Genomic DNA, 72,089 nt, shown 5'->3' with positions numbered 1-72,089 from the left:
TTATTTGCCTGTTTGTCTTTTTAATTAAGCTAAATCTAGATCTTCCTCACCCTGCGGTTCCTTCTGTAAATTCCATCATCCTCACAAATCTCAGACTAGTTTGTTGTTCACTCGAATGTCGGCATTAGCAGGTGCATCTGGAGATCAATGGAGTTGTCATTGACTCCATAAAGCCATCACCATAACCATAACACAGCCGCTATCATACTCCGCTTAACTGACTGAGAACACATCATCGCCCATTCGGGCTAATGTGCTAATACGTCTTAGTGCTAATGTCAATGCGACGGTGGGACTCTATGGATGAGGCCCCCAGCGCAAACCAGATTATCCGGCCGTCTGACTGTCTCTCAAATGGCCAGAGTAGGGGAAATAGAGTGTCTCATTATCATCATCTGCAGACGGCTCTCCACTAATCTAGAAAAAAACGACGCCATCAGAGTCTGTGAATATTTGCTTAGCAGGCAGGAGCACAGGGGGCTGCTTGCTACCAGCGCGGATTGGCAAGTCGCACACACTCATCACAAGTAGTGTCAGCGCTCAACGCGAGGGCATCCGTCAGCGGTATATAGATACAGATGGTGGGTCAAGTTTCAAACTGAGTGAGGAGAGAAGGAGCAATGAGCCGATTGGGGGATAGAGGGTTTCTGGGATTGTTTATTGCTGAGCTGTAATTGGATAAACCTGGCGTATAACCTCTTTAGGCCTGTCACATTGCTTCATCCTCATGAGGCCAATCTCGGATGCCCTGATTGAGTTTATGCTCAATTGAAACTTATCAGCTTTTTTCTCCCCTTCTCTTGTTTTGCTTGAACAAAGAGGCGCATGAGTGTGATGCATTGACTTCTTTTCTAGTAGCGTTTTCATTTGGGTTGAAATCATTACTGAGGTTGTTAATAGGCTGTTTTTTGAGCTGTACTGTGAGTTGTTGCACTGCCTGTCAAAGGAGTCACATTTTGGCTTTTTCATTCTTCAATCTGACATAAAATCGCCCCAGGAATGTCTCTGCACCAGTAACACGCCCTGCCAACAAGTACATGTTCAACTGCTGCAAGCACATGTGTTAAATCTACAGTAACTGCCGTGAGCAAACATATGCTAGGTTCTGTCATGATGAAGAGTGGTATTTATTAAAAAAACAGGGGGGAGGAATCATCATCTTTCTCTTATATGCTACACGATTACTCCATTTAAATCATGTCAATTATGGTAATTAAGCAAGTGATGAAAACCACAGTGAAGTCACACACTAATTCAACATATAATAAGCTAATACACCAGTTGTCATTTCTAGAGGCGCTTGATCCAATCACACACTCCTTGATGCAATTTGTCCTTTTAAACAGAAATCTTACTCACAAATAAATAAGATGAAATCGTTTGGAGAGCTAAATGTGATAAAAATGTCTTTTAGTTCAGCTGTTTGTCTTGATTTAATATATTTGTTGCAACAGGTGGGCCTGCGCAGGTGTTGGATCAGGCAACCTGCAATAAATTCCCTTGAATGTTGTTTTGGAGCCAATTGGTTGTCCGAACTTTTATCATCACAATCAATCTCAAAATGATTAAAACAGACTCTGCTGTCTGTTCTCAACCCAGAACAGAGTCATGACTATCAAACCCTAAACTGCAAAGCACGACCTGGATGGAACTGGCCCCAAACCCAAAAGAAATCAGACTGAAACTTACCCAGAGTCCAGAAAAGGTTCACACTTGCTGTCCTGCTGTGACACACTGTCTAAAACTTCTCAAAAAATTCTTTGAATGTCCTGTCAGATCCATATAAAACTTTTCCCACACCAAATACCTTTTAAGTCCTCTTTTGACTGTTTTATGAATGACCTGGGTATTGTTTAGAGTTTCTATTCTGATCATTGATTCTGGCTCTCATATGTCCCTGGTTCAAATTCTTGGGATTTTATTTAAGAAAGAAAACAAACAAAAACTTGGAAAGCAAACCTTTATTTTAAGGAGATTTGAATAGTCATAAACAGTCACATACAATGAGATATTCTGTAATTCTGTCAGAGAAGCCAACAGAAAACAGAAAGATATTTACAATAGAAAGTAAAATTTCACCACTCCATAATGGATATTGCTTGGCGCTAAAACTCATTGAGTCAATGGAGCGCTGGATTGAAATCGTAATCATGTCATTGCCTTTTTTCTTCTCAAAAATCAATTGGTTGGTTACCGTTTAAAGGTGCTGGGCTATCAACACAAAATTAAACAAAACTGACATCTCTAATCCTTATACAACAGCTCCCATGATAGCTTACAAATTAGCACCCCTACTAGTTAGGTTTAGGAAAGGAATTATGGTTTGGCATCGTCACATATTTTCTTTAAATCCTCCTGAGACCCTGTGTCCTCGTACGAGGACATCACATTTTGGGTTTACTTGACCTTATACTTCATCCTACTTAACTCAGACCTATTGTCCTCGTTCGTGGACACTTTTTTGTGCCATCTAGTGGTAGTAAGACCACAATACATTAATACATGTAAAAACAAGATGGCAGCCATCTCTGTCAAGTCAGTCTACAGCCGACCCCGACACAAAAGTGGACAAGGTCCCAAACCTGATCACATTTTATGTTTGAAACTTGTTTATTTATGATTAATATTGTTTGTTGTCTGATATGGCAACAAATTTGACCAATTTTAACATTAGATGCTGTTAATTAGGAAGTACAAGACATTGGGACTTTATTGTCGTTGTAATGTTTAGTTCTTTATACTTAACAGGTCGTATTGATCCTAAATAGCTAGAAGTAATTAAAAATGTATACCAAACAAAAGTTCGGGTCTCAGACGGATGTAACGTGATGACTTGACGTCACAACATGATATGCACATACATAACTTCTAACAACTCACTGACTTTTGGTTTCAGACATGACATTAACTCCAGACTCGTGGGTCGAAGTCCTGTGCTTGATTGAGCCATCCACCACCTCGACCCACCTCCTACTTTGGACCTACTTTGTTGTTCTGTATACCATGCGACCTGACTTCCTCCTTCACTCCCGTCATGTGATGGTGGATTCTGCAGCGCATAGGTCATGTGATCACAGCCTTCTGGCTCACAATTATGTGGGTTATATACGAGTTATAGTGCATTGATCTTTGTAGGTCTAAGTACAAACAGTGAATTAGAGCGACCTGAACTCCAAACTGAATCCTTGTACGTAACTCTGGTTGCCCTCATTGTCTCGACCTGAGTCCCTTTATAGTGAATCTTAGCCGACTTGAAAGTGTAAATCTGAGTCCTCATAAGGTTTGGTCCAGAGATTTTTGGCTGTTCTCCTGAAGATTCAATGCACACACACCTTACCTAGAACAAGTTTCTCCATCCTGTCCCGCTCTGGCACCCACTGGCTCACACACACTCCCTCCAGTGTAGTCAGTCTCTTTCAGGTCCGTCCATTCACCTCTCCTCTCAGACTGATTCGTGCCCCTCTACCTTCCTCCCTTCATGAGTTACTTTCCAGAACCAAGGTGCTCTTTACATTTGAAAGACCAATTTCTTCTATTGGATTAATTCATCAAAGTTGCCTCGGAGCTCACCGACCACTGCGGCAGGAGCAGAGGAAGGAGTCATGAATGTAGGGAGAGCATGAAAAGGCCAGTATCACTAACTTTCTGCCTTTTCTGTGGATGTTTCACTCAGAGCCATGATTTTGATTTACTGTAATCCAAAGAGCCGGCCCATGTCATGATATTTAACCCATTGGATCTGGTTATTTTTGTCTTTTTCCGTCTTGCTTTTCTTATGACTCCATTTAATTTTCATGGAGGATAAACCATGTCTTGGACATTTCATGAGCTTTCCATTAGAGCCATCCTAAGGCCAGGTTTGCACACAGTGTGTCTCACACTATAATGAATAATTTTCAATAAACCTTTTGATTTCAGGGACTCTATGGCATTATTGTGGTGCCAGTTACAGGACAAACTACATATATTTTTAACTCTACTACTAAAAACTTGCTAAGAATAACATGTCTATAGGTATATTTCTTATTCAGGCCAACACACGTATGCAGTGTAGTTAACATTGCAGCCTGTTGCGGGTCCTGTTCTAACCACAAACTGTCTAATTTGTTACATGTGGTTGGAAATTTTTAGTTACTTTAAACAAAAGCAAATGAAGCACCAATGACCAGCTCTCACAAAGCCTCCAGAGCACAGTTTGTTCCCTTCAGTCTGACCACAGATTGCTTTTCATTGGTCTGAACTGTCATCAACACCACTTACACAGACTCAAACACCATTCCTTTATTCAACAGAGTTTTTGTTATCTTATGAGATCAGAACACAAAGTTCTAGCTGAATCTAAACATCAGCTCAGAGTGCGGTTTACCCTCAGTTTACGATGTTATGCCAGGCTTTCCATGAGTAATTACTGACTAACAGATGTCAACATCTGTCTCGTACCATTGTGTTCGGCAATCATTGCCTGTAATTCCTTTCAAATATGCTTTCAGTATTAATGATCTACGCAAGGAAGGAGACAGTGAAAAGTTTATTACAATGAAATTGAATCTTAAATATTGGATTAAATCAAAATTTTTGAGTATGGAACACTTATATGTGGCTCTCTGCTTGGATCCATGATGGAGGAAGGACTCTCTCGACATCTCATGATTTAACTCTGATTCAGAGGGCTATGATGCAATTAAATTAATGACTTTTTTTTTTTTTAATGTCTCTCCTTCCTAGAACATTATGATGTCACAGTGAAGCTGACCTTTGACCTTTTGAGTATGAAATGTCATCACTTCATCATTTTATCCTGTTAGACGTTTGTGTGTATTGTTACCTTGACCTTTGACTTCGACCACCAAATTGTATTCAGCTTATTCTTGAGTTCAAATGGACATTTTTGCCAAATTTGAGGAAATTCTCTCAATGCCCTCTTGAGATATCATGCTCATGGGAATGAGTTGCACCAAAGGTCAAAGTCACCTTGACCTTTGACCACCAAATTCTAATCAGTTCATCCTTGAATCCAAGTATTTCATTGTGCCATAACTGAAGAAATTCCCTTTAGATATTCTTTGGATACTGCATTCAGGAGAATGTGATGGAGAAGGTCACAGTAACCTTGACCTTGTACTTTTGACTGCCAAATTCTAATCTGTTCATTCTTGACTGAAAGTGGACGTTTGTGCTTAATTGGAAGAAATTCCCACAAGGTTTTCTTGAGATATTGCGTTCACGAGAACAGGACGGATGCAGGGTCACGCTGACCTTGACCTTTGACCATCAAAATCGAATCAGTTCATCCTTGAGTCGCCATATTTGAAAATATTCCCTCAAGGCTACTTGAGATATCGCTGTTGCGAGAATGTAGTGTCTTGTTCATGAGTGAGGATAGAATGGAGCATGAGATGGATCTGCGGTTTGGTGCGGCTTCTGCAGTGATGCGGGTGCTGTGCCGGACTGTCATGGTGAAGAGGGAGCTGAGCCTGAAGGCAAAGCTTTTGATTTACTGATCCGTCTGCGCACCAACCCTCACCTATGGTCATGAGCTCTGGGTAGTGACCGAAAGAATGAGATCGTGAATGAGTTTCCTCTGTGGGGTGGCTGGACTCAGCCCTAGAGACAGGGTAAGGAGCTCGGAGTAGAGCTGCTGATCCTTTGCGCTGAAAGGGGGTCAGTTGATGTGGTCCTGGGCGCCTCCTGTTAGAGGTGTTTCAGGCACGTCCCACTGGTAGGAGGCCCCGGGGCAGACCCAGAACACGCTGGAGGGGTTACATATGTCATCTGACCTGGGAACACCTCTGGGTCCCCCAGGAGGGGCTGGAAAGCATTGCTGGGGAGAGGGACGTCTGGGGTGCTTTGCTCAGACTGCTGCCTCTGCAACCAGGCCCTGGATAAGTGGATAAAAATGGCTGGATGGTTGCAAGAATGGGATGGACAGACGGATTAATGACTCAAAAACATCATGCCCCCAGCCATGACATAATTTAAGCCATTTAAAGTATGAATTAATGCAGAGAATGCACAAAGTGGAGCATAAAAATTCAGAAGAGTGTCGGAAATTAAATGTTTGACACTCAAATTTTTCTGGCGCAGGCCCCCCTTGTTTCAAAAATGTTGAAACGGAAGTCGGGCCCTAGCTTTTATTACTTGTTTTACATTCATCTCCTCCCCTCTGTCTTTGTACATGGTATGTGATAACTAATTGTTGGCATTTAGAACGAACTCAATAACTTGCTCAGTAGGGATAAGATCATAACTAAGTCTTAACAGTGAAACATAAACTCTCGCTGATGCAACCAAGTTAAGCATCACAGAGGATCCAAGATGTAACATCTGCTGTCACTTCTCAATTGAGAACTACCCACGCACTCTAATTCAGTCAGTATTCTATTTTCCAATTTCCCCTGCTCTCATTGCTTGGATGACCATGTTAACTTGTTCGCCTCCGTCTCCAGAGCAGATTAGCTTGTAATTGTTTTTTTTTTTTACAAGAGGCCAGTGGGTTGAGCCGAATCAAAAGACCCTGATTTCCTCTTCCTCCTGACCTGAGATACCTCCGAGTCTGAGCTTCCCTTCTCCCAGCACCAGCCCTCCGTTCTCTCTCTCCGCTGTCTCTGTAGAGCCACTGGTCGAGTGTGTTAGCTGGGGTTGCATCCCCCGTTCATTACTGAGGGTTTGATGCGGCCCCTAGATGACAGCTCAGCCCCTATATTACCTCGACCACTCGCCAGATTTAAAATCAAATTAGCTGAACGGCTGAATGAAAGCCCTTTAAAGCTCCCCGTGCACACACACGACCACACAAACAGGGCCGGCAAAGAAAACTGCTTGATTATGCATTCAAACCTTACATTTAAATGTCTAGCACAAGCCGCTGTGTCTCCAGCAGCATAAAGGGACAGTATATGTTGTACAAGATAAACATATTATGAAGAATGTGGATATTACTCTCGTGTTATTTTCATAAACAAGCTCTAATAGTTCTCCCCGCCTCAGAATGCCCATCAATTCAACGACACCGACTAAAATGTGCTTGTCGTTCCTCTCAATTAACTTAAAGTCATAATTGGAAAAGGCTAAGTAGCTGTCGTCTGTCTTCAGCGTGGGCCGGGAGGCAGAAGTTCAGACAGTGGCTTTTAAGATGTGTGTGTGCTCTCCGTTTGCTATAGTGTGATTTGCAACAGCACACGACTGTCAAAAGCAATGAATCACATTACTTAAGTCAGTCATTAAAGACGTGCTATTCCCATAGCACAAAGTACTCACATCAGCGTCTCTCCGTGACACCAAAGCAAGCTTTTAAAGAGCTCACCTGTGACATTACTCTGTTGTTTTTTATATTCTGGCAAACTCTTAGGTGCTTAGTGCTTATTGCTGTGTGTTTTTCTGAGATCACTTGTCAATCAAACGCTGCGGGCAGCGCGGTGTCGTCTTTGTCCTTAGATTCTCTGTATAAGAAAGAAAGTGTGAGGAACCATAAACGTGAAGCCTGACAGCTTTCTGTGCACTAAGGGACGGCTGCAGGATCAATTTACGAGACATAAAGGTTTTCACAAACAGCAACAACAGTATAGAAGCTTTTATGAATTAGAGCTGTGTGCTAGCCTTAAATCACATTTTAAAGGGACTGTTCACCCCACAAGCAAAAACACATAGTTTCTCTCTTACATGTAGAGCTTTTTATTAATATAGATAGCTTTGGTGTGAGCTGCAGAGTGTTGGAGATATCAGCTGTAGAGATGTCTGGCTTCTCTCCATTATCATAGAACTAGATGGCACTCTAGGACCAAAATATTTTTTTGAAAAACTCAACAGCAGAAATTATAACCTGGTTACTCAAAATGATTAACAGACCTTGTTCTGAGCAGTTTCATGTAGGAACTATTGTCTTTCTACCGAACTACACCCGCCGATAGCATCACCGCACAGAAGGAAGCGTGTATCTACACATGGACGAGAGGCTCGTGCTCGTGACAGTGCAGAAGTCCTTAAACCCAACGAGTCAGCACTCCCCGCCCCCTCGTCTCGAAGTCAATGGGTTTTTGGTGCAATTAAAATTTATTCCTCATTTCAAATTTTCGTTGTGTGTTTGTGAATTTTTATCTCTGAGTTCATTTTATTTAGTGTTATTTTTAATGTTTCCTGTGGAAATGAACTTGCACATTTCCTCTTCTGTACCTACTGGGTTTCCATAGCTCCTTCTGTCTGCCCCTCAAAGTGCTGTTTTGCATTTCACACCTGTCTTCTTTCAGTCTCGTTTGTCCTTCCTTGTTTCCAGAGTCTTCCCGTCACAGCTGTTCTGTATCAGTCTCGTTTGCGCCATCCTAGTGTTCCCAACCACACCCTTGTTGTCAACCAATCCCCATTTCCCTCCTTTTGCCTGTGTTTGTTGGTGTCGTTCGTGCTTCATTTCCGCTCTGGGGTCTTGTGTTCTGTTTGGATTGTCTATTCTCTACATTTTATCCCAGTTGGTTTTGAGTTTGATGTTTTTCATCAACTTTATTAAAGCTCGCTTTTGTTCAACCTCAAACCTCCTGGTTGCTCTGCATTAAGGTCCTTCCTAAACTGATTCCTGACAACTGGAGAGAAGGCAGACATCTCTACGCTGATAAGTACCACTACAGGTAGGAGGAAAAGTATGATTTTTTTTATTTCAGCGCACACTGTCACTTTATGTTTTGAAAAGAACAATATTTGCTTATTCATATTTTCTCATTTTTTTCAATGAAACAGAACGAGTAGATTTTAAGAATTTTCAACAAAGGAATTCAACTTTTTATGTGGACTAGGGGTGGGCAATATGGCCCTTAAATCATATCACAATATGTAAGGGATTTTTTGTGATGATTATATTCTTGACGATATGACAAATTAGTAAAAAAGACAACTGAATTAACAGTAACTCAGAGTGAGATTCAGATTTTGTTACAATATTAATAGTTCAACAAAATAAAATCTACCACAAATTACACATTTAAACAGCTCCAAATACAAAAAATGTCCCCTGAGATCTATATATATAAATCAACAGGTGATTTCCTTCTTTTAGTAAAATCCTAAATGACTGAGTTGTTGTTTTTCCACCTGGACCTTTTTATAAAATATATTTAGAACAAATCTGGATATTGGGGCATCAGAAACTCGCCCCCTGGTGGCCAGAGCAGGCAATTGAATCCTACCTGCCCATGGACCCGTCCTGTTAATTGGATCCACTCCAAAATGTAATGGCTTCTAAGTTGGACCATGCTACATGCCTCCACCAAGTTTTGTGAAAATTGGTTGGACAATTTCACGTAATCCTCATCCAAAAAATTAATGGAAGTGAATGGGCGGCCCGTGGCCACGCCCCCTGAGTTGGATCAACACCAGAATGTAATGTATTCTAAGTTGGCATGTGTTACATCCCTCCACCGAATGTGGTGAAAATCGGTCAGGTAGTTTTTGTATAATTCTGCTAACAAACTGGGCGGCATAGCTAAAAAATTGTTCATTTTTGCGATAAAAGCGCCAAATTTGGTACATTTATAACTTAATATACTGGACTAGAACACACTGATGGCTGCCCATTCACTTCCATTCATTTTTTGGATGAGGATTACGTGAAAACTGTCCAACCCATTTTCACAAAACTTGGTGGAAGCATGTAGCATGGTCCAACTTAGAAGCCATTACATTTTGGAGTGGATCCAATTAACGGGACGGGTCCAGGTAGGTAGGCAGGTAGGAATGAGTTCCCTCTGAGCGGTAAGTCACTACAAGAGTCTGAGAAGTCCGGGGCCGTTCATAAAACATTCAGGACGCCACAGTTTATTCCACACTACTGAAGCTGCTCCTCTTTATGGAACCACAGCAGAGTCTGTAATAATTCCGCTGTCAGCCATGCTTGTTGTTGCCGTGAGTAACAGTTTGACGTCAATATGTCAACAAGCCAAAATATGTGTCACAATATGAATTTTTCGTGTGGTAATAAAAGATATGCCAATATTATCGTGAACAAGATGATATGGCACACCCTTAATGTAGACAAACCATATCAGACACAAATTCTGATTCATATTTTTGTACTTACTTTAGTACTTACCCTGTTTTGCCATACAGATAGTTGTGGTTAAATTCTTTTAGGTATTATGTCCAAATATTGCTGCCAACAATTTTCATCTGAACTACGTCTTTAACAAAGAGTAGTGTGAATGAAATATGGACCCTGATTGTTGAAAGCCATGTTACAGCTGAATCTTTTAAATCAGATTTTCAGTGCGGTTAGCACCTCAAACTAAACTCCAGTCACCTCTTTTGTATTGCAGTGAAGGCAGAAATCACAGTAGGATAATGGTGAGAGTAAAGAAAAGAAAAGAAATGGGTTTAGAATTTGGATGAATCCATTCTTTAAACCTGCAGTGGGCAACTTTGAAAAAAAAAAAAAAGGCAGAGGCACAACTTGAACACCCATAAATCTTGTTAGGCGACATCAGTAAACTCAGCAGGTGGGTTTTTTCCTTGGATATGTTGCCTCTGACTAGCAAATGAAAAGCTTCCTCGCTGTCATATTGCAGACACCTCGGCACAAAGTCACTCTGCAGTCGTCTCAGCATTGTGGTCAGTCATACATGCAGTACCACAAGGTGACTAATAAGGAGGAAACAGACTGACGCAAGAAGTCCCAATATCTTGCCCCCATGCTGCTTTATTCACATGCCCGCCCCGCCATGTCTTCCTGCACCCACTCTCTGCTGTAATGAGGGTCCCCGGAGTGCTGAGAAAAATCTGCCCCCTTCTTATAACCCCCCATGGTGTGTGTTCATGTGGTGTGTGCTCATTTGCTCACTGACGTAGCTCCCTGCCAGATTTGTGTTGAGTTTAATGGAAGGTTTTAACAATATAAACAGCGGTACACACCACATAACGTTATTAGCTTTCAATATAGACTATGAGCATGAGGAAAGGACATTTTTACCTCCACAGAGGAGGAGGACATACAGTGTTGTTTGTCTGCCAGTTAGCAGAATATTTCAGACAGTGGTGTTAGTCCATATGGTGTCGATGAAACGAGGTGAAATGTTAGACCACAGGCAGAGAAACTCATTAGTTGTTGGTGTGGATCTGGAATAAATGGAGACACCATGTGGCCACTTTACACTTTGGCTCATAACAGCTGAATCTTGAGGTGTAGGAACAAGTTTCTGTCGTTAGATTTCTCAGTTCAAGATGAATCTACAGTATCATCAGGGTAAACCTTATAAAGTCTTATATGGCATTGACTTCATTAATCTAAAAATAAGGCCTTAATAGATGTTAAAGTGTCTCAAATCAATCTTTTAACAGTCTTGAAAATGTTTAAGATACGGAAAGTAGGATTGTATTAATCTTTTTTCCTAATGTATTCTCATACAATGCTTTGTATGGTATCCTATGAATTAGCACCTCACGTGTGACGTCATGCACTAGATTACTGTATGTACTTAATGTATAGGTATAGATGTTAGGTTTAGGAAAAGAAACATGGTGCCAAACTACCTTAAAATGACTCAGAGTTCACTCAGAAGTTCACATGGTACCAAACAGCAATTTCCTGGCCAAAGTCCGAAAGGAAAGTGTTGTGTTTTGTGACCCATCCACCGCCCCAACCTGCCTTTCTTTTTTACTACTGTCTGTGTATCAGCATTTTAAGTCTTGCATGTGAATTATCCTTTGGGGATTTATACTTAAGGATTTATCCTAGCTTCATATGAGCAGAGGAAATCTCCTCTAGTCGCTAGGTTAATTTATACAATGTAAAATACCATAGGCTTGTGCTAATAATGTTAGCATGTTGTATTTGTTTGGAAAACATGTTTAGTATAAGACAGTTGTTTTGTCAGTCAACCTTGTGAGTTGTAATGGAGCCAAATTTTGTAACGTTACCTTTGTTAAATGTTGCTGTTGTCCCTGGCTTCATATGAGTAGAGGAAAAGTCCGCTAGCTGCTAGGCTAATTTATACAATGTAAAATGCCATAGGCTTGTGCTAATAACGTTAGCATGTTGTATTTGTGGGGAAAATGTGTCCAGATAAAGACAAGTGTTTGTGAATGCTGCGAGTTATAGTGAAGCTGATTTGTGTACACAGACACACCACCGCACAAGTATAAATGCTCACAACGGCGTAGGCTATGCTGTAGGCTCTGCATAGAGCTGGCGCACAACTATAAATCGTATACATTTTTTTGTTCCTGTGGTGGCGGCCATATGAAAATGTGTAGTTGGAGCAACAGCCCAAGAGCCAGAGAAATTTTGAGCTGACAGATGAGCAGGGATATCTGGGCGCTGGTTAGATGGACAGAAGTTTACCACCGATCATTTTCACATACTACCCACATATAGTAGTTTTGATACAAAGCTAGTTGAAAATCGGAAAAATATCCCCTTTAAATCTGCCTTAAACTGTAGGAAATCTGGTCATTATGTGAACGTATAAGTATTATTCATGCCTTGGCCCTGACGGTAAAGACATACCCTGTGTAAAGTAAGTGCATCGTCCCTATTTACATTCAGCAGGGTCCCTTTGTCTCCTCACATTCAAATGACACGCACATATCAACTATGAGTGATCCTGATAAATTTGATGACATTTCGCCCATTGGAAGCTTTACAGGAACATGATCAGTGTAAATGTCACAGAAATTTAGCTCGGCTCTTTCTTCTTGGTTTTTCAAAAGTCATTGCTGCCTTCAGCGAGCCATCACGATGCTGCCGCTGATAGCAACCCAGATGTAAACATTTCTAAACATTACTGTATCTTTCATTAAAAAACAAACACAGATATCAAGGACTGTGCAGCCTTGTGGGAGTCATTCGCTCTGACGACTGTCTAGTGCATTACAGTGTTTTGCTTTAATTGTACCTAAAACAGGGACTTAACCATAAAATGTGATTTTTCCAATGGACTGATCTTTTGTCCCTTTCTAAATGTCATCAGGGGGCCAACTACAGCAAAAACCCACACAAAAGAATCATTGAGGCCCATTACATTACACGGAGATAGACTGTGTGGGTATGTCAAGGACTCTTGCATAGCAATTACTGTTAAAAAAAAATAATTGATTGCATTAACCTGCCCTTTCACCATTTTACAAGTCTGATCCATATTCCTAAGTGGCCGTGTAGTGTGGGGTTTTAACCTAAGAGGAAACGGCATAATGATTTTGTCAGGCCAGTATTGAATTGCTCAGTGGTGTTGGTGTTACTCATGGTGTGCTGCTTTTCAAGCATCCACACCACGATGGAAATGTCAGTGTGTCATTTTCCATTGAGGGGAACCTTGACTCACATACACACAATTATACAGACATTCAGATAAAGCTATCAGATGTGTTTTTTTTTTTTTTTGGTTGGGCTGATAAAAGCGTCTAACAGACTTTTTCCTTTTATATGTTGTTTTTTTTGTTTGTTTTTTTGTGGCAGTATTTTATAAGTTTACATGTAATGGTTTCAATGGCCAGAAATGACCAAAAACTGAGAACGGGTTTCCTGAAATTTGTTCTTGACTGACTGGAAAGCAGCATATTTAAACCTCTTAGAATAGGGAAGATTATTATTATTATTATTGTAAGATCAAGGGTTCCATTAAGGAGTGTTTTCATCCAAATAACCCTTTTTGGAAGAAAGAGTACTTCAAGGAATGTTCAAAGCATTGGTGTAAAAATATCCTTACACTCAAATATTCAACTGTTAACCCATGTTTTAAATGTTATTTTTAAATGTGGACATACGCGGAATACCCCTTGAATTGCGTACATGTATTGAACCAAAGACTGTAAATAAAAATGGACCCAAAGCAGCCCTTGTTCCTGAGCTGGTTCCATTAAGGATTCTTGGAACTGCGGTGCTATCTAGTGAACTAGCCCAGTTTAAACTGGAACCATTCAGCTGGAAAAGGGTGGATTGTCCACTCCAGGTCGGCGGGGAGGTCCTGCCTCAGGTGGAGGAGTTTAAGTATCTCGGGATCTTGTTCACGAGTGAGGGTAGGATGGAGCGGGAGATTGACGGGCGGATTGGGATGGCGTCAGCAGTAATGCAGGCGCTTAATCGGTCCGTTGTGGTGAAAAGGGAGCTTAGCCAGAAAGCAAAGCTCTCGATTTACCGGTCAATCTACGTTCCAACCCTCACCTATGGTCATGAGCTCTGGGTAGTGACCGAAAGAACAAGATCGCGAGCACAAGCGGCCGAAATGAGTTTCCGCCGCAGGGTGGCTGGGCTCAGCCTTAGAGATAGGGTGAGGAGCTGGGACATCCGGGAGGGACTCGGAGTAGAGCCGCTGCTCCTCCACATCGAGAGGAGCCAGTTGAGGTGGTTCGGGCATCTGGTAAGGATGCCTTCCGGACACCTCCCTTGGGAGGTGTTTTGGGCATGTCCAAGACCTCAGGGCTGCCCCAGGACACGCTGGAGGGATTACATCGCCTGGCTGGCCTGGGAACGCCTGGGGGTTCCCTCGGGAGAGCTGACGGAAATGGCTGGGGAGAGGACTGTCTGGGCTTCTTTGCTGAGGCTACTGCCCCCGCAACCCAGACCCGGATAAGCGGAGGATGACAAGTATGACGAGTACAAGTACATTTAGCATTCTGACCTCGTCAAATACCGCATTGTCAATGATTTTGGCATCAGACACCAACACAAAAAGGCAAAGATACGTACAGTCTTTTTCAAAATAATCTTATAACATCAGTAAAATGCTTTGCCTTTAATTTAATATCCTTGTGCAACAAAAGCACATGGTTAGGCTTAGAAAAACTCACGGTTTGGCTAATCATACACACGGGAAGCGAACAGCAGTCTCCGAATGGATGTCTGGGGTTTGTTGGGCACATCCACCTCCTCTACGTGGCAGGCAGTAGAGGAGATGGATGTCTGGGGTTTGTTGGGCACATCCACCTCCTCTACTGCCTGCCACGTAGGGGCTTTTCGGTTTGTTATATCAAGCAGTTACTAGCAGCAATCCAACCTGACACTGTCCAGCGAGGTTAAAACTGAAACACCTTTTGCGGCTGTACGTTATGCCACTAATGCTGGCTAACGGTGTATCATTCCGCTGTGAAAGAGTCTAAGTTTTATTACACCACTGGAAAATGGAAGTATATTTTAAAAAGACACAATGCACGTTACATGCGGCGTACTGGACTGTCAACAACAGATGCAGGAGCATACTCAGCGTGTCAGATGTAGACATGAAAGTCCACTGACCAAGATATTTCATGAGGTGGGATGAGAATGTGTTGAACTGTTGTAGTCGAAGATGCGTCATCAATATAGGGCATTGACTGAAGCACAGTGGAAGTCAACAGCAGCAACAAGACGGCGGATCACACTAGTTACCTTAAAGCTTTTGTTCTTTTATTGCAGTTACTTGACAACCAAAAAACAACCATGGACCAAATATTAATTAGAGCACTCCATGCTCTTTATTCTGACGATTCCTCGCTTGACTTCTCGATTGTTGCCTTTTCCATCCTCTCTTTCAAACCTGTAGAATATGACATGCCCACCGATGTTCTCACGGTTCAACCTTCAGGTCGAGAAAAACATGCTATTTTTGGTTCCAGCTGAGAACCAAAATTTTGGGTTCCAAACCAATATATTTTTGGTCATTATGCTCCTAAAGGTTCCAAACTCCAAATTGGTGCAGGAACCAAAACGAAACCTTTTCCATGTTGATGGGAAAGGAGTGTGAAAGAGCTCCAAGTGGAACCTTTATAAAGGGTTCGACCAGGAACCAGAAAGGGTTGTCCTATGGGGACAAGCCGGTTCCAGTCAGCACCTTTATTTCTAATAGTGTCCACCAGTGAATCAAATCAAACAATTTTAATAAAATGCCAGTTTATTGGTCTTACAGCTAAAAACTGATATCGGTCCAACTGACATCCCCCGAGCCATCAACTGCTTTGTCATCTAGGTTTTCTGTTCTCGAGTTCATAACTTTTCATCACACTTCTTTCTGCTTGACTTGAGAGGCAAAACAGTGAAAAGTGCGACGTTTGATGTGCTACAAACGCCATTAAATGAATCAATTCGATAACCCCCAAACACCGGTGTCACTCTCTTTCTCTGCCTTTCCTCTCTGCACTCTTTCAAGGCGGCACTGAGGGAGAAATACATCCAAGCAGAGAAAATACATTTCCCCCCGGACAGAGCCAAGTCTCATCCTTTCTCTCTGGTAAGATTACAAAGCAGGCGGGGACGGAGAATGACACAATCTGCCTCCCTAGCCCCTCCGCATCAGCAAGAGACTGTTCCTACAGCAGCGTCCATAGGTTATGATGACAAGACTCCCAAACTGCTCAATCCATAATGTCTGGAGCTGCAACTGTCTGCCACCTTGTGTATAATTCATTATTATGTACTTATGGATTCGTGCACGCCTCACAAAGTGCAACTCTGATTCATTGCAAAGGGAATAGAAGCGCTCTAAACCAGCTTTATTATGGAGAGTGCAGTTCTCCACCACAGCGTCTAAGATAGATGCTTTGTTATGTTAGGGCTTTACTAGTACCACTAAATCACTTGATAGCAATGTGGCTGAAACAGAGACAATTATTGACGTTGTATCTTGCTGTTTAATAGCGTGGCACCGACATGAAGCTGAATGAGTCACAAAGGACCCTTGTAATTGTATTCTTTTCTGCTTTTGCACGTTTTCTCTTTCATTTGATCTCGCAGACTCTGCTCTTCATGTCTCTCTCTTTCATCTTGTATGATTATCTTTTACCTATTTTTACTTTTCTTGTCCCTCGCCTTCTTCTCATTACATAGTTTAGAGAACATTTTTTCCATACCCGCCATTTCTACATAGTGCAGTTGCATTTAAGCCATTAGTCTTAAAATGTTTTTGTGTCAGTGCACGGCCTGTTGTTCTCCTCCTCCTCTGCTTTTTCTAAGGCTGATGTGTCTTTCATTACCGGGGTCTGACAGCGCTGAGCCGAGTGGACGTCTGTTTGTCACCCTCTAATGGGGCTTGGCAGCCTACAAGGTGTGCACAACACCTCAGAGAGAGTGGCCTTCTCCTTCTGTCTTCCTCAGCGGAGGAGAAGACCAATAACACTGCCTCGCGCATTCAGTTCACTGTTCAATTTCACTTCACGTCCGCGTCAGTGCCACGAATTGGATCAGGCACCTATGGACAAATTCCACGTCCAGTTGACTTGATGGGAATTGGCCAAACCTTGCCAGGATCTCGCACCGTGCTGGCTTTGATCCATCTCCAGCTGTCAATTGCAATATACAGTTTAGAAGTAAGGCTATCTAATCCATTTTGAGTAAATCCTGCTTTTTGGTGTCAGCCTATCGACCTACTCTCTGCTGTACTGTTGCTTATCTATCTCTCCTGAGCAAATGTTTTCGTTTGATGGATTCCCAGACAGACTCATATTAAGGCCATGGGTCACCATTTGATAAGACTTTATTGGATCCAAATAGGAAAGTTGGTTTAAATTTGGTGTTGCATTGTGGGGCCTTGATGTTCCTTACACATCTACCAGAAAAAAAAATGGATATGCCGATGAATCCTCAAGTTTAGGCATTTGTTGGAAATCTGTTTGTTGTAGGGTTTAGCTGGACTGGTTTACCAGCTCCTCAGGAATATATCCTACTCTCTCTGGAATATTCCACAAGCTGTGTTTACTGTGCCTCTTCACCATTTTGACGTGCGTGTGCAGAGAGGGTACAATCTTCTTGAATGTGCTTTGTGTGTTGGTTTTATTTGCGGGGGTTGAGACCAAATCCAAACCAAAAATATTGGGCAAAAAATAGCTGTAAGTCACATAGAGCTGCAGATTCTTAAAGGTATACCATGCATGGTTTTCCTAAAGAACAACCTACACACTAATACAAAACTAATCCCTCTCAATCATCACTTATGACTCATTAGCAGTGTGTTGCAGTGTATTTATCTGCAAAGACTTCCTGGTCACAACACAGGTGAATTTGGGACAATATTAAAAGGCAACGACCAGGTGCCAGACTGTAAGCAGCATGCATCCAAGAGGAAGCCACTAAATTTGCCAGTACAGTGCCAAAGCAGTGCCCAGCAAAGCTTGGGTTGACTTTCACGTTCACTTTCAATGGCGATATTCTGTACAAACAGCAGCGGAAAATTCCTGCACAGAATATCTTTAATAGAATTTGCTGTCCTGGCAACCCTTTCATATTTCTGTCATTTAATTCCGTCATTTCCAACTGGTCCAGCCACAGGGTCCAGATTTGACCTTAGTCACAAGTTCAAGGTCAACACAGTTGAATGGATTTAGCGGTGCACTCGCGTTTTGGCCATGTCGTTGAGCTGGTTTGCTGTCTCTGTCAAGAAGCTGTCTGTTAGTCACTCACTCCACAGCAGAAAACAAAACTTCAGAATAAAACCTCTGTTAGGAATTCACTGGATTTAAAAAAAAGATAGTCTTTTCAAAACTTGAAACCTTCTTGAGTCACTTGTGGTCTAGTCTCTATATACAGACTCTACATTCAGTGAATGTAGAGTCTGTAGGCAAACCCCGGAGATCTTGCCTCTGGAAGAAGAGCGGAAGAGCCCTGGTTGCCGGTTGTAGGCTGTTTGTAGTCCACGTGATATTGACCAATTCACGTTTGAGCCGGCTGCAGTTGTTGCCAGGTTAAACGGTCTGTGCGGTGAACTAACGAGGCGGAACATAATTGGCGTCGCTGCAAACTCTGAATCCATTGCAATGGTTCAGCATATTTACTTAAATATAAACGGAAGTCGGAAACGGAAATTCGCCTCCTCCGCCCAAATCAAACCGGAATGCCAAAAAATTGGGGGTCTGCCCCCAGAGGCTGTATCGCCATCTGCCGGAAGTCAGACGCCGAATACAGTCGATGGGTTCTGAGAATGCTTGTGGTCAGGCAGACTGGACCTGCGACCCACTTTTGGACCCGGACCCACCAGTTTGGAAACCCTGATTTAATTCACATAAAAAATGAGACGCTGATGACAAACCTACACACCCTCTCAGAAAGAGGCCAAGTTTTTCATTAATCATGACCATGATTTTTCCCTTGATGCAACCAGTGTAGTTGTGTGGACTTCCTGACCCGAATCCAGGCCAGGTACAGGATACCTGATCCAATGAAGGAAAGATGGAGAGTGATTTAAACTCCCAGTACTGTACTGAAAAGAGACAATGTTGCTGGTCATTATTAGGTCCCTAAAGGTCCTTAAATGGCTTTTGCCTTTTCACTCTCCAGTTAGGTCAATAAGATACAAGAGCTTGTTAAAAATATTGCTTAAAATGACACTGCAATAAATATACAGCATTTTTCTGGAGACACAATGTCAAACCCTCGGGTGTCCACGGGCCTGCCTTTGATATCCACTGCTCTGGAAAACATTGTGCGGTCAGTGCGTCAAGACCCAGGCAGATCATACAAAAACTGGAGAACTGGAATAACGCTGACAGAGAAGGAAAAATAGGAGACAAAGCAAGAAAGATGCGTGTAAAATGATTAGAATGCCATCAGAAGATGGAAATGGCAAAGACCTGGGTAAAAGAGGGAATAAATCCAAATCCTCCCTTTTCCTCTTCTGATGGTCAGAACGCCACAATGAGTCGCCTCCAGCCTCCATTAACACACATTCAGACCAGAGCCCACATCTTTTTATTAATCTACTACCTTAATTTGATCCCACGGAGGAGGAAGGAGACGGAAAGAACCGGAGGGAGGTGGAGGGAGGAGAGGATGCAGCTGAGGGTTGAAACATGATGTGGGAGTCAGAAACCTGCTTTTCTCTGCTCAGAGATGAAAGGTTAAAAAGCCCGATAGATCTTTCCATTTTTAAATGCACCTCTGCGCCCCTGTGTGCAGCTCTCTGCGTGCACGTACGTGTGTGTGTATGCCGATGCATTGGCGCGGCAGGGTGTTTATCTGCGTGCCGAGTGTGTTAGAATGGGGAAATGCTGGCTAATAACAAGATGTTCCTTTGAAAATCGCGGAGCATTCATCCCGGTGTGTTCTTTCAGGCGAGCGGCACAGGGCGAAATGTCAAACATTAGAAATAAACAGCCTTGTCATGACAACTCTTGACGGAGAGAACAATACCGGAGAGAAAAGTAAGAGAGGAGAAAAGAGTGATAGATGTAGCAAGATGGAAATAGAAAAGGATGGAAAGGCGTGAGGGAAGATGAAAACACTTCCTCTTCTGTGCTCTTCCCTCTGAGTCAGCCTGCCAGTCCCTCCTTCCAAAGCTGCTGAATCTCTTTCTCTCTTTTTTTTCCTTTCACCATCTTATTGTCTCTTTCTCTCTAAATCTTTTTTTTTTTCTTGGCTAACACCATGGAGAAACCTCCTGGTGTCTCTCTCGGCTGTTTAAGAATCCACACATCATTAGCGGCTGGCTCGGTTTCCTTTTTATTTCTTTTGATTTGTGTCTCTGATCTGCTCATAATGCTCCGCTGATGAGCAGCAACAATTTCAGGATAATTTGGGTTTATTAGCATGTACGAGGTAAATCCACCCCAAAAAGGAGGATTCGTGTGTCATGTCTGTGATATGCAGAGCTCAGTTTTAATTTATGAATTCCAACAAGTCTCTCTTCAAGCTGAACAACAGAGAGACAGATTGTAGTGGTGACAGATTGTAGTGCTGATGATCTAGAGAGGAATCCTGGAGCTGCTCCATAGGCAGTAAATAATTGAACAACTCTTAGGACACGCCAGTCATTGTATTTTTACAGGGATGTGGGACGATTTCTTCTTCACAGCTGCAAACCCTACATTCAAATAAAAGAATAAAGCCCAGTTCAGACCAAAGATTTGTGTCGAGATGGGTTTAGACAACTTACAGCAATGCAAAGAGACATAACAGTGTATTGTCTCCATAGCATGGCTGTCTGTACTCTAGCTTTTCAGGCCTTTTTGTGCTGGATATAACTTGTAGCATCTTAAAATATAAATGTGGATAATGGTAGTGGAATACTTGCTACAGTTGTGTTTCTACCAGTGGTGTAACTATACATCAGTGTGGATCAATACATGGATTCGATGATCCAGTATTATCAATACAAAGTGAAAACACTGACACATATCGTCATCTTCTGTGTCACCGTTTCCATCTAAGCACACCTCCCTCCGAGACATTCAATCACTGCTAGTGGCCAAGCGCCAAGCAGACAGTGGGAAGCAGCCAAGAAAACACATGCGGGACATTTACTGATATCGTCAGTGGGGCGGCAACTAACGATTATTTTCCTTAGTGATTAATCTGCCCAATATTTTCTTAATTTATTGTTTGTCAAGTTAAGTTTGAACACAGTGAAACCAAAAATCCAAAGCTATTGAGTTTATCATCATTTGTGACAAAGAAAACAAACAAATTCTCACATCTATGAGGCATGAAACCAGCAAATGTTTGGCTTTTTAGCCGAAAATAAATACTTAAATTATTATGATTTTTGATTTTTTAATTGACTAATCGTTGCAACATCGGAGGCTTCTGAATTGTATTGAATTAAAACAACTCCATTAGCTGGATTCAAGCTCAGATGGGCCAGTTTCCACAGAGCAACTTTCTCCTGCAACATTCTCAAACAGTTTTGTCTTGTCGCCAATTTTTGGTACAGATTTCGCTTTAGATGGGTGTTCGAACAATAGTTAAATACCCGTTTCCCTTGCAATCTCACCCTAAATAGTATATGGATTTTATGAGACTGAGGTTATCTTGTCGGGAAATGATTCTTTTCCAACAGTTTGTATACACATTATCATTTTCATTTTTGTGAAGTTTGGCTGAGGTCAGAGAGTTGACGTTTCGACAAAAGAGAAGTTGTGATGAGGGCTGTTGGAGACATTGTTCGACATTGCTATGCCTCTAATTCCTTTCTGTTCTCTTTGTGTCATTTAAAAAAAAGACCAAGTAGTAAAGACTAAACAGAGCAGAGGTTGGGGGTGTACGTAACGTCCATATACTCAGTGGGATTCCAGAATGAGGCCCTTGTTGTATGTCACTCCTGTCTTTGATAAAAAGATGCAATCATCTTTTAATATCTTCTTGAGTATTTTTACATTAATGCAGTTGACTGCAACACGCACAGATTCTCGCTTAGTTTGACCAAAATTTAAAGAATTTTTAAAACATCTAAAATCCCGAAAGATGAGTTTTTTATCTTGTGCTCACAAATTAAGTATCTTGTGGGAACAAGTAAAAAGATAATTACTTTGTGTACAAAGGACAATAACTTGTTCCCATAAGGTAATTACCTTATTCCCTCAAGATAACTTGCTCCCATTAGGTAATTAACTTGTTCCCTTAACTTAACAATTTGTGAGCATAACATAATAACTTGTTCCCACGAGAAAATTAACTTATGTGCACAAGACAATAAGTTGTTCCCTCAAGATAACTTGCTCCCATTAGGTATTTAATTTTTTCCCTTAAGATAATAATTTGTGTGCATAAGATAATTACCTTGTTCCCACAAGATAATAACTTGTTCCCACAAGAACATTAACCCGAGTGCACAAGAAAATAACTTGTTCCCTCAAGACAATAAGTTGTTCCCTCAAGATAATAACTTGTGTGCACAAGATAATACGTTGTTCCCTCAAGATAACTTGCTCCCATTAGGTAATTAACTTGTTCCCTTAACTTAATAATTTGTGAGCATAACATAATAACTTGTTCCCGCAAGACAATTAACTTGTGTGCACAAGACAATATGTTGTTCCCTCAAGATAACTTGCTCCCATTAGGTAATTAACTTGTTCCCTTAAGATAATAACTTGTTCCCTTAAGACAATAATTTGTGTGCATAAGATAATTACCTTGTTCCCACAAGACAATAACTTGTTCCCTCAAGATAATAACTTGTGTGCACAAGACATTAACCCAGCATACATTAGGTTAAGTGACTGTAAGCTACTCACATTCAGACTGCAGTGGACAGTCAGAAATGATGAAAAAGTTGTAGTGAATATCATTAAATGAGACTTAAATTCACATTTGAATAATGAAGTACAAAGCCAATGTGGCTGGTGTAGGCAGATTTATATTTTTGGACATGAGTGAGCTTGGAAAGGGTCAAATTTACATTAAAATACAATGCCAGAAGTGAAGGGGGAAGTGTTGTGTGTCGACACTGATCAATTCTTTGCAATTCTGAATTCCCTTCACTGACATTTTGAGTTAAATTGATTTCCTGACCTTGAAAACGTACCTTTAGGATTTTAAATCAAGCCTCTATCTCCAGCCGCTCCATGATTAAAGATAAAAAACAATAATTGTGGAACGGCAGAAATCCCAGATCCGGATCACCACCAAAATCTAATCGACAGTTCCTTTGCCCAAGGCCAATCTGCTCTCCAAATTTCATGGTAGATATTCTAACAGACAGAATAACCATCTAACATTGTGTTTTGAACCACCAGGCATTACATTCCTGGCATACAAAGTGATGCTGATGGGTGAAAGGAGACTGTTTAGAGCTAAATATGTCTGTGCTGCTGATTAATATGTGGCTGAACACCTGAAATGCTCCCAAAATTAAACCTGGAACACTCAGAGATGGAACCTGGGAAAAATCTCAACATGAAGATGAAATCATCAGGTTACTAATGGTTATATAGTCATATTGGCTGTTTCATGTCCTGCTTTCCTCTGTGTTTTCTGTATGAATCTAAGCAGCATCTGACTCATCAGTGCCATTAAATCCAAGTAAAACCAGAATATCCATGGTACACAGAATCATAACATCTGCGATGCATTGAAGAGGGAAAGGTACAGAGCACCATAATGCATATACTGAATAATAAGTAAAAACCCAGATGTAAAAATGTAATTATCCTAATATGTCCCCCCACACTGGAAAAAGATTGACTAAAAGCTGCAGACAGCACACCTTATCTCCGATGTGACGTCAGTACATCAACGCTTGTTGTGGCCAATAGATCACTGAAGAGTCGTTACCAGTCGTCAGTGCCGTGTGTCCACTTCACTTAAAGTGTTTTCAGTGATGGACCTTCCTTTGAGCACTGGGAGGTTTTACAAATTGCTCACTGCCAAAAACAAAAAGTCAAATTGCTCACAACTACAGACTGTTGAAAGAACTGCCCACTCCCCTTATGAATAGTACTCACACTGGGAAATTATACACAGTATACAGTTTCTGCCCAGCACCAGTGTAGGAAGTAGAGTGACCTTTATTTAGCAGGGCGGTTAATGTTGGGCTTTTATAATAATGATGACTATATCTGGCAGTTGTAGTTTCCTAACTGTTACGAGGACTTGTTGCTGTAATGAGATGTACAGACCATTGTACAGTTAGAAAACAGCGTTGACGAAATGTATCAAATCTTTCAAACCTTCGAGTTTCATATTTTTAGTAAACTTTGGTGTCAGTTTCTCCGTGACATTATAGCCTCGTTTCCACCAAGCAGTACAGTATGGTTCAGTTCACTTTGGCACACTTCTGTTTTTTTTGTTTCCACTGTGAAAAGATGTGGATGTTGTTGGGGTACCTAGCACACAGATCTGGTACTAAAAGGTGGAGCTGTGAACAGAGCAGTGAGTGACAACAACCCTGCCCACATTAAAAGGCCCATTTCCACCGCAGGAACTTCGGGGTAATTTTACAGGGCAGGGGCCGTTGGTGCGTGTCTCCACCGCAGGAACCACCCCTGAAGGACAGAGTTCCGGAACTTTGACAGGGGCTAAACAAGTCCCTGCCTCGGAGTAGGTACTCAGAACGGCCCCAAGAGACTCCTGGCTGGGGCTTGGGGATTACTTGGTGCTGATCGGATATACTCAAGGTGGGGTGTGACGTTTTGTAATTACTATGGTTATCGTAGATTAGCTGGGCTAACCGTTAGCTGTTAGCCATTAGCGGTGTCTGTAATAACTCAGTAACTCAATATATGGTCCGTGAAAAAATATTTTTTCCAGCGGATATCTTAGTTACAACATGATTGAGCTAGCAAAGCAGTTTTATGTTGCTATGTGTGGTATTTATTCAGTTTTGGGAAATCACGATGTCTAGAAAGCATCAGTGGCTGCAGCTGACAGGGACAGCTAACAGCAGCAGCAAAGCTAACATCAGGACGTCATCTGTTAAAAGCCTCCCGTTGTCGGCTACGACATGAAACTACTCCAGTTAGCTCAATCATGTTGTAACTAAGACATCCGCTGGAAAAAATATTTTTTTCACCGACTGTGACCGGAGTTATTATTGACACCGCTAACGGCTAACGGCGTCCCTACGCCCCTACGTCGCCCCGGTCAAAATGGTCGCGCAATGATTACGTCACATCCAGAGCCTGGTAACTTTACAGGAACTCCTCCGCTCTCACAGAGACACGGCAGTTGAGAGGGCCGAGCGAGAGGACGTTCCTGTAGTAGTTCCTGTCCCCCAAATAGTACCAGGAACTTCTTCAGTGGAAACGGGCCTAAAGAGTACTGTTTGTGTTGAAAACACTAGGGTCTAGGTACCACGTCTGAAGGGTTACTGTTGGTTCCAAAGGTACCATACTGAAAGTGTTTGGTGAAAAAGGGACTTGTGATAAAGTACATGCCTGTATGGCAGCTAGTGCTGCCCACCCCACAGAACTTCTTTTCAACACATTACTATCGTAAAGTATATATTAATAGAGATAAAATGTTCAACATAATGCATTGATTCAGCATCCCATTTGTATGTAGGTAGACTATATAAGCTCAATACAATGTTACAGAAATGTCAACGAAACCAACAATTCGTCATTCTTTGAGGGGCAAGTATCAGATGTCCCAGTTACCTCTGCAGCCTTGTGCTGCATTTATGTGGTGTCGGAATGATCTGAAAAAAATTGGTCTTGCTAGTATTTCATGACTCACCTGATCAGTTTCCTTTGGTCTTTGTTACCATTGTGTTCTTTAAACGCTTTGTGCATAAAATTCAACACATCGTCTTTGTAGCGTCCATGCTGTTTCCGTATCACAACTTATAGCTCGTTAAGACACTAAAGTCGGAAGAACAATCTCGACGTGAGTCTGAGTAAGTGAGTACTAGGTCATTCATTCAATGCTGTGGCAGAACAGTTCATGCGCTGTGGTTCGGTGATTGTATCAGCCATGCTGTCTTGACTCGAGTCTGACTCGGTCACTTGTCGTTCACTCACAGTATCACGGTCCGCTGTTGGGATATCAATTCTGACAAGAGAACATGCAACAGCCATTTTGATGCTTGGAACAGTTCAATGTTTGCTTACTTTTCTGAGTAGCTGGTGCAAAACACCATTCCCATCGCCAACATGTGCGCACAGATTTTTCAAGACGTCAACTGTAAAAAGGTTGATCATCTTTGCTTGTCTTTGAAGTATTGGAAGGTAATTTTTTTATGAATGTGATGTACCACCAGTTCAGGTACTGTATTCATCCTGTATCGACGTATATGACGTACTTGTGGTTTGTGTTTTTATCATGGTTAAAGTCAGCCAGATAAACTTTCTGTTGATTGAAGTATCTCCTCAACTTTTTGGTGAATTATTATAAGATTTATACAGACATTCATGGTTTCCAGAGGATGAATCATAGTGATTTGGTGATCCTCTGACTTTACCACTGGTCACCGTGAGGTTGACAGTCGTGGTTTAAAGTAAAATGTCTCAACAACTATGAAATGGGTTGCCATGGAATTCATGTACAGACGTACATCTTCCCCTGAGGATAAATTCCAATAACTTTGGTAAACTTTTGAGTCAGAAAGTCACAATTTTAGTTAGTCCAACACTTTGGTTTGTTGCTAAATACCTGCAAAGCGAATGACATTCCCAGCATCCTCAACTCTGTTTATTGCTAATAAGCAAATGTTAGCATGGCAACAAGCGAAACTCGTGCAGCATGTTAGCATTGTCATTGTGAGTGTCTTAGCATGCTGATGCTAGCAGTTTGTTTAAAGTACAGCCTCACAGAGTTGCTCATGTCTGTGGATTCTAAGTATTGTAATGTTGTTTTTCATGTGTCCTCGAGTGATTATAACGTCTATATGCTCATCATGTTAAGTGAAACAATAAGACCTTCCTTCAAATCCCTGAAAAACATCTCACAAACGTCACATTCCTTTAACTCTCATCATCTGGGCTTGTTTTGGTGTTTATGACATGTCTGGGCTGTTTTTTTGGCACAATATTTATTTCCAAGTATGATTAGGAAGGAAAATGCTGCAGCCCTGGAAGGCGAATCCCCCTTTTCCCGCTGCACACCACCTGGGACGTCAGTTGTGATTGTTCCAAAGTGACACCCAGCACCCAGATTCTGCCATCACTTGTAGGTGCTCACAATAGCATTCTCCCCGATCCTCCCCTCCCTCTCGCCCTCCCATCCTGTCTCTCCATTCTTTTCGTCTATTCAGCTGCCTGTCTGGAGCAGTGACTGGTTCATCCTCATTTGCTCCACTCATATCCCCAGTCTTGACATCGCCAAGCAGCCACCACTGTCTCTGCTCTCTCTCCTCTCCTGCTCGTGATTGTTTTTGTGCTCAGTCTTTCTGTTATTGTGGATTATTGTTGATTTACTGGGGTGACCATTAACCCTTAACCCATTAACCCTTAACAAGATAAAGAAAAACACAGTACTGCAAATTATTCTCATTACATAATTGGATTTTTCTTTGCAGAATCATATAGTGTCCTTGTGGCCCTGAACTGGTCTGCAACCCTGGGATTTTATAACACTCCCATCCAAGATGATTGCCTTTCTGGGTAGCCTACCTTCTGAAAACATCAATATGGCATGTCTAATGTTTGTAACATGAGACTGTATATAAAAGAACTAAAAAACAACCAAAAAAAGTGAGGGTCTTAAAGAGATATGCTGCACCTCAGATTAGAGGTGCTCCATTACATGTTTGTGTCTTGACAATACTGATTCTGGTACCTGTGCTTGCGTACTGGCCAATATTACTGATTTTTTTAATCTAAGTTGTATAATACAGCTGTAATTTATTATTTTTTTCTTTTTCCAGCTGCTATTTAAAGCCCCTACAAGGAACTTTCATTTTGAGTTGATTTTAGCGACCCTGTGGACAAAAGCGGTAGTGTTTTGCCGGAATGAAGCCTACATTTCCCATGAGCTCTAGCGCATATTGTCGTAAAGACGCTTACCTGGCTCACGCATGTGTTTGTTTTGGGGATGAATGAAACAACAAGACGGGAAAACTTTGCCCCCGCTCCTATCGGGGATCCCAGCTCACCTCTGCCGCGCCCCAGCTCCACCTCTCCGGCGTAAGTGCCACTGCCGCCGGGGTAAACGCAGCAGTCAGCTGGTAAGGCTGAAGGCTTGTTTGGCGAGCACTTCCACGGCTTCTTGGACTGAGTATGGAGCGGTGCCTCGCCTCTTTATTTCTCGGCACTTGCTGGACCCTGTCGACGCCTGGCTGGTACCTGTTGTCGGCCCAGATGAGGTGTTCCAGCCCCGCGGCCCCTGCTCTCCTCGTCCCTGCTGGCGCGGAGTGAATCTGCGCAACCTGTGGCCTCTGTGTGTGGCTCCCCGGACAGCTAACGCCGTGGACCCGCCGGCTCCTGCCAGGATTGGGCTGGTAAATGCTAGATCGCTAGTGAACAAAACGTTTATCCTGAAGGATTTCCTGACTTCCCGAGGATTGGATTTTCTCTGTGTGACTGAGACGTGGCTGACTGTTGGTGAGTCCAGTGCTTTCACAGAACTTTTACCCGATGATTGCTGCTATTTTAACTCCCCGTGGACATCGGGTCGAGGAGGAGGAATAGCGACTATTTTTAAGAGTCACTATAAATGTAAGCAGCTAGGTAAGATGACGTGTGCCGTCTGAGTGCTGTAAATCACTTCGTCCTGGAAGTGACCTGGGGCGGACCCGGAGACAGTTTCCTAAAGGTATGGATATACTCTATATAGAAATAGCTTATCTTCACACCGATGGTCTCATTTGCTGTTGTAGGTCACGCACAGACATCAGCAGAAACGAGAGACTTTTGCATATCCGGTTAAAAGTTCCTTGTAGCGGCTTTAAATTGGCAACACTAGTTCTACCCCTTGAAATTAAAGCCTTGTGCATGTTGCCATTTTACTGGTGGAAAAAATTGCATAGTACCGCAATATTTTTGTGTGATGAAAAGACTGAAAACTTTATCTATCTCTATCTATAAGATAAAACAGATGTTGTCGAAGTTTTCTTTTGGGGGCATAATTTGCATTTGAAAAAAAAAGGTACTACAACACAATATATTTAATCGCAATACTCAGCATATCGCAACATATTTAAAATCGGAATAATATTGTATTGTGACTTAAGCATTGTAGTAATATTCTATGGTAGATCCTCTGGGGATTCCCACCACTACCTTGTACCCTGTAAATTATGGCCTGATTTCTGACATTTCGTAACAGCTAAAGTTAAATTATTTATTGGAAATCTCTAAAACAGTAGTTGCCAACAGCTGCGCAGTGTAACTTGCTGTGTAGGCTGCTGTTTTAGAGACGCAAAGAAAAATGAATTTCTAAAAAAACTGCCATTTTACCAGGGTGTTAAGCTACTTTTGAATTTATTAATAAATTATGGTTGCATTCTCCCTGATACTGATCCAGCATTTTACGCAGCATTGGAGGCATATCCGATATTGAAATTGGTATTGGATTAACCTTATCTCAGACGCCACCAGTTAGGGGTGTAGCTATGGATGTATTAAGAGAGCTGGATACAGCATTGGCAGCAGGACCCTGTTCATTCCTATGAAAGTTGCTCAGTGGCGCATGAAGGCAAAAAAAAAGCTCTGTTTCTGGGGTATGAAATTACCTGTATGATCGGAGCTGCTTCCACATCATTGGGCACATAGAGCAAGGCACACTAGTAACTTAGGGCCACAACCAATTTCCACCAGCCATGCAGCTGACTTCAGGTTTAGCACTCCGCAAGCTTGAATGGGGATAAAATAATTTAATCTTGCAGCTCTATTAGATTTTGGAAATGTTGGATGCTGAATGGATTGAATCTTGATTATATCTTGAAGTTTTTGGATTGTGGCCATCGGACAACTCTTAATGAGACATCAAGCATTTACAGACATCTCTTTCTCAAAGTAAGTCTATGGGAAAAAGTTTTTTGTTTTTGGGCCCAGTGGCATTTTGTGACAGACCCCAGTCTCCCTGAATGTTGCATGTTCTCCCCGTGTCAGTGTGGGTTTCCTCCAGGTACTCCAGCTTCCTCCCACAGTCCAAAGACATGCAGGTTAACTGGTGACTAAATTGTCCGTAGGTGTGAATGTGAGTGTGAATGGTTGTCTGTCTCTATGTGTCAGCCCTGTGATAGTCTGGTGACCTGTCCAGGGTGAACCCTGCCTCTCACCCAGTGTCAGCTGGGATGCGCTCGTACAGATAATGTCCCAAAACCCAAAACCAAGGTACATACAAACCTTGAGTTTATATACCATTACACCCCAGTTACACCAGTTAATATTTAGTTTCCCTTTCAGTGTGCCATATTGGATTTTCCACCATTTTTACTTTCTTGCATCATCCAGACAGTATGCCATGTTTACTCTTACCTTGTGAGAAGTGGAGAAGATGTAGTTATACTCTAAGCTCTCAGGGGTTAAAACACTTAAAAGTCAATGGGATGCAGAGGGAGCTTTAAGATGGGCAAGAGGTAATGACAAGGTGATGAACAGCGAAATAAAAGAGATAGAGAGAAGGCAAAGTGTGGAAGAAGAGTTCCAGGGGAGATTTTGATTGGCCCGTTCCTCTCCAGGTTTTAATCTGCCTGATCTGTAATTAGCAGCAACTGTGTCACAGCCAGACCTGCTCAGAGAGACAAGACGGGGCTAGAACACATACACAGGCTCGGAAATACAAAGGCAACATACACACAGAGACATGAAGGACATGCTGAATCCATGCATCCACTCTCTCACAAACATATAGGCACATGAGATAAAGCACATAAGGAAACTCAAAGCTGTGCACAGAAGATTCTTACACACAGTTTAGAGAGACCAAACACTCCATCAGCAGCACAGAGGGTTCAAAGCTTGTCTTCCCTCTGAAGCAGATAAAATGAAAATATTACAGCACATTCCAGAAATCCACTGAGGGACAAACTCCCACGTTATGCTTTTATATCCGCTCTGCTTTCTGTAAACACTTAGAAGCTTTCCTCAAAAATCGCCCATCGACACATATTCACTTACCTCTGCATCTCTCTGCCTTGCATCTGCAGCGGATCTTATGGTGTCTTGCTAGCCTCGGGCTACATGCTGCTCCTGATTGCTACGCACCCGGACTAACGGCACATCAAAAGTTGCCCCCGCATAGGGCTTGTGTGTTTATGCGTGTGTGTGTGTGTGTGTGTGTGTGTGTGTGTGTAACATAGGTCATTTCGGCTCTTTCTCACAGATTAAAAGGCTCAAGACAAATGAAGAGCGGCCAAGTAATTTCTCCCTCTCTGTCTCCGCAGGGTGTGATTTAATAAGATTGATTCTCACAATAGATGACTGAGGAGGTTTTTACGCCTCTATTTTTACACTTTTACTGCCGGTGACAGCTCAGTGCTGCTTCGTTAAATTTTAATGTCTGCGTCATTTCTGTACATATGTTTGAGTCAAATTAGAGAGCCCGTAACAACACTAAACGTTTTAAGACGAGGCTGATATGTGAGCTGATGTGTATTTGAATAATTGATTCTACATTAATCACAGCAGAGGTCTCGTCCAGTGGTTCCTAACCTTTTTTAGCGTACCAATTTATGATCCCGTATCACAGGCTGCAAGTGTTCATGGACTCTAAACATTTCAACCTTCACAGATTGTTGTATTAAAATCATTTATGGAGGGGAACAGAGGTAAAACGATCCAGTGTGTCGCCAGAATAAATGCAAAGATTAGAGAAGACTGAAGCAAGCACAGTTTCACCAAGCAGAAATATCCATTTTCTTGTTTCCTGTTCTGTTCATCATCTCGACCCCTTTGGTTAAACTTGTGGGATACGCTGGTTTTGTTCACCTTAAATCTATTTTGGAAACCACTGTTCTATTCAGCCTTACACCATAACCCCATCTAGGTAACCACTGATTTGGTCCACCTTAAACGTCTTTGGGATCTGCAAACTCTGTCCACCTTAAACTTGTGGGGAGCCACGGACCTAGTTCACCTTGAATTTGTCTCTGACACCAGAGATAAAGTCTGCTTTAACTACTGGATTACTCCTCCTTGAACCTGTTTTGGGAATTCCTGATTTAGTCCACCTTAAATCCTTCTTGGTAAGCACACCTTAAAAATGTGTTTTGGGAACTGCCTATTTAGTCCACCATAGACCTGTTTTGAAAACTTTCTATTTAGTTCATCTTAAACCTGTTTTGGAGAGCCCTCATTTATTCCACCTTAAATCTGCCTCTGTAACCACATCTTAAACCACATTAAAGTCAGCCTTAAATCAGTGTCAGTAACTACACCTAAATCCTGTTTTGGGAACCACTGATTTAGTAAGCATAAAATCCATCTCAGTAACTACATCAAACCTGTTTTGGGAACCACCTATTTAGTCCTCCTCAAACATGTTTTGGGAAACACTAGTTTACTCTATCTTGAACTTGTTTTGGCAAACCTGACTTAGTCTGCCTTAAATCTGTCTAAAAAACTACAAATCAAACCTGTTTTGGGAACGCTGGTTTACTCCACCTTTAACCTATTTTAGGAACACCTGATTTAGTCCACTTTAAATCCTTCCAGCTTTTGAAATCACTGATTTCTTCCACCTTAAACCTGTTTTGGGAACAGCTGATTTAGTTTACCTTTAAACCTGTTTTGGGAATCACCGATTTAGTCCACCATAAACCAGGTTTGGGAAACACTTGTTTATTTCACCTTGAACCTGCTTTGGGAACAGCTGGTTTACTTCACCGTAAACATGTTTTAGAAACCACTGATGTAGTCCACTGTAAACCTGTTTTGGGAACCACTAGTTTACTTTAACTGTAACCTGTTTTGGCAAGCCCTCATTTAGTCCAACTTAAATCTGTTTTGGGAACTGCTAGTGTTCTTTAACCTGAACCTGTTTTGGTCAGCCTTAAATCAGTCTCAGTAACTACACCTAAAACCTGTTTTGGGAACCACTGATTTAGTAAGCATAAAATCCATCTCAGTAACTACATCAAACCTGTTTTGGGAACCACAGATTTAGTCATCCTTAAACCTGTTTTGGGAACTGCTGGTTTACTACACCTTTAACCTGTGTTGGGAAACACTAGTTTACTCTGTCTTGAACCTGTTTTGGCAAACCTGATTTGGTCTGCCTTAAATCTGTCTTAAAAACGGCACATCAACCCTGTTTTGGGAACCGCTGGTTTACTCCACATTTAACCTGTTTTAGGAACCCCTGATTTAGTTTACTTTAAATCCTTCTTGGTAACCACACCTTAAACTGGTTTTTGGAATCACTGATTTCTTCCACTTTTAGACCCGTTTTGGGAATCACCTATTTAGTCCACCATAAACCAGGTTTGGGAACTGTTGCTTAACTCAACTTTAAACATGTCTTAGAAACCACTGATTTAGTCCACGGTAAACCTGTTTTGGGAACCACTTGTTTACTTTATCTGTAACCTGTTTTGGCAAGCCCCCATTTAGTCAACCTTATCTCTGTCGCTGTAACCACATCTTACGCCCCTTTCAGGAACAAATGAACTTAGTCCACCTCAAACCTGTTGTGGGAGGCGCTCGTTTAGTCAGTCTTAAATCTGTCTCAGTAGCTACACATTAAACCAGTTTTGGGAAACAATGATTTGTTCCAACTTAAATCTGTTTTGGGAGCAACTGATTTAGTTTATATCTAAACCTGTTTAAGGAATGGCCTATTTAGTCCACCTTAAACCAGGTTTGGGAACCACTGGTTTATTCCATCTTGAAACTGTTTGGTCAGGCAGGAGTAAACAACAAATAGAAACAGAGAGTACATTGAGCAACGTGTTTTGCAGACAGTACATCTACTGCTCTGAAATGTTTTCCTCTCAGTGTTTTCTCCACATCTCTGTATTCATGTAGTCAGACAAGAACACACTGCGTCATTTTTACATTTCAGTTTCTCCGAGTGGGAGCAGATCTTGACCTCAGCCAAGCGGAGCAGCACTACCCCCCAGGCGGACGCCACGCACTCCGTCTTGTAAGTCTGTTCAGAATGAATCTATAGTGTTGAGGGAAAAGGTGTGAAATCATGATACACTTTCATCGAGTGAGCGGGATTTGTACGTTTTGTCACGCACACACACACACACACACACACAAAGTCGCACAGTGATTTTTTCCACTTTGTTTATCTCACGCTGTGAAGGCATGTTTCACTGGAAGAGTGCGAAAGCTGCACCTGTCAGTCCCTGATTGTCAAACCATGTTTTGCAGCACAGAGCACACACACGCACATAGCCACATGCCACCCATGTTCATAAACTCAGAGAAACTGCCAGAGTTGTTTTTCCTGCTAATTGCCTATGCTAATTTTATCTCCAGAGTAGCAGTAAAAGTATTAGTACAAAGCTTTTCTTGGCTCTCAGATGTTTTTCTATCCCTGATGTCTTTGAAAAACTGAAATAAAAATCTGGCAAACCTTATAGTAAATCTCGATTGTAAAAAAAAAAAAAAAAACTATCTCATTCATCAAAATGGCGCACACAGTTGAAGTGATGATTCATTATTTCACAGTCTTTAAATGTATGGATTTGGAAGAGTCACACAAGAGAGAAAATAGAGCTCAGATTGCACATACGTCAGACGGGCACTTAGAGGTTCTCACTTCGACAAAAGCAGCACTGACTCTCTTTATTCGTGCAAACATTAGTGCCTCTCTTCTTTGGCCACAATTACAACCTTCTTCTGAAATGCGTCACTTATCGGCTCAGGCCGTGACCTCCAATCACAGCGCGACCTTTGAACTCCTGAGCCTGGCGCTGGGATATTCCCATTTGGGTGGCTTGGTATTGACTCAGAGGTTATTGGTTCAGCTAATTGCTATTTGCATAGCTTTATTAGTATCCTAGCACTGCCTCTGTGACATTTCAATCTTTTTTTATTTTTTCCCCTTTTCTCTCTCACTCCGTCTCTCCGGCTCCGTCTTGTTCCTCGCTTTTCTGGGGAGAGGAATTAGACAGTGTTTGGTGTGTGATTAAGTATTCATGCTTAAAGTAGCGACGGGCACATCTCAGGAGGCAGAGCCATGGAGGAGGAGAGCAAACATTAATATGCGCTTAATAACTCTTTCTATCTGCTTCCTTGTTTTCCCATTCTGTCTTTGTCTGTCTGTCTCTGGCCGGATTTCCCTCCACATATTTTTTTCCCGTGAATTATAAAATATTGAATTTGAAAGGATGAATGGAAATGGAAAAATATCATGAAATTTTAATGCTTTTTTCACAGAAAGAAGTTATTCAGTAAATATCAATGGAGCGCACATTTGTTGAATAGTGATGGAAACTTTGCATGACTGAGCCTGCTGTTCGGAAAAGTCAATCGAGACTGAGAGGTTTGTTTGTGACCGAAGGATTCGCGGTTTAACTCCCGAACCAGCACGTTGAGTTTGGGTGTGGACGTGAGAGCTTATGTGGGCTTTCAGAATCAGATCAACTCACCTGACTTAGCTCCTGAAATAAACGACTCGACTGTAGCTGCCAAGTTTCAGAAACTCATTCTGTTTTATTTGTAATTTTGGATTTCCTTCCTCTTGTCCCTTTGTCACTCTCTAAACTGCTGCCTCTCTTTATGGGATGTCGCATATTTATGTGTCGTACATCAGTGTGTGTGTGTTTGTGTGGGTATGCATCAGCGTGTTTACAAACAGTAACTGACAGTTTTGCGTAATATACCTTTAAGTATTTTCAGAAGTTGTTAAAATTAAAATACTTGTGTCTATTATTTGCTTTCATACATGTGCCTCTCTTTCATGAGTAGATGCACACTTCCTTCTGCGTGGTGTTTTGGGAACCACTGATTTAGTCCACCTTTAAACCTGTTTTAGGGAACTGCTTGTTTACTCCAACTTACACCTGTTTTGGGAACCACTGATTTAGTGGACCTTAAATCCATGTTGGTAACCATACCTTGAACCTGTTTTGGGAACCACTGATTTAGTGGACCTTAAATCCATGTTGGTAACCATACCTCGAACCTGTTTTGGGAACCACTGGTTTACACCACCTTAAACCTTTCTCTGGAGGGAACCACTAAGTTATTCTACCTTTTACCTGTTTTGGGAACCACTGGTTTACTGCTCCTTAAACCTGATTTGGGAACAATTGGTTTACTGTATCTTTGAACTTTTTTTGGCAACTCCTGGTTTAGTCAATCTTAAATCCATGGTGGAAACCACACTTTAAACCTGTTTTGGGAACCACAGATTTGGTTCACCTTTAAAACTGTTTTGGGAACCACCTATTTAGTCCACCTTAAACCTGTTTTGGTTTCCACTGTCTTACTTCATTGTTAACCTGTTTTGGGAACCACTGGTTTACTCTGACCTGAACCTTTTTTGGCAAGCCCTTATATCGTCCACCTTAAATCTGTCTCACTTACTACATCTTTAACCTGTTTTGGGAACCACTGGTATACACCACCTTAAACCTTTCTATGGGGGAACCACTAAGTTATTCTACCTTTTACATGTTTTGGGAACCACTGGTTAACTGCTCCTTAAACCTGATTTGGGAACACAGGGAACCTGTGTTGTTTGTGACCGAAGGATTCAGGGTTTAACTCCTGAACCAGCACGGACAGAGCTCCTGAAATAAACTATAGTTTATTTCAGGAGCTCTGTAGCTGCCAAGTTTCAGAAACTCACTGTTTTATTTGTAATTTTGGATTTCTTTCCTTTGTCACTCTCTAAACTCCTGCCTCTCTTTATGGGATGTTGCATATTTGTGTGGCGTACATCAGTGTGTGTGTGTGTGTGTGTGTGTGTGTGTGTGTGTGTGTGTGAGTGTGTGTGTGTGTGTGTGTGGGTATGCACACGCCATTTCCCGCCCTGTATCTGCGTGTTTGTCCTGTGGTCTCCCAGCTCACAGAGTGTGTGTGCATGCCTGAGTGTGTCTTCCAGAGTGAAATGTCAGTCTCATTTTGCTTTTATTACTTGAGGGACGAAGAGGAGGGCTTTACTCTGTAATCTCAGCCTCCCTGTGGCCGCCGCTCAGCCCCTGACGTACCTGGGAACACACTCGCCGCAGTTACATAGAGGCTTTTAAACACCTTATCCTCAGACTATTCCATTATAACCGCAAAAAACATATTGTTTTGTATTTGCATTCCCGCTGCGCACGGCGCTGTGAAACTGCGGGTGAAGGGTGACAAATGGTTCGGTTAAAAGCATCAGGAAAAGAGCATTTGATTGACTGATTGATTGTGATGGATTGGCCTGCGGGGGTGTGGATCAGAATAACGAACACCTTCATGCTCAGGGTGGTTATTCAAAGCACAACTTCTCTTGTAAAAGACCTTCTGTCCAAAACACTTGTCAAGAATCAGCTATGAGGGAAATAATAGCTCTGCGTGTGGTACTAATGTCAGAGTACAGTTCTTGCATACTAAAAGCTCCAATGTGTGTATGATGCATAGGTGTCAAATAAGGTTTCAACCATTACTCCTGCAGGTTTCTCACTCTTAAAATCAGGAGTTCTGAAAGCACCTCTATTTTGGGTCTGGTCACAGGTTGGCAAAAATATCCAGATTTGGTGAACTTGAATGCCAACAAATCTATGTATTAGAAATAGAAATTATAGAAATTAAATACCGCTCTGTAACAATGCTGTATGATTGCCATTGTTTAATGAGACAGAGCGGTGAGCCTGCTCTTGTGAAACAGTCATGCTATGTCAGATTTAATAGTCTGATTCTCCCTTTAAATGTTTTTTTTTTGTTTTTTTTTTTTTTTTTTGCCTTGCAATGATTCAATTTAAAGCACTTATAGAGACAGTTCACTCCAAAATCCAAAATTTATTTATCAGTCTAGATAGTTTGGGTGTGAGTTGCCGAGTGTATAAATATCGGCTGTAGAGATGTCCGCCTTCTTTCTAGTATAATGAAACTAGACGACACTCAGCTTGTGGTGCTCAAAGTGCCAAAAAATATATATTTAAAAAACTCAACATCAATGTCTCTTTCTAGAAATCATGACCTGGTTACTCAAGATAATCCACAGACCTTGTTGTGAGCAGTTTCATTTAGGAATTATTTTCTTTCCACCACACTACACCTCCTAACTGCATCACTGTGAAGAAAGAAGCGCACAGATACTGCTAGCACCACTGAGCTAGCTAACGTTACAGCTCAGCCAAAGAGGACGCCAATAATGTTTGTCATAAGCATGAGTATTGAAGCAAATAAGCGACATGAGTATTTTAATTTGAACAGACACTGAATACTTGATCATGATAATGCTGATAATGCTACATTAAAATCATTAGCTGTTAGCAGTTAGCAGCTGGTGGCCAGAACTAACAGCTCACAGAGATTACAGTGAGTTACATTATGATGTGTTCAAGCTCTGTTTAATAAAAGTTGGTGTTAGGTGAAGGTAAATTTCAACGTTCTCATGATGGGTTCCAATGTAATATTGAAAAATGTAGTTTAGGGCAAAACACTTAAATAAATCCAGCTTTTGAAGGGGAAATTTGTTAATGTTTTCGTAGCAATATAAATTGGATATTAGAAAGCAAATTATGATATATCATATATATATTACAAACATTGTAAAAGCAGTTATTTTATTATGAATGACTTTAAAGTTTTTTATGTTTTGTTTTTTGTAGTGTAGATTTCTTTGTTTCCCTGGCACAAAAGGGGAAATAAATAAAAATAAAAACAAAATGAACAACAACTATTTAAAAACATGGGTATCAGCAATCGGCAATAGGCCAAATTGTTATTTTATAATCTGCAGAGTATGCTGAAAACTGTTGAAGAATGGTCCTTGTTACGGAGACTGGTGGTAAATCAAGACAAATCGCAAATAGTACATTTCAGAAGAATATCAGTTGAGAGAAGTTCAGTTTTCAATTTTGGTTCATTAGTGCCGTCATAGACCTATAAAGATGTCGAATCAGAGACTTACTAAAAAGATATTTCATCTGGACACCTCTCACTGTCACACCTGGGCTGATGAGTTAAAGTCATTATTTGAACAACTTGTCATTTATTTTCCAGAACAGGTTCACTTGTGATATCCAGATGATTAAGAGTGAAATGTTTCGCATGCTTAGAGAAAAATGGTCTGTTGACATAAGGTATAAACCAAAACTACAAACTTATTGTCTCAAATAACAGCTACAGTGTGGAACCTTACGTGAAGTATAATCTCAACAAAAGACAAAGATCCCTTTGTGCACCTGTGCACTTAGAAACATTAGCATTAACCTTAGAGACTGGAAGGTGTAACACCACCTCAGAGGAGGACTGAATTTATTTGCTGTGTAATTTAGGTGAAGTTGAGAGTGAGGTTCACGTCTTGTTTTACTGTCCTGTATATGAAGACGTGAGGGATGTACTTTTCAGTAAGGTGACCTCTGTCTATGTTGATTTCCTTTGGCTGGATGATCATGAAAACTTTGAGTGTTGTGTCAGAGTGGGAACCTCGTGGCTGACTTTGTTTGCCAGGCTTGGGACAGAAGGCAGAGGATTCTGTTTCTGGACTGAGTAGTTAAATAACATGTACTTTTGATTGTTACTCATGAGGGTTGGGCACATGAATGTGTGCATGATACAAGTAAAAACCAGTCAATCAATCAATATACAGTATCAGTATTGGCCCAAAATTTCACAACCAAGGATGGTCTTACTCCGAAGTCTGCATAATCCAGCGCTTAGGCAGTGACTTGCGGCGCCAGAAACCAACCTTTAGCGTCGGCATGATACGTGGCTGGATGCTGTTATAAGCCATGTTTCCATCAGCTTGTTTAGATGCGCATCTAGAAGTATCGCATTGGAAAATTATGATGGAAATGCCAAAATTAAAATTAAAATTTCCTGATTCACACAAACTAAAATACACTCGCTTTAGCCAGGTTTTGGGTGATTCAAAAAAATGTTGATTCACAAAACGGGGGGATGGAAACAGTTATGTTCGAATTAAATCTGACGTAGCGCACCTCTCTCCATGGTGATATCCACACTCCGGGTCGGGAAGGCGGTAAAACGTAGAAGAAGAAGAATGCGAGACTCATAGTTTTCACCAAAGTCCGTACATTTAATGGAAACACACAGGATTCGTATTTCTTTTAATGCGCGTTTCCCAATGATTCAAATCACTTTTGGATGGAAACATAGCTATAGTTTAACAGCGTCCGGCGGCATCAGGGGGAAACGTGGAGGGACAAGGACTTTCACCCGAGAGAGCAGTGTTCGTGTCCCATAAGATTATAAAGCTTATAAACCTTTTCTCAGTGCTTCTGTGCTTTGTGCACGTAACAACATGTATCCTTACAAAAGATTGTCCATGGCCTTCTGGCTTACACTGTCTATCATCTGCCTGCTCACTGCGGATCAGTCCCCCGGAGATGCTGGCAGACATTTGCACAGGCCAGCCATAGTCCTCTATGGTGGTGGCACGCTGGACATCAGACTATTGCCCAGAGATGCTCTCACTTTCTGGATCACAAAAAATACAGGACTTCCTAGTTTGATTGTGTTATACTCTTCACTGTACTCCTTTATGCTTCTGCAGCAATTCATTGACTCTCCCCTTCTATTACATGTTAAATCCTCTATGAAAGAAAATAGCAATACTCCAAAAGTATGCTTTGGCTCTGTTCTCAGGTGCATTTTAATTATTCTCATGCTGTTTGTCTCAGGCAATATACATCCCAACCCAGGCCCAGCTATTGTTAATCATGCTGTCCCTAATTTGTCATTTGTGGATTTTTGTGATCGCACGTCTATGGGTTTCTTGCATATTAACATTCGCAGCCTGTTACCCAGACTTGACTTGCTGAAATCATGGGTTCACACTGCTACTCCTGATGTTCTCGCTATTTCTGAATCGTGGCTTAAGAAAAATATTGTCAATTCTGTCATTTCCATACCAGGCTATAATGTATTTCGCCAGGACAGAGCTAGCAAAGGAGGTGGTGTTGCTTTATATGTTAAAGACCATTTGCAATGCACTATTTCTCTGTCAAAGTCCGTTCCTAAGCTATTGGAACTACTAGTGGTAAAGATCAAATTGTCTAATAACTTTTCTCTCTCTGTTGCTGTCTGCTATAGACCACCCTCTGCCCCACTCTGTTCTTTAATTGTTCTTAGTGAACTCCTGGCCCCGCACATCCGAGTTCATTCTCCTGGGTGATCTAAACTGGGACATGACTAACCCCCCAGATCTGGTTGCACAACAATTCAATGCCCTAAACCTCTTCCAACATATATCAGAACCCACTAGACATAATCTAAAATCTCCTTCATCTGCCACACTGTTAGATGTCATCTTCACGAATGCTCCGTTTAATTATAAATCTGGTGTCTTTAGTCAAGATCTGAGTGATCATTGTGCTATTGCTTGCATACGCTCTGGTTCCTCTGTTAAACGTCCACCTGTGACTGTTTTCAAACGCTCCCTGAAGAAGTTTGACCCAGATGCCTTTCTCCACGACAATGCTGCTGTGAGCTGGGACAGAATTAACACTTTCTCTACTATGGATGAAGCCTGGTCCTACTTCAAGTCGACCTTTGGCCAGATCATTAATAAACATGCCCCACTCATAAAATTACGGATCAAGGATCGCTGCAGCCCCTGGTTTTCCCGAGATTTGGCTGCATTAATCCGCCAGAAGAACACCTTATGGCGGAAAGCCCGTTCCTCCAAGTCTCCTACTGATTGGCTTGCCTTTCGGCAATGTAGAAACAAATGCACTCAAGCCATCAGAAAAGCCAAAGTCACTCACTTCCTGGACAAATTTGCATCCTGCGGCTCTGACGCCAAGACATTCTGGAAAACAGTCAAATCCATGGAAAATAAGCTCCCCCCCCCCCCCCCCCCCCCCCATTTTCCCAGCGCAATGACTTTTGGTGACTCTGTTGTCACTGATAAGTCCCATATGGCCTTACTTCTCAACCAACACTTTGTCAATTCAGCTCACATCTCTTCTGTCAAACCCCCCACTGCTGCTTCATCACATTCACCTACGTCTTCCAGCTCTGGGACCTTCTCATTTAAACCCATCCTGGCCTCGGAAGTCTTAGAGGAGCTCACTAAGCTGGACTCTAACAAGTCGGCGGGTTCCGATGGGCTTGATCCCATGTTTTTAAAAGTTGCTGCTCCCGTCATTGCTGTCCCCATCTCGCGGCTATTCAACATGTCTCTAGAGCTGTCTGTCTTTCCTCCAGACTGGAAATCTGCACTGATTTTCCTGCTCTTTAAATGTGGCTCTGACTCTGATCCGAACTGTTACAGACCTATTCCCATCCTGCCCTGCTTGGCCAAGGTCTTAGAAAAATTGGTTCACAAACAGCTCAGTCACTTCATGGCCTCAAACAACATCCTGTCCGACCTGCAGTCTGGGTTCCGGCCAGGCCATGGGTGTACTACAGCCACTCTGAAGGTCCTGGATGACATTATCACTTCCCTGGACTCTAAGCAGATCTGCGTTGCTGCCTTCATTGGTCTTACTAAGGCCTTTGATTCCGTCATCCATTCCATCCTCCTGCAGAGGCTCTCCAGCATTGGTCTGTCATCACACTCCTGTAATTGGTTCGCCAGCTACCTAAACAATCGAGTCCAGCAAGTTAAGACTGAAAACATCCTGTCTGACCCTCTCACCATCACTAAAGGGGTGCCTCAAGGCTCTATCCTAGGCCCAACGCTGTTCTCTATCTACATTAATGATGTAGCCAAGAATGCCGGCAACTCCAAGATCCACCTATATGCCGATGACACCATCTTATACTCAGTGGGCCCTTCTCTTCATTCTGCAGCAGCCACACTACAGCATAGTCTCTCTTCTATTGAGCAGCATTTCCACAGCCTTCATCTTCTCCTCAACACTAAGAAAACAAAATGTATCATTTTTGACCGGAAACATGACTCAACCACTGCCCCTAAAATCCTCTGTGCCGACGGCTCTGAACTCGAGTTTGTGACCTGTTATAAATATCTTGGCCTTTGGTTGGACTCGTCCCTCTCCTTCACCACCCACATTAAGCACTTACAGTCAAAAGTTAAAGCTCGTTTGAGCTTTCTATATCGCAACAAGGCCACCTTCACCCGTTCAGCCAGACACACACTTGTCAAACTGTCCATCCTGCCCATATTTGACTTTGGCGACACCATCTACAGGATGGCATCTCACTCTACCCTCAGTAAATTGGACCCTCTCCACCACTCTGCCATCCGTTTTGCCACAGGTGCACATTTCAGTACTCACCACTGTGACTTATACAACCTAGTAGACTGGACATCCCTCCACACCAGACGACTCCGCCATTGGCTTCAGCTTATTTACAAAACCATACTTGGTATGACACCTCCCTACCTCTCCTCCCTTCTGCACCTCTCCCACTCTGCCCTCAATTTAAGGTCCAGTAAACTCATTTAACTCTCCATCCCCAAAGCCCGCACAGTCTTTGGACGCAACACTTTCCGCTTTGCTGCAGCTAATGACTGGAACACCATTCAAAACACCCTCAAACTTACCGTCCTCACATCACTCACAGTCTTTAAACAAAATTTGCAACAAATTATAGTTGACTCTTGCACCTGTTGAGTAGGCCTACTTGTCATGTTTGCACTGTTTTTCACCTTTATTGTATTGTATTTATTAATTGTTTATTAATTGTTTATTGTGTATTTTATATAACTTTATTTTTTATTTTTAGCATCCACTCCCCCTCTCCCTCCAGAGAGCCTTTGCTCTTTGGTTCAGGCTGCATTTGTAAATAAGAATTTGTTCTTAATTGCTTGCCTGGGTAAATAAAGGTTAAATAAAAAAAAATAAAATAAAAAGCCAAACCCTGTCTTTTTGAGACTGTATGTAAACGTGAAATGCCCATGAAAACAGAACTTGACACAGCGTCCCAGGACGTCAGCAACCAACACACCCAGGGTACCTTTCACGTTGTATGTAGACGTGGAAAGTCCATGACCAAACATCAATATGGGATATGTTAACCCCAAAGCTGAATTGCTTGTTTTACGGAACCAACAGGACAAAAACACACACACACACACACACACACACACACACACACACACACACACACACACACACAGGTTTTTATTTTACCTCATAACTAACCCAAATGATTGATAGATGATCAAAATTGTCTTAATTCGCTCATTAATTGATAGTTGTTAAAACTGACTGAGTCAAATCCCAGTGTTTATTCCACTTCCCAGGTAATAAAATGTGATCTTGGTTAATCTTTGAAATTTAATTATTCATGCCTTTGTTTGCTTCTAAATATTAAAAGCTTAACTAAAATATTTAATAAGAGATTCAGATGTAATGTAAAATTTTCTTCCGTATTGTGAGTTTTTCTGCCCAAATCTTAAAATATATGGTTTATTATTTTAATCTCAGTTCTCATCTGTCATTGATATTCTTCGACAGTAGTTTGGTGTATTAACATTAGCTGCTGTATTTAATTCATGCTGCTGTTTTGAGGCCGCTTGTGTCCTGTCATTGTGTTTTATCATTCCCTCTGTGAGACTCTCTGTGCACAAGAACGTGCTCCATAAATAAAATTCTTATTATTGTTGAACCTCAACCCAGTAATGCTGCGCCGCTCCAGGGAGTCGTATGTTTTTTCTCTGCCGTCCGGTTTCATGTCAAGCCCAACCGCTGGCCTCTCCCACACTCAGCCAGCTGTGGTTCGGCTGTCGGTGAATATGTTAGCATGCCAATGAGGCCCGTGTAGATGTGCTGTACACATCTCAGTGAAGCCAACCTGTGTGTATGTTCTGTGTGGGAGGGAAGAACAGTGCCCTCGACCCCCCCGTTCCCCCTGAGGGAGAGGGTGTCTCTTAAAAACACCAACATGTGTCTGTTAACTTGCAGCTATAGATGCACAGCGAGAGGTGAGCCGGTCAGTTTCATATCGCCAACATGTGTTGTTTTTTTTTTTTTTTTCTGCAAAGGGAGAGTGGAGGAGGTGGAGGAAAGGGCAGAGAGGGGAGGGGAGGGGAGGGGAAGGGGCAGGGGAAATTGAAATAGAAATCCAAGTCAGTGGATAAAGAAACAGGACTCTTCATTTTGCCTTGTTGTGCAACCATGTATATTTCCCACCCGCCATCGCTCTTTCTCTCTGTCTCTGTCTCCCTGCCCCGCAGCGTCCCCGTGATGATTGATATGCACCAAGAGCGAAGCTAGCTACAGAGACAGAGAAAATCATGCATAAAAGATGAGCGCAGTTTATTGTGTTTTCCTGGGGGCCGAGGGGAGAGCCGAAGTTATGGATTTATGCGGTGTGTGATTGGATGAGAGCCCGGACCCGTGGGACAAATGTTGAGCAGGGAGGACGGGGGTGGGGGGGGGGGGGGGGGGGGGGGAGGTGGTTTAGAGGTACAGAGCAAGAACTCGTGTTGGACAGGTGTGGATCACTTACTGACAAGTGGCGGGACTCGCCGTGGCCAGAGGGAGCCGCAGATCCTGCATAACTTCGACAGATCCTCACTTCACTCTCCGCGATGGAAGCTGGCATCATAATTACATTATAATAGCGCGGCCTCACCTCTTCATTCAGCTGTGAAGAACCAAATGGACTGAGCAGGGTCGCCTGAACGTCACCTCGTTGGGCTACACTGATTAATTGGTTTGCTGATACGTCGGGTCACTACTTATTGAAAATTGGATATCGGCTGGCGTGATGGATGTGACGGCGTTTGTTTGATGACAGTGTTTAATTGATCAATTTCTATGGGAAGCCATTAAACTGAAATCATTCTAATGAGACATTTTGATTGGATTCCACATCAAGTGCGCTTGAATATATTTTCCTCCTTATTATGGAGAGTTTAAGTGTCCTGTTACAACATATACATGCAGTTAATGAGCTTCTGACACCCTGTCAGGAATAACATTAAGATTAAAACACTTAATACTTGTACACTTAATACAACATGTAGGGAAAAATGTTTTTACAGCGTCATGCTACAAGACAAGTGATGATCCTTGAGTCTCATGCGCATGTCGCATGTCATGCAGACCTGTTTATTTCTGTAAGCTGAAACCATTTCCCTCAGTGGAAACTTTTTTGACTTTAATTTTACAGATAAGAAACAATAAATTGTGAAGACAATAAAGCCTAACGGACATGTTCCTCTGCCTGTTGCAATTTTATTATATGTGCTACCGAAGTAACACTGCTCCCTCTGTCCCCTCGTCCGCTCTTCAGTTTCAATGAGCTCTGCATCCATGTACGTCCGTGTACGTCCGTGTTCAAATAAATACGGTCCATCCAGATCCAGTTGGTCATGTTTGTTGTGGCAAGTCAAAACACTCACTCAGAGAGTGAAAGTCTGGCTCTGAAATCTCACATCTCGTGAGATTTGAGTTGATGCAGGAAGTTATCGCTGGAGTGACCTTACAAACGCGAGGAGTTACTCTGTTTGGAGTAGTCATGGCTGAATTTTTACCTGATTTTGACCAACTGGATCTGGATGAGCCATTTGAGTTTGATGACCGCCCGTATTTATTTGAACACGGAGTACACAGAGTACACGGACGTACACGGACACAGAGCTCACTGAAATTGAAGAGCGGACAAGGAGAGAGAGGGAGCAGCAACAGGCAGAGGAACATGTCTGAATCCAGCTAAAGGTAAACACAGACGTTCATTTCTCCTTTCCGTTATGTTGTCAGATAATTACACTAACAATCCGAGCCTATCTGTGTGAAAAAAATGCACTTTTAGTGGACGTATTTTGACGTTGTTTGACGCTGTCTGAGTGCCCTATTATTTAATATAGCGCACGCTCACGGGCTGCAGGCAGGTCAGCTCTAGCTTCATACTGGAGAAATGTCACATATTGAACATCCTATCACTCATTTAGACAAAAGTAGATCGGAAAATAGGGCCCAGGTTGAAAAAAACCAAAACACATTAGTTCCCCTTTAAAACCGTCAAAGTTTTTCCTTTATGGTAGCAAATAGGCTACGTTCCGCTGTCTGCATGCATGACCAAATAAAGTTGAATGATGCAGGTAAGCAGCAGCAAGCAAGTGAGAATGCTAACCTAAAGCGAACCTTTGAATTTGAGAAATGAGGCCTGGAAAGTCATTGAAAAGTCCTTTCATTTGATCTTTAAGATTTTTAAGAAGGTGTGGGAACTCCGTGAAATTCAGTGTACCATCAGTGTTTATTTTGACAGCTGCGATTTTCCTTTTACACCAAGAAGACAGATTTCAGAATAGTCCTCGCTCTCCGCTGCAGGATTGTGCAACAACAACAAGGCTAAACAAATTTTATAGGAGATGGTGTGGTAACAGTGACGGGCCGAGTTTAAAGTCTCTATAAGTTGAGTCACACCTCACGTGGACTCAAACCAACGCCTGCTTGGAGAGTAGAAAATGTGGTCATCCATTCTTCTTCTTTAAATGTATCATACTGAAGGGATAATGAAAATATCTGGTATCTGCAACCCCCTAACTAAGAACAACTGAATTGTTATTCAGCTAAATAAACTGTTTGGTGTGCCTGACTGTCAGACTTCCATGTGAGCAATCACTGTGTGCTGTCAACTTCAGGTTTTTATCATGCACCATTTGAAGACAAATGATCCAGAAAGAACAGAAGAGTGTCATCTTCACAATTTGACTGAAAGATGTGTGATTTAACTGGAGTCTGTTTTAGACTATTCCAATTAACAAATTTAGCGGGGCACCCTTATCAACATCTTAAAAAAACACATAATTGAAACCACAAAATATCTCCATACTGCTCGTCCGTAGTGATCCAAGTGTCCATGTGTCATGGTCACACGCATGAGCGCGGTGCACAGAGAGGCAGTCAGAGCTACAGGCTACAGTGAGGCTAAAAACAGAGTTTAAATGATGTTTTTCCAAACAACTTTTTATGTCGGGACTTCAGGACACTTGGATCACTACGGACGAGCAGTATGGAGATATTTTGTGGATTCAATTATGTGTTTTTTGGACGTTTTAATCTGGGGCGCCGTCAGCCTCCATTAGGTGGAGTTGTGTTGCTACCTCCTCTCCCCTTGGATCTCCGCAAGTGATGTGAGGACTCTAAAACTTCACCTGAGCCTCCCTCGGCATATGGGTGAGTAGATAATGGCTGAATTTTCATTTTTGGGTGCACTATCCCTTTAAGCTCCGTTTCCACCAAAACTTGTGGTGTAATATCTTTTAGAACCATGACTAACCCCTACAGACATCTACCTAGACCAGGGGTCGGCAACCTTAACTAATAAAAGAGCCATTTTTGACCATAATTAATTCTTAAAATCTGCCTGGAGCCACAAAACATATTTTAATCTCATGGTAACACTGCATATTATGTCTAAATTAGCCTATTGACATAAAAATAGGACTAAATGAGCATTCAAAAACATGTTTTACCACAAGATGGCTCCTTTGCTGTGGGCTATTTAAGATTATTTGGTACTTAAACTTTGCAGCGTTGGCGGTGAAAGGAAATTAATCTGTTCACTCGCTGCACCTCGGAGACTTTTACTTTTATGGATTTGGAATCTATTGCTAGCCTAGCTCGGGAGGCTCAAGACTAGACTGACTTGAGAAGGTTCAGAGGAAAATGCACCAGGCCATAGACATGAGACATTCATTCATTTTCCATACCTGTTATCCTCTTTAGAGGTCGTGGGGTGCCTGGAGCCTGAGAGGCAGGGTTCACCCTGGACAGGTCACCAGACTATCACAGGGCTGACACACAGAGACAGACAACCATTCACACTCACATTCACACCTACGGACAATTTAGAGTCACTAATTAACCTGCATGTCTTTGGACTGTGGGAGGAAGCTGGAGCACCTGGAGGAAACCTGTGAATTAAATTATTGTTTCTCAGACTACAGCAGAAAAAGTTGCCGTGGTGTGAGCAGTGGTTACACCTTTTAGTCTGGGGTCAGTGCGCTTGGTACTCCAACAGAGGGGGACCAGAAACGGGGACGGTTCTATTGGCACCATCCACAGCTTTTCACAATGGAAACATTTTCTGTAATGCCACCTTTCTAATAGAGGTTTGTAGAGATGACTGTGTGAGTGTACCTTTAAGAACACAAAATTTACTCAAATTGCCATCTATTCTCGACCCTTATCCAAAAACTAATATTACATTTATATTTTTGATGTTTGATCTGAATCAAATCGAGCACAACAAGCACACACGAGTGATTTCAGAGACGTATTTGTAACTTTAATGGCACAAATAAATCATTTTGAAGAACGATTTATCAGTAAAAGTCCATAAACACTGAGTTTATTTCTTCTCTTACATTCCTCTATGAGTATTTCAATGAAAATCACTTTTATATTTCCTTTATGTGTCCAACAGGACAAATGCTGGTGTCCATGTGCAGAGCCGTCGGTGAGTACTGCAGTTATGAAGGTTTACCTCTTGATTATGGACAGGTTAGCTGTGACTCGGTGATCTCTAATCACGTCCGTCTCTCAGAGCAACTCGTATTGATCGGTGGTCTTAGAGCAGGAGTGAATCTACCTTATTGATCTGCTTTGATTCCTTTGTTTCATCTCCTCCTGGCTCAACTAATTGGGCTATTCTTTGTCGACAAGATTGACTTTTATGCCTGATATTAGAGAGCTGTATTTATTCCCTTGAGGGGAAAAACAAATTAAAGGGAGTGTTTTCCCCCCTTCTTCTCCTCTTCTTCTTTCATACTGATATAATTCATATAAACCCTTTTTTTCTCCAAGATGCTCATAAATTCAGAGAAGAAATCATTATTTTCTCATAAATGTGATGATATTGCTCTCATCGGGCGGGCTGTGATGTAAAAGCACTTTATGAGATGGGCTATCTATCCCACTTGTCACATGACAGCTGTCTCGGGTCCTGATTGGCTGAGCAGCTTTGGCGGTAATGCCATTTCATTAAATAGAGACACACAGACGTTTTCCATCTGGGAACAGAGGATTCTCCTCATCTGTCTCTCTGCCAAGGGAGACTTAAAGATGAAAAGTGACCTGACGCGTCCGTTTGCTCTTCCTCTCTCCCTATGAGGGACGCGGCATCTCCGTAAAGACTGTCTGTCTCTGTGACTGGCCATCTAGTAAACAGAGATGCATTGATGCCAGTGCGTCCCCTTTAGCCCCAAGGCCAGTATTGACCAATGCATTACTTGGAGGTTTTGTCCAACTGGAGTGATTACAGCATTTAGCTGAGATTTACTCAGAAGACAGGACCGTCTGAAGGAGATGGACTGCTCTGCAGACAGGGGGATTGTGGGTTCAGATCCCCGGGGACAGCTTTGTGAGCGTCTCTGAGAGCCGCTTCATTAGACGCTCTGGGTTATTCACAGTGAGAATTATGAATGCGTATATTCACAGGAGACAAAGCGGAGGGTTGGTGGCAGACGTTGGTCAGAGGTGGGGATTTTTTCGCATCAGGTGTGGAACAAAAAAATATCTCCCAAAGGTTAAGGGAACACAGATGGCATGGCAGCGACAGAGGAGTGGGTGTTAATGACACAGCTTCTGACACATTTCTCTGTTAAGAGAGAAAAATAACGCTCATCATGATAATGAGTTGGAGTGTAACCGTACATCAGTCTGGACTAATATATAAACTTAGTGAGCAACGATCCAGTATCATTGATGCAAAGGGAAAACATCGATAATAGCAATGTCAGTTTTGGTTAATTGCGTTTGATAGCCCGACACCTTTTTGCCATTGACTAACCGGTTAATTTAAAAGAAAAAAAAAGATGACGTGACATATAAGGCCTGTTAAGGGCAAAACACTGGCGGCAAATACTGGGCGTAAAAAACAACAACAAAAAGATGCCCCTATTATTTTCAGTGCACAACCCCACACGTAGGATTTCCAGCCTCGCTGCCCCCAAAGTTAAATTAATTTTCCCCCACACCTACTGGCTCCTATAACAGTTTTTCCTCTGCTCCTATGGCAGCTTGACTCCTCTCCTCACCACTGATGCAAACAGAACTCTGTTGCTGTTTCTGTGTGTTGTGTGTGATGAAGAATGGATGAGGAGAGGCTCATTGTTGAGGTAGAGAAATATCCCAAGCTTAACGACTCACAGACCCGTTACCTGGTGAGTCATAGCTCTGGAGATCAGCTCTTCAGGTGATAAATTAGTTTAATAAGTGGCTGTCCACACATAATTTTAAGCTAATGCAGAGGTGGAGGAAGTACAGATCTTCAAGTGAAAGTAGTAATAACTTTGCGTGGTTGTCCGTTGACGAGCTGCAGCGTGAAGCATCCAGTGTGTGCTGGGGGGTAGCACGTGACACTAACACGTGATGGGCTCTGCTGGAGTGGCAAGTCTCCACTGGTTAGCACCAGCCAGGCAGGTGCAAGTTAAGCAGTGCCATTCATTTGGTGATTACCGCTGGTACTGCTGTCCTGACATGTTGGCAGGACAGTGTTGCTCAATGTATACCCATATTCCGGTCTCCCTCCAAGTCGACTCGGGGAGTAAACACCTTAATTTGAGCTGCAAATTTGTTAGCTGCAAAGCTGCTAACAATGATAACTTAGGTAACAATGCTATGAGTCAAAGTTACGCCAGTAACTTACCTAGATATCCTGGGGGAGGGGTGGGCACCATGCCTCTACAGCGACACAACCATGGGTGAGGGTGGCTTTACCAGGGGATATCGTTTTATGAGCTGCAATGCTAGCTAGCTCCCACCCAACCGAGGTGGTGGGCAATACAGAGCAACGGCAGCTAGCTAACCACTGAAACATGAATACCTTACCAGCTTTGTTGTTGCTTTGTTAAGAGTATAGTGTCTAGCAAAATTAACCTTTAGACCCACATACGTAACCTAACCTTCCTAATCAATATGTATTGGGTCTCATTCATGAAATGTTAGCAGAAGGAATTTGTGTGTAAACTGTTCGCAGACGAAAATTTACGTGCATGTCCGCATTCATCAGTATTTTAGTAGCTCCGATATTTTCATAGCTACTAACAAAATTTACTCCAGCTCCTGACCACTCGCAGTGCTTGTGTAAATGTAGTAAAGCACATAAATATTGCATGTCACTATTGGAAATTACAATTTTAATTCGTATTGTGCTCTGTTATGTATGCAGTACACAGATGCCTTTGAAACACGTAGTCTAAACATGACAAAATATTAAAAATATAACACATTTAGTTAAATCAGTTGGCAATTAGCAGGTTTAAGATCCAGATTAGGTTCATGATTGTGAATTATCTATGTAAATCGACTCAATAGATTACACGTGCTCTCTACATGTTGAATGACACACAGCCTCTTCGGCTTTTTTTTGTGGCTTTTTGATCATTTGAATGAATAAATCTGATTTGAAAAATGTTTCATTTACATTGTATTAAACAGAGCTTCAGGCTATTAAGATTCAAGTAATTTGAAGACGATGCATACAAACTGCTGTAGGCTATATGTTATCCGTATCATTTGTTAAAATAAATGTTAAATAGCTCTACATTCCGACAGCCATCACTGATTTAGAGTTTATCCATTACGCACAAAACATCTCTGGTTTCCCGTTCCCACTTCATTCAAAACCCCACAAATGAATCTTCTGTTTGTTTGGTGACCGCTGTATTTTTGTGTGTGTGCTTATGCGTTTCTTTGCCTCCAGTTTCATATCAAACCATCTGCGCTTCACCTCTGACATGGTTCTTTGTACCACGGAGACAACATTAACAGCATCTGTTTCCTCCCTCCAGGCCTTTGCTTTGCCTGTCCCTGTCACACCGTCAACTAACTTCTTAAGTTCACTTCACCCAAATTTATTTTGATCTCCGCTTCGGAAAAATTATTTTTCTTTCTCTGTCTTTCTTTGTTTGCGCCACGACTGACAGGTCGACTGGATGCACCTACACCTCCTTATATGGTGGTCATTGGCTATTCATGGGCGGGGATTTATGCTAATTGCTGATTACCGGGAGCGTGCTGTCACTTTACGATGGATTGGCATTCATGATCATACACACATGTTTACGATAAAATCTTTCCCGCGGCGGTCCTGAATCTGGAGTAGGTTTTTAGTAGCATAGGCTTTTATGTGCAAATCTACACACAGATTTACTCACTTTTCATGAATGAGACCCATTGTTATCTTTTGTATACACCTTTATTTTGAAATTCCCATGGCATGTCTGTGTGTCATTTTTGTCCAAGTGTACCTCCCTCCCAAACCTCCAAACACTGCTAGCACACTAGCACCATATAGATGATGGTAAGCAGCCAAGAGAAACACAATTAGGATGATAGCAGCAAATATTGTATTGTCGTCCAAAGAATCAATATAATGTTGTATCGTGATGAAACTTGTGATTTAGACCGCTAATGGTAAATGCTAAATGCACTGTCACCATAAATTGGGGGGGACAGTACATTGAATGCGCCATACACACAGGAATTCATCAAGGTATGGTGGCCAGGATGTGCTCGTCTGGGAGGCACATTTGATAAATAATACTGCCGCTCTTCTGAGAAATAAGACTTTTCCAGACATGTCCACACACACATTGAACCGCTATGATTCATGTCCCACGCCTGCCAATGTGTGGGCGGCATGGTAAACAATAGACGGTGGTATTTTGGGACAGGCCTTACCACACCTGGCATCAGTCTGTGTTGTCCTTATGCATCGTTAAATCCCTGTTTTGGAGGCATTGTTGTGTTCCAGTAAAGTTGTGGACAAAGAGTGTTGGAAAGATCTAAATGTAATTAGCTGGGTAGCTAATACTGTCGCTAGCTTACTTTGTGCATGTAAACAAAGCCCATCTCTGGACTCTCTGTTGCCTCTCACCCCATCTGTTTGAACACTTCCTCCCTGCATCCATCCTCCTCAACAGCCCAACAACTATCTGTCATTCATTATCATTCATACATTCATTCAGTGTGATTCATATGCATGCAATACATCCTTATTCATTTTGGCTCTGTGCTCAGTGCTTGGCATTCCCCCTGTGGGTTCTTGTGTGTGACAGCATCATTCTTCTGGCGAGTAGCCTGGAAGGTCTCTCACAGACACTCTGCTTGTACATTTATAACTTTTGTCCAGCGCTGACTAATGATAAAAAGCAACCATTGCACCTTTCAAATCTCCAATCATTTCCATTCATCTCTGAAAGCCTATTTTCCTGAAATTATTTCCAGTCATGTCTGAGACATTTTAGGTGGTCCAGCATTAGCTGTGGGGCGGGGGCTAAAGGTGAGCTGGAGAGTGAACGAGCCAGTTTTCCACAGCTTTGGATCCAAATGGGACGAACATTTAGTCAAACACTGGCACCAACTAAGGAAGACAGAAGGGCAATCGAACAGTTTGCTCCCAGCAAAACTTTGTCCAACTAAGGAGAATAACAACAAAGCAAAACTGGAAGCTGCGACATGAAGGCATACCTGGTTATCTGGAGGGGATGACTGTACAGAAAAGGGTTTTCAGGATGTTTCTTTAAAGAGTCAGAAGTCAGGGATTTGGTGAAACTGCAGAAAACAAAACAAAAGTATTTCTGTCCACTTTATCTTCCTCTGAATTTAATCATTCTGGTTCTGTAATTTTACTTTTGTGTATTATTAAAATGGATTTTTAAATTATAGTTTGTGGACAATGTATTCTTGTTTTGTTTGATGTTTCAGTTGAGGATTTTTATTTCAGAAACACATTTACACCATTGATGATTCACAATGTTATTACTTCTGAATCTTAATGTTTCTTTGGGGCTTTGCCAACAGTTGCCAAGTTACACTCAGAGATTACGGTGGTAATACTTAAAGGGATACTTTGCTGATTTTCAACCAGCTTTGAATCATAACAGTGTGGGTAGTATGTGTAAATGAGCTGGGGTAAACTTCACTTTGTTTTGCCAGATCTCCCAGCTTATCTCTCAACTCAAAATGCTTTTTCAAATCTGAGGGTGTTGCTCAAACTTCAAATCTTACTTCCTCATTTTTATCTCTTTCTTTCTCCGAACTCAGACCTAACTGAACTCAAACGGTAAATCTGGCAGTGCTGATCAAATGTAAACCAAGATTCTGTAACTGCATTGCCCGTTTCTCCCTTAAAATGTTTTCAGAATCTTATATTAGTGCACTGTTTAGCTGTAATAGGAGACTTTGTGGACATGAAGTGGGCGGCATACTGTTTCCTGAAGAAGAAACTGAAAGTAGTGCTGATCACATATGAACCTAGGTTCTGTTACAGGTTGCCTCTTTCTAGCCTAAATTTTTTTTCAGAAACATGTTTAATTGAATGTTTCTTTAACTGCAATACAAAAATGTTTGTTACCAGCCCACCACCATTTTGTTTTCATTCGAGCAATTCTCATTACGTCGCCCACCACTGAAAGTGTTTATTGTTCCAATGCGATGCAGTGCATTCTGGTAGTTGTAGGCTTTCTGTCTCTCGAGCAAAAGCAAATGCCACAACCCCTTTACAATGTTTTCTCTAAGCAGCAACCTAGCCAATGCAGAAGTGTCAAAAACTGTAATTCCTTTAATGGCCACTTGAGGCTGGCTCCAGAAGTGAGTCAGTCCTAGTCAACATATACAATGGTTCGTATGATATCCTATGAATTAGTGCTCCATGAATGACGTTACATCCTCAACGTAACGCTGTTGAATTGATATGAAGTTACTGTGATTTGGTATAGGAAAAGAAACATGGTGACGACATACTTAAAATTACTCAAAGTTCATCTGGTTACAAATTCCAGTGTCCTGGGTGAAAGTCCTGTGTTTTGTTGCCCATCCAACACCCCAACCTGCCTCCTTACTACACCGCTCTGGAGTGCTTCCTTGTTTACTGCCATAAGCGCATTGGTCACATGATCCCAGCCTTCCAAAATACGTGCACAAATTACTGGCTCATGATTACGTGGGACATGCACAACTTTGGGTGCATTTGTCTTTTTTAAGAAAATGTTCAACAAGTGCATGAGAACAGTCTGTCCCCATAGACTGCCATGTTAAAGTGCCCAACTTTACAGCAGAAATAAACATGTTTACAGCCTGGTCTCTAGAGCGAATTTGAATCATGACGAATTTGAATCATGGCGAATTTGAATCATGACTGTATGTGTGATGAATTATGATATATACTCCCAGGTTCACACTTTATAAAGTTACCAATGATTAAAGGCAGGAGGCTTTGAATGACAGGCTGTCTGTGGATAGCGTCCACGGCTACAAGGTCGGGTCCACCCCTCGCTGTTCCACAGCTCTGGCTTTGATCTAGATATGGTCACTTCTGGCTCTGGAAACCCCCCCTAAAAAAACAAGATGGCGACAACCAAAATACCAATGGTAGTGGTTCCAACTGGTCCAGCCACAGGGTCCAGATTTCTCCTTAGTCATTAGTTCAAGGTCCACACAGTTTAATGTATTCAGCATCATACTTGTGTTAGGCCAAGTCGTTGAGATAGTTTTCTGTCTCTGTCAAGTAGCTGTCTGTTCGTCACTCATTCTACAGCAGGAAACAGCACTTCAAAATAAAAGCTCTGTGCTGGAAATTCACTGTACTTTCAAATAAAGTGTGTTTTTTTTACAAACTTGACAAATTCAAGAGTCACTTGCGGTCCATTCAGAATTGTCCTGTGACCCACTTTTGGACCATGACCCACCAGTTGGGAACCACTGGTCTATGGTGTTCTCTGTTAATGTTGCACAGCATAGACAGCCCAGTTTTTGAAAAACACAGCATTACATAAGTGAAACACTGCCTTGATAAGGTACTTTCACATTCCACACAGGAACATACTGATAAACACACTATATGAAACACACTTGGGAGGAACATGAAGGTACCTTGGGGTATTAAAACACAGATACATTATCTGAGGGCAAAGACAGCTTGTGAACCAGTATGACAGAGAAGGACTAGATAGTAACCTAACCCTGTACTAGTATTCTAATAATCCTGTAACTGTGGTAAATACCTACGAAATTAATTTGGCTGCTATTGGTTTTATGGTGCTTCCCTGTGGGGAAACTGGAGACCATTAGCTCTAATGAAAATGACAGAAGTAGCCCAGCTTTCTGGGGAAGTGAATATTTCCCTGAAGACTCCTTTTTATTTCTGTGGCCTTGCGCATGTTGTACCTGCTCCTTCATTGACTCGGCTTCACATGTTATACATTTTTTAGCCTGAAGCGAAGGTTTGTAGGCATTAATGCGAGCCTCTGCAGTCACTCCTCACCGCCTCAAGCCAAAAAAATTTGCACACTGTAGCTTTATTACAGGCTGGCTTTGTAACATAATTCCCCTTTTAATGTTTTCTCTTGGTGGATGAGCATGCATGCTTTGCTGTCAGCGTGTGTATGAAGCATGACGGTGCTCCAGGTTGCATGTTTTCTGCCATTCCCAGGCTGCTCCAAGCTCGGCCGCAACCGAAGCTGAATTACATGCATGCGGCGGCGAGCGTGGGGCCTTGTAATTTCAGCGAGGAGGTGTCATGTTTAGTTACGCTCCCCGTAATGGAGAGCTCCTCTTTTCATTACCCTCGCTTTTAAATGGGCCACACCATAGCAACATGTGGCAGTGACCAATTTGAATGTCATTAACACGGGCAGCTTTAAGGTCCAGCCTTCATTCTCTCCACTCCCTAAACCGCAGTAATTGAATCAAGGAAACGGGCGGCGTTTGAGAGCTCCTGGTCAAGCAAACAAAAGGATTATTAACATCGCCGATGACATTGTATTTACAGGAGAGGCTGAGGGAACTGTGCCATTTACAAAGCAATTTGCCGCTGTGATGATGCAAGAATAAATAAATGGGAATTTGTTGTTGATTTGTGTATGGGAACAGGGAGTGTGACATGAGGGATATGGCAGCCGGAGGAGGCGTGTGCATCCTTAGGCGAGCTTTGAATGACTGGGGACACTGTTTTAATATGCAGTTTGATGCCTAGAGTACATCACAGTGATATTCAACATTCAAAACACAACTTGTCCTCCTCTAACCTTTAAGAAGATTAGAACTATGTGAGCAATAATAGCTTTCCAGTTGCATATGTGAGAGTGTTTTTTTTTTTTGTGTGTGTGTGCGTGCAATCATCTTTGGCTTCATGGAAGTGTTTTTATTTTTTCCTCCATGTGTGCTTGTTGGTTTAGACTGCTGTAGTAGTGTTGCGGATGGCAGCTTTAGTCTATTTTCTGTGAGAATAAAAAATCCAAGCCCATCTGCAATTTGTCTTGATTAAGCAGGGTCTCCATCTGCGAGCACCGATCTCTTGTTGGTGTCTTTTCCCATTTGCAATATATTTCATTCCAGCAAGCCCCCCTGTCCACTTAACACCCCCACCTCCTTCTCCAAGCAAAAGATTAACAGATTAGAAGTAACATGATTGCCTGCTTCCTCTTTTCTTTTGTGCCTGCCGCCCCTTTTTCCTCCCTTTTCAGGAAGAACTGAGGGGGGAAGAAACCACATCAGCTCTATGATTTGCTTCTTCGTGTCTCCGTCTGCAATATCAAGCCAGTCCAAAGCACTTAATGTCCTCACTATTCTAATTTCATCTGTCTTTCTCGCTCTGTACTGTATCACGACACGTATGCCCCCACACACGCCCATTCATTAGAATTCGGCACAGATGTGTAGTGTGACCGGGCCTATTTCTCCACCGTAGTGTATAGAGGCCTATCACACACCTCAGCAATGCGTAACCAATAACTGAAAAAACGCATGACTGAAAAAATGAAAAGAAGATAGAGGCAGTCGATGAGAGAAAGGAGAGATGGAGTTGAGTTTGACTGGATGGGGGGAGCAGAAGAGACGGGATGAGAGAGAGAAGAAGCAAGATGAAAAAATGAGGAGATGGAGGTGGTTTAGAGAGAGGAGGAGAGTGGTGAAGCAAAGGATGGAGGATCTAGCAAGCTGGGTGGCATTAGTAGGGAAAGCCTCTCCACTTCTGCTAGATAAGAGATGGCCCTGGCCAATGATGTGGAATGGTTCTGATTGGCTGAGCCTGATCCCTCAGCAGAGCGAACCAAGCTTCTCTCCTGGAGCCTGAAGCACTACCGTAACACTGTCGGATATTTCATACTTCACTCCTACAACCATGACTACTGCAGGGTACTGTAAGTCTGACCTCATCCCCATACTGCTCAACATTTCATACTTAACTCCTACAACAGTGACTACTGTGGCGAAGCACAATCAGAGCCTCAATCCTACGTTCTTTCGGACAAAAAAGATACTGCATTGAACGTAATCGAGGGTGCAGCTGAATATTTCAATATCAGTGTTCTTGCCTAGCAGTAGGTTTGTAACAGCAGCAAGGGATGCGGTGGACGTCTTAATGGAGAATATAAACAAAAAAGTGACAAACCCAAACTGATCTGAAACTGGACGCTTTTCCTGCAACCCAGTTGCCAGAATAAATTTAGGCATTGTACATTTGTGCAGACCAAGGATACGTAACATTTATATATTATTACTTAGCTGATACTTTGAAACTTTAAACTGCTGTGGTTAATGTGTGGTTAGGTCAAGGCACAAAATAAAATACCCAGTTTGAAAAAAATCTGGTTTTGGTGGCACAATCACTGCTGGATATGCCAATATAACTTACAATTGCCCAGTTTGGGTGACAGAATCGTTGCTGGAAATGCTAACATCCTGCAGAAAACATTTAGTTATGGTGGCACAATTACCACTGGAAGTGCTGCCAATGTCTTGCTAAAACACACCCAGTTTCGATGCCACAGTCATAGCTGGAAATGCTACCGACATCGCACTGAAACACCCATTTTTTTTGGTTCAATTGTTGCTGAAAATGCAGACGGTGTTTTGCTAAAATCTACCCAATTTTGGTGACAGAATTGCTGCTGGAAATGCGAACATCTTGCAGAAAACATTTTGTTACGGTAGCACAATTACCACTGGAAATGCTGCCGATTGTTTTGCTAAAACACACCCAGAATTTTTGACTCAGTTGCTGCTGGAAATGCAGACATTGTCTTGCTAAAAACACCAAGATTTGGTGACGCATCACTGCTGGAAATACTACCGATGTCTCATTGAAACATATTTAGTTTTGGTGACACAATCATTGCTGGAAAGACCACTGATGTCTTGCTAAAACATCCAGTTTTTGTGACTCAGTTGCTGTTGAAAATGCAGACAGTGTCTTGCCAAAAACACAAAGTTTTGGTGGCACATTGCTGCTGGAAGTGCTGCCAAAGTCTTGTTAAAATACACCCAGTTTTGGTGACACCTGACTGCTGGAAATGCTGCCAATATCTCACTAAAAAGCACCCAGTTTTGTTAAGCTAATGGTTGCTGGAAATGCCGCTTATGTGTGACTTAAACACACATAGTTGTGGTGACGTTATATTGCTGGAAATTGTGCCACACCCAGTCTTGGCGTAAGTGCTCCTGGAAATGCTGCACATGTCTCGCAAGAACGCAACCAGTTTTGGTGACACAGTTGCTGCTGGAATTGCCAGAATGTGTCGCTAAAAAACAAAAGCTTTTGTTGTTTGTTGGTCTGAACAGTGGTCTGCAGCTTGGCAGCTGTCTTGCCTAGGTGTCACACCATCCACCATTCCCTCCACCTCCCAAGTCAGCTCATAAACATTTAATCAAAACTGAGTCACTTGAGAAATATTATCATTACATGTCTGAAACTTACAGATGTAACATACAATGCCGACGTTCTCTTCTGGCGGATGGGCTGTTTTCTGCGCCTTTCCCTTCACTTTATTTCACACTGGCATCTGTTCCTTTATCCAGCTCTGAACCATATGGGAAAACCTCTTATTAGAACCTAATTGGCTGAAAACTGGTACATTAAAACTTGTGTTCCACGGATCATTTCAGTCTTACAGAAGCAGAACAATCGACAAGTACCATCTTTTTGGTTAAGGTTTTGTTATGTTAGGGTGACTGAAACTACTCAGCATCAGCTTTTCTCTATGCAATCAATGCATATACATAGTATCTTAGGAAAAATTACAGTTGATGAAGATTTATAGGTTCAAAATCTTAAAATTGTCAGACATACTAGAGATAGTTTTGTAAAAAATGGTTACAATAAATACAGACATCCTGGCTTGACTACAGTTGGTTTTTACACCTCAGTGTAAACCATGACAGCTCAGGACCCTGCAGGGTACACTAACACTGCCTCCTCTTGCTCTGACATTGCTGTTTCCTCATACTCCATGACCACAACCATGACCACTTTTGGGCATCCTGACCTCACTGTTACCCTGCAAAACCAGCTGGCTATGATTATGTAGCATGGAGACTTTGGCAGCAGGGGCTGAGAAGCCATCTGGAGCAGCGGGGGGTTTGTCCCAGTGGACCGGTCGACCTGTGGGCCAGCAGCGGCGAGAGTCCGGCAACGCTGATGCACAAAGCAAAAGAAAAAAATACAGTGCTGTGTTGTATAGAGGCCCTGCTGTGTGTGAAAGCATGCATGAATGACAAACAAGTGGGTGGATGTGGCAGGAACAGTCTGGGTTTGCTCTGATCTCAGAGTGCCTAAAACATAAAAATGTCAGTCAGTGTTTATTTTAAAGGTCCAGTGTGCAGGATTTATGGGACATTTTGGCAGAAATGAAACATAATACATATGTTGTCTTTAGTGTATAATCACCTGAAAATGAGAATGTGTTTTCATTACCCCTAGAATGAGGCGTTTATATCTATTATATCTATATATCTATATCTATATCTATATAGGGGGCAGGTCCTCAACCATGGAGTCGGCCATGCGGTGATGTGTCTGTGTCTTTGCAGTCACATCTCCAAAACACTAGTCGGCAGTGGGGTTTCTGTGAAGCCCTGTAAAGGTTAGTTGATTCCAAACACACATTAAACACACATTAAACAAACACACATTAAACACACATTAAACATGGCTTAATAGAGACAATTTCAAACACAAGTACACAAATCAGCTTCACTATAACTCGCCGCATTCACAGACAAACACTTGTCTTTATCTGGACACATTTTCCCCACAAATACAACATGCTAACGTTATTAGCACAAGCCTATGGTATTTTACATTGTATAAATTAGCCTAGCAGCTAGCAGACTTTTCCTCTACTCATATGAAGCCAGGGACAACAGCAACATTTAACAAAGGCAACGTTACAAAATTCAGCTCGATTACAACTCACAAGGTTCACTGACAAAACAACTGTCTTATACTAAACATGTTTTCCAAACAAATACAACATGCTAATGTTATTAGCACAAGCCTATGGTATTTTACATTGTATAAATTAGCCTAGCAATGAGCAGAGATTTCCTCTGCTCATATGAAGCCAGGATAAATCACACACAAGACTTAAAATGCTATTTTAGTGGAGGCTTTATTGTCTTCACAATTTATTGTTTCTTACCTGTGAAATTAAAGTAAATAAAAGCTTTGTTTCCACTGAGGGAAATGGTTTCAGCTTACAGAGACAGACAGGAGGTCTGCATCACTGCAATGTGTAGTTACATTTCTCGGGAGGTGCACGTCAGGCTATGTCGAATATGTATAAATCCTGCTTTAGCTGCTCGCCACCATCTCAGCCACCTACGTGTAGAGAACCATATGCCGACAATTGGGGCTCAGACACTGTGGTGAGTCAGCTAAATACCCCTTCACTCACCCCTTCTTTTCCAAGTGGGAAGGAGAACCTAAGGTGGCCTATAGGTAACATAAAAATGCCAAAGGCCCTCTCATGGCCAGTGTTTGGTTTGTCCATTTTGGATGTTCCCTATAAAGGGCTCATTCTAAGCGAACAAAAACACAGTGATGATTAGTTTCAGGTGATGACATCCTTTTGAAAACATAATAATTAATATTATTTTCCATTTCTGGCAGTAGGCCCTCCTAAATCCGACACACTTGTCAGTTTTTCCCAGTCAGTCAAAAATGAAACAGGCTGCTGTTTGACTTGCCAGTAACACACTCTCTTATTTGGGTCTAGACTGGTAACATAACATAATGAACTGAGTGCAATTTTAATGACCGTTTCCAGAGCAGAACAGATAGTTAAAATATTTAAAATTGACAGCTACAGTAGATATAGCTGAAGTGGATTGGCTTCAATTTGAGATTCACTATATTTAACACAATTAACAGCATGTAACGAGCCACTAAGTGACTTTACTTGAAGTGTTAATTAGATTTGATTATTTTAGATAAAACTTAAATGATGCTTGAAGGGAGACAGGGTCACAGCAGCAGCAGAGAAATGAGACAGTGGGTAGGAGTGAAAAATATGATATTTAGTGAGGCAATTAATAATAGAACAAAATGAGAGTTATACAACAGAGGGACAGTGTGATCTCTGAAAGCTGAGTACAGTGGATGTGCTTATCAAACAGACACATGTAAGAGCCAGAGCATCTTTTATTTTTGCCCACAATGTGTTTTAGTTATTGGACCATAATGTGTGTCACAGTTTGATCCTGCCTTTATCTACGGTCTGCCATATGGCCCCACGCTGTCTTCTTCTCTATCCACTGTCCATGCTGCCACTGCTTACGGCTGAACCCTGACAGGAAGCTTATAGCTGCGAGGTCAAACCTAAAGTCCAAGCCTCAAAGGCCCAAGGTGGACGCTGCCACAGATTACCGTCTGGCCAAGCTGACTGCGGACAAAAGGAGTGGACAGTCAAAAGGTTCTTTATTTTTTGAAGGTTTCATCACAGAGACCCGGCTGGTTTTGAAGTCGAGCCTTATCGTGGCAAGCGGCACAGATGAGCTGCTCTGTGTCCTCGCTTTTATCAGATCAGATGGTGACGGGAGGGACGTTAGCGGGAGGCAATTCAGCAACTTAGAAACGCTACTGGAGGACATGAAAAGCTTCCTGAGAGACGAGGACTCGTCTTTCCCCTGTCTGTCTCTCATCTTCTCAAAGTGCGTTGCCGCGTCTTCATTTGCATCCTGTGAAGATGTGCTTGCTTGCAATTATTTGATATGTATGCATCTGTTACATGTACTGTAGGTAATGATGCTCCTGGGATAGGAGGAGTGAAATGCAAACAGCTCGTATTGGACACGATTGAGAGACAGTCATGGAAAACAGAGTGAGTTGGTAGATCCTGATATTACAGCATAATGATGACACTGCAGGAGATGTTCTCCGTGCACAGTGCAGAGTGCTCAAACCTAAACATGTCACTCATCTGTCAGACAGTTTTGCTCTTTGCGCAATCGTTGTGGTTTCTTTAGAGGCCTCACTGTGGACACACACTGTCAGTGGTCTATTCACTGTTTCTCTTGTATGGTGTAGCGATACTAAAGAGGAAAGAAAGAAAACGCAATACGCTGCTGTTAAAAACAAGATGGACTTTTTGAGGCTTTGAATATTGAACTGCGGTGTCTTTTTGGAGACTTTAAATACTGAATATTTCCTGTGATTATTTGTCAATTTTGTTTGAGTTGAAAATAGTAATTATAGTTGTTAGCCAAGTTATTAGTGATGCACCAGTTTAGCAGCTGAACATGGGTATTGGCTGATATTCGCCACCTTGGCTGATGTTTTTTTTTGTTGTGTCCCAGGCTAAAGAGCAAAGGAGCAGTTGTTGTCCTGGTGACAGAATGTGTATTGGACAAACCGAGATCTTCCCCGATACCCGTCGTGATGATAAAACCGAGTAAACTCACTGTCGGGATGCACCCCATTGTTTCTCTGATAATGCTACGTTGCAAACATGAATCAGTGCTGAAATCAGCCGGAGTAGAGCGAGTAAAATATAGCTATTAGCTGTTAGCCGTTAGCAGCTAGCGGCCAGACCTAACAGCTCACTGAGTTGCATTTGAGTTACATTAAGACGCATTCAAGCTCAACGCAGTAAAAAAAAAAAGTATTAGGCAAAGGTAAATTCTAACATTCTCATGATGTGTTCAGTGTTATCTAGTAAAATGTAGTTTTTGGCAAGAAACTTGAATAAATACAGCTGTTTGAAAGAGAAATTTGTTGACGTTTTCACAGCACTATAAAATAGATATTAAAGAAGGAATTAAAATATATTTTATACCGTAAAAAGGCTTTTAAAGCAGTTATTTTTCAAAATATGTTTTTCATGTGAAGGTTTATATTAAAGGTTGTTTCATAAATATGTAGGATTAAATTGGTGCTCATTCAAAGGGAAAACAGTTCGGTTATATTTTATTTTACAGTAAAGTTTCTTTGTTTCCCTGGCACAAAAGGGGAAATAAATAGCAACAAAACAAAACAAAATAAACAACAATATGAAACTTAGATCAGTGTCTGTTTAGGCCCAGAATTCAGAATCGGTGCATCCCTACAAGTTAAAACTCAAGCAGAAATGTTGAACATGAAATGCTTTTGCTTTATATAGTTGTTAATTTAGTATTATTGTGTTTTTTATTTTTCGGTTGCACAAATTAAGCAATTTGAAGACGTCATATTGGGCTCTTTGAATTTTATAGACGAGAGATTTTATTTATAGATTAACTGATGATAAAAAAAACAATCATTAGACGCAGCCCTGAACATATAAAATTATTTTCCGAATAAGATCCTTCTCCCCAGCTTCCATTTGTCAGTAGATCAATAATGATTAAATTAGTGATTAGATTTCTAATGATTTAAATGCTTGCGAAACACAAATAATCACAAAGGTGTGTAACTAGTGAAATCAGAGGTGGATGATCCTGACAGTGTGTATGTCTTACATATCATTACACTGACACCAGTATGAGCGTACACAAATCTGTCTTGCTTCTCTTTGTCTCTGTGTGTGCTCAGATGCTGTGGGTGGTTTCTGCCCTCCTGGCTCGGCTCCAAATCGCCGCACTTCCTCTCCGACGTAGCCGCAGCCCACAGCTGGAGCTTACACTGGGAAAGCGAAGGTTATTGGCTACGATGTTCCGCGGATGAGGAGGGATCAACCTGGAGAGAGAGAATATACCTTCAGGTGAGAAATTAATTGAGCCTGTAGATTTGCGCTGCAGCAAGATTCCTCGGCTGATAGGCCGCGTTCTCACTTCTCCCTGACTCTGTGTGTGTGTGTGTGTGTGTTCTTTCTCAAACGCCCCTAAGAACATTTTAGCACTAGTTGGTGGAGCACAGTGAATATAGAGGCATTAGGTCTGAGAAGTCAGACTTTATATATGTGCTTGTCTGCAGCAGTCAGGCCTGTTTTCCCTCAGTCGAGCTGATGACTCCATAACCACATCCGCGAGGCAAAGCGATGTCAAAAAACCAGAAAATCACAAGTAGCACTTAAATTATCCTGTTTCATTTTTGAACTGAGGGAAATAAAAATCTTCAGGACGTGTGCGTGTGTGTGTGTGTGGGTTCTGTGTTTTCATGTGGGGCAAGGTTTCCATAGAGACTAGGCCGGCTAATCCGACGAGCTGTGGAAGACGGAGAGAGCAGGTCTGAAGTGCTCAGCATTACGGCAGCTTCTAAAAGCTCCCTGCCTCTCAGCGCCTTAGTCTTCATTACCTCCACATCCCCTTTTGATTGGCTGCGTTTATCCTGAGTACCCCAGGTTTGGGAGGGAACCGTAACCCCATACACCCCCCCCCGCCGCCAACAACACACACCGCCGGCATCGTTCAAGTTGTCATAGCAACCCCAGAAGGCAGGAATTTGGACTCATAAACTAGATATTGTATCATATTCTGTACCTGGTAGTTTGAAGACAATACGGCGCTCTCCTCTGGCCCTGTCACATACCAGAAATTATAAAAAACCAGTACAAAAGAGTGATTACAGCGTATGGGTTGTGGGTGTTAAAATTCTATAAAAAAAGAACATTGCACGCCCTTGGATGTGCTAAGTGGCAAGATAATTTGGCTTTCTGTTTGGGTTGGATGGTGTTGCTTTGTGCCTCACTTTGGCAAGCATTCAGTCATCCTGTGATGGAAATAGAAAATTAGCTGGGGGTCTTAAGCCCCTCCGCTCGAGCCATGCAGTGCCCAGTGTGTTCACATTGCTTATCTGGAGTCAACTTGGACACTCCAGCTCAGTTAGTGGGCTGAATAAATGTTGGCAGGACACTAGAGCCTTCCCATGATGCTTCGGTTGTGGGCTACAAGAAGCATTTAGTCCTCAACTTTAAGTCCACCTACACTCTAAAATGTTTTTGTTGTGTTTATGTCCCCTAGAATGTCTCACTCTGACTATACTGACTTGTTTTCACATTCCTCTTCTAAAGGGGCCGATGCCTGTCCCTAAGATCTGAGATTCAAACATATTCCAGCAACACATTCTCGCTCCAACCTCGTCACGTATCAGCGTTTGGTCATGGACTTTCCATGTTGAGATGACATGCAAGGTGATGTTCTGGGCCACCATTGGAATTGACGTTTCTTCCTTCAACAAATGCACGTGGTTACGTTTAGGCAACAAAAGCACGTGGTTGGGTTGTAGAAAAAAGAAACAGGGTTTGGCTTTACAATCACACAGGAAGCAAACACCGGCCTCTCAGGTAGAAGTCGACGGTTGTTGGATCCATCCACCACCCCTCCTGTCTGCCTGCCCTACTTGGACTTTCGTCTCCTTAACTTACGTCACCGTGTGGCTGTTACACAATAACGGTGACCGGCTGCGTATCCTGCTGATGTGAAAGGACCGCTTTTTTGTTGCTGTCTGACGCCGCAAGTCACTGCCCAAGCGCTGGTACTTGACGACTTTGGAGTGAGACCAAGTTGACGCCAGGCAAGCTAGATTAAGTACGTCACTAATACAAAAGTCAGCCGCTGTCAAATATGGGAAACACAAATCAACTTGTCAGTGCAGAGAGCAGAGTTAGCATTAGCATAGTGACAGCGTTGACAGCAGACATGGTACAGTGTGAAGTTTTGGGATGTAAACTGGACCCTGGAGCTTCCTTCTACTATCTACCAAAAACCCCATTGTAGCAGATATTATCATTTCACCAATGCTTGTCTTGTAACCACCAGTGTAAGGTTATAGGTGCAGGTGTGTTTTGGCCTCAACATGTGTGGCTGAACCTCTGCAGTGTTTCCTCCAACGCTAACATTAGCTATCTTGATGCACACTGCTCTTTTACCTGAGGCTGGAGGCATTACATTTTCAGGTTGTCCGTGTGTCCATTTATCCCATTCTTGTAAATGTGATAACTCAAGAACGCCTTGAGGGAATTTCTTCATATTGGGCACAAACGTCCACCTGAAATTTAGGAAAAACTGAGTAGAATTCGGAGGTCAAGGCCTAACGTCACTGTGACCTCACAAAACATGTTTTTGGCCATAACTCAAGAATTCACACGCTAATTACGACAAAATTTCACACAGATGTCTAACAGGATACAATGATGACAAGATGAAAGGTTATGTCCAAAAGGTCAAAGGTCAACTTCATTGTGACATCATAATGTTCTGCAAAAACACTTTTCTGGCCATTATTCCACGTCATATCTCAGGAACAGAAGGGGAAACATTTGGTCAGATACGGAATTGGTGACACTTATCTTGAAACTGTGCTGATTGTATGAGGCCCGTTTCCACTGAAGAAGTTCCTGGTACTATTTGGGGGGCAGGAACTACTACAGGAACGTCCTCTTGCTCGGCCCTCTCAACCGCCGTGTCTCCACTGAGAGAGCGGAGTAGGAGGAAGGTTCCTGTAAAGTTACCGGGCTCTGGATGTGACGTGACCATTTTGACTGGGGCGGCATAGGGACGTAGTTAGCTGTTAGCTGTTAGACATTAGCGGTGTCTGTATTAACTCAGTAACTCAATAAACAGTCCGTGAAAAAAATATTTTTTCCAGCGGATGTCTTAGTTACAACATGATTGAGCTAACTGGAGTAGTTTCATGTTGTATCCGACAACGGGAGTCTTTTAACAGATGACGTCCTGATGTTAGCTTTGCTGCTGCTGTTAGCTGTCCCTGTCAGCTGCAGCCACTGATGCTTTCTAGACATCGTGATTTCCCAAAACTGAATAAATACCACACATAGCAACACAAAACTGCTTTGCTAGCTCAATCACGTTGTAACTAAGACATCCGCTGGAAAAAAATATGTTTTTCACGGACCATATATTGAGTTAATGAGTTAATACAGACACCGCTAACGGCTAACAGCTAACGGTTAGCCCAGCTAATCTATGATAACCATAGTAATTACAAAACGTCACATCCCGCCTTGAGTATATCCAATCAGCACCAAGTAATCCCCAAGCCCCAGCCAGGAGTCTTTAGGGGCCGTTCTGAGTACCTACTCCGAGGCAGGGACTTGTTTAGCCCCTGTAAAAGTTCCGGAACTCTGTCCTTCGGGGGTGGTTCCTGCGGTGGAGAGACGGACCAACGGCCCCGGCCCCGTAAAATTACCCCGAAGTTCCTGCGGTGGAAACGGGCCTATAGATCTTCTCTGTTGCCAGGGGAGAGATGTTTTTGAAGGATCCATGTTTTCAGGCACGGATGCAAACTGTAACTGCAACTTGACGGGTTCCGAGGCACACAAATGTGAGGTGGTAAATCCAGTTCAGTCTTTTTTTACTTCCATGTTTTACTTCTGTATTTAGTTGTACTATCTTCTGTCTTTGTGCTGCTGCAACACCTTTAATTCCACTTCCGGGATCAATAAAGACTTGACTTATCATATATATATTTATAGTCCTTGGTATTTTTGCGATGAGAACAGACGTCTCAGAGCCACATCTGTTTGTGGCGCGACATCAATCTGCTGCCAATCTGATGGTGTTGTAAACGAGAGCTAACAAAATACTCGGAGCAAATGCACAGCAAAAATGCAATAATGCCTACAGTGAAAATAAACTAATTTAATTAAACACTCCCCAGCCAGTAGATGTGTTTAAATTGTCATAAAAAAAAACATTTAATGTGGATAAAGCAGGAGCGTTAGTAAAACAGCCAGCATTTATCTATCAATTAATATGAGTGATTCTTACAGCATCTGTCGGCCACAGCTGCTTTCTACTGTATGAAAAGCTTCGACTGCAGTTAATTAAATCCCTGCAGCCATCTGAAGGCGGCAGGACAGATACTGTATGTTGATTAATCTACAGCCTCTGATTTGAGAAGTGCCGCGCCATTACACAAGGCCGTTTACTGTGTTTACCTTTATTAAATCACATGCAAACGACACTAAGCTGCTACAGAACAACCACACACACCTCAGCTTGGTCGGCTATAACTCGGTATTCTGCCTGTTTATGAGGGAGACACTGAATTAATGAGGCTCATTAATCCTTTGTGCATCACAGCCTCTTTCCAACTGTGTAACATACAGTAGAGAAATACCTGAAATACATTAGAATAATGACTCAAGTAGTGCTGGATCAATGCCATTATCTAAACTGTTATTTTTATTATTTTTTTCTATCACTGTTCTTATGAACTTGTGGAAAAACAGCATGTATAATGCCGTGTGTTGTCGTCATGCCGCTCTGCAACATCCCAACGGTAATATAATTCTCTCTTCTCTCCATTTGTTGAGCTGTTGTTGCCATGCCTCACTGCGATTGGCTCATCTGTTACACAGCGATGACGCCAGTGATGTGACTGGCCGAGAGTGTATTTATTAATCACCACGCCCTCTAATTTATACGTCCATTTCAGCCAACCCTTTTGCACTTTGCTGCACATACGTGAGCCAAAACAGCAGATGTTCTTGGAGACGCCCACACAGTCCATGCGCCATGAGACCCACCGCTCTGCACTTGTCTTTGCACTTGTGTGATTAAAACAGTGATTCTTAAAGACATGCCTGAAAACCAATGGATGCATTTCTTTGAGAGCGTTCACAAGCAAAATAAAACCTTTGTATCATCACATTTTACACCTTAAGGTCCAATAAATGTCATAAAAAGCTGTATTTTAACCATATTTGACCAAAATTAGTGCATTTTTGCAGGTCTTTAAACACAGGAAATCATAAAAGCTGATGATATAATCCTTTCCCAATGCCAGTAGACCAGAGCTGTATACACTGCTCTGCGGGAGACGAGTATGCCTTTCTGTTTTTTCACAGTCACACCAGAAAACAGGGTAAGTAAACAGTTGAAAGCAGCACGGAGGCCGGTGAAAATGTTTCAATAGTCCCTTTTCCACTGCAGGAACTTTTATCAATTACCCGGGACTTTGAAAAGCCTCCACGCGTTTCCATCGAAATTACCCGGGTAAAAAACTTTCCCTCAACCCCAAACTTTCCCTTGAAAAAGTACCTAGTAGGGGCGTAGGACTTTTCACATTACCTGGAATTCTTGAGGGGGGAGCGTTGTGCTGAAGAACGCTGATTGGTGGAACACACACTTGCAGGGTTCTGCAATTGGTACAGGCAGCCGCTGCAAGCTTTATTTCATTTCTACAAGCTTCACTTTGTTTGTGTTTTGATGAAGGATGGGTACTGAAACCTGGTGCTAAATTAGCCCCAGGGCTAAATTATCAAAGACCGTAGTATTGATGAGCACTCACGGTATCGGTTCTCCTCTGCGCTCTGTGCCGGCGCTGGTCTCCTCCACATACACACACATCCACACACACGTGCCTACACGACATCGGTGACCGGTGAACAGCCGAGCAGCCGCAGTGGAAACGAAGTGAAGATAACTCGAAAATTACACGAGTTGACGGCAGCTACACTCGTTACTGTAAGTGACATTAACCCTTAGCGGGCAAGAAGTCAATACTTTATCAATACATGTGTTCCGCAGCATGAGTATGTAAACATGTAGACAGTTATATTCAATATGCTCCGTCCACAGTCTCTCATCCACCGACACTAACGTTATGTCTTACACAAGGACAGCACGCTAGTTCGGCTGATAGCGAATTGTTACTAATAAGCTCAAATGACAGCTGTTTGTATGTAGACAAACTTATTACTTATTTGCGTCTGTCTTTCAAATTTAATGAGGCTAATTTAAACTGATTTATAAACACTGCTTGGACACAGACTGGAGGAATTTGTGGCAGTATAGGTCACTGCATCGCGGCGCAAAATGGTGCGAAAATTAACACGGTCACTACAGATTGTAGCCCATTGGGGCTGGAGCTGATATATACCTGACTACTGCAGAGTAATA

Source organism: Epinephelus lanceolatus, chromosome 23 (assembly GCF_041903045.1).
Source record: "Epinephelus lanceolatus isolate andai-2023 chromosome 23, ASM4190304v1, whole genome shotgun sequence".
NCBI lineage: Eukaryota > Metazoa > Chordata > Actinopteri > Perciformes > Serranidae > Epinephelus > Epinephelus lanceolatus.
The sequence above is the reverse complement of the archived record's forward strand: the minus strand, read 5'-3'. Positions refer to the sequence as shown.